The sequence below is a fragment of the Vigna unguiculata genome, chromosome 6, assembly GCF_037176805.1.
Source record: "Vigna unguiculata cultivar grain cowpea cultivar isolate G323 ecotype 2 chromosome 6, ASM3717680v1, whole genome shotgun sequence".
Taxonomy (NCBI): domain Eukaryota; kingdom Viridiplantae; phylum Streptophyta; class Magnoliopsida; order Fabales; family Fabaceae; genus Vigna; species Vigna unguiculata.
In genome coordinates, this window is record NC_140797.1 from 44,224,330 (window position 1) to 44,295,959 (window position 71,630).

The following is a 71,630-nucleotide window of genomic DNA, read 5'->3' on the forward strand; positions in this document are numbered from 1 at the left end:
TAATTGCGCGTGAACAAAATATTGCCACAATAAAGGAATTGAACCAAAAATAATTATAAAATTACAAGTTTGAAACTTTGTAAGTTTTGAAAATATTCAAAATTCATGCACATTATAGAATATATGTTAATGAAGATTGCAAATTAATAAAAAAATAAAATATAACATCTATCTGAAACATATAAATTTGATAATAGTCTATAAAACTTAGTAATTTGATTTTTATTTTTAAGTTTTTAATTTATTTTGATTCTTACACTTTTATATTTAATTGATATCTAATTTTTAAATTGACTTTTTATAAAAGAAATAATGTGATTGTTTTGGGTGAAATTAACGTTAAATAAAATTATATAATAATTTAAAGAAAATAAAAGAAGAAAAGAAGACTAAATTAAATTATTTTAAACTATTTTTAAATTGAAATGTTAAATTATTTTTAATAAATATTTTTAAATATTTTTGTTTATTCTATAGGTTATAATCGGATTTAGTACACTTCTATTTAACAAAAAAATATTTTTTAAAAGATAAAATGGTATAATTATTCAGTTTATTTTTTAAACAAATAAATTTTCTATAATCTACTTAGAAGTTTAGCTTATTTTTTTAAATAAACCAAATCCTTTTATAATTTAATTCAATATCAATCTAGTTTAATTTAAATATTTGGAATAACTCTAACCATAATACTTTATAGAAACTTTGAACTTTTTGTACCACAGATAATATTTTAGTGGACAGTTTAAAACCATGAAAATACTAATCCATGCTTTCTAAGTCTTCAGAGTAAAAAATATAATTTATTTTGAAATTATACATGTAAGTAAACTCTGGTTAAAGTCTTTATAATAGGATATTTATAAACAGATATACAGATATTTGAATACTTGCACTTGTAACAAATTACGAATGAAAACCAATTATTTATGGAAAGGCCCTCTAATTATTTTTTATAAGTAAGTGAACAAAAGTATGAATAATTTTTTCTTTGAGCTTCATATATACATACATAGTTAAACTCAACTATAAATCTTTATTTTTTATAATTAAATTTTATAATAAATAAATACTTGAACATATATATTATATTTTAAATTTATTGCAAATGATTTATATTGTGATGCACTACTACTTGTAGTTATTGATATTTTGTTTGAATATTCAAATTAATGTTTAAATTAGATATATTCAAATTGATTGATTGAGAGAGAGAAGAAACTAAGAAAAATCACTAAAACCAGTCTATCATAAAAAAATTAAAACAATTATCATCAAAGATAGATAATTAAAAATTTCAAGGTCCTAATTATTTACACATAAATCAATTAAAAAGAAAAACTAGGTTTAAACGAAGTACAGTTTTCTCAAATATCTATTTTGCATATTTAACAATGAGATATTCATTGGAGGAAGGAGCTGAAGAATCCAATGTTTCCTATAATTTTGGTCCAAAAGAAATTTCGTAAATGAATGGGCCACACAATTATGGGCCTGAAGGAAGGGCCCAACAAGGAGAATCCGCTGTGGGCTCAAAATCTTTGATAGCTTCCAAACCCTAAACACACGTAGAAGTTGCTTTATACTCTCGTCCTCCTACATTGTTTGCCTTCTCCAGCACCCACGCCTTTCTGTGCCTCCATTGTACTATCAGGGTAAGATCCGATTCCTGATTTCCGATTACAAATTTTGGTTCTTGGTTACCCTTCTTATCCAACCTTTCACGCAGAAATGGATTCTGAAACCTTTTCTTTTTGGTGTTTAGATTCATGTTGAGATCCTTGAGCTTTGTTTTGTTCTTTTGTTGCCGTAGCCTGTTAAAAGATACCTTCTTAGTAAAATTTTACCTTTCCCTGGAACATTGTGTTTTTTCTCCCATGATCAAATGCATACACAACTTTTCTGTTAGCATTATTGGTGTTTAAAAGGATGTTTAGTATTAGCTTTTATTCTTATTACATCTGATTTATCTCCTGTATCAAGGTGGGTTAGTTTAGATACATCGTATTATGGGACTGTGGTGATTTAGGATTTTGAACATGGAAAATGGGTTTACTATTTATCTTAGCATACATTGTTTGTTATAATATTGATTATGCCTTATGGTTAATTCTTGTTAAATTCCTAACAGTGACAATGGTGAGGGTCAGTGTCTTGAATGATGCTCTCAAGAGCATGTACAATGCTGAGAAGAGGGGGAAGCGCCAGGTCATGATTAGGCCATCCTCTAAAGTGATTATAAAGTTCCTCTTGGTGATGCAAAAGCATGGTACTTGTTATCTCTTATTTCTTCGATTATATTTCTATTTGACTACTGTTTGGTTCTTATTTTTTTTTTTATATTTGCGTTGGTTTGGTTCTTTCTAGGGTACATTGGAGAGTTTGAGTACGTTGACGATCACAGAGCTGGAAAAATTGTTGTTGAATTGAATGGTAGACTTAACAAATGTGGGGTTATTAGTCCCCGTTTTGATGTGGGTGTCAAAGAGATTGAGGGTTGGACTGCTAGGTTACTCCCTTCAAGACAGGTTAGTTCAAAAGCCTTTTTCTTTTCGGAACATCAGATATCTTGTTGTTCTTGGTACTTGTTATAAAAAGTTGGTAATCTGTTTTTGACAACAAACTTATTCGAGTCATTTTCTTATAACTTTCTTATTTACAATTTTGAACTTAACACCATTGTTGAGAATTTGAGTTTAAGTGGCATATGATTATTTCAGCTACTTACATTCTGAATTATTAATCTTTCTTTTAGATGATTTTGGTTAGATTTTACCAAGGTGTTACATAGAAGGAAGAGCACCTTTGAAATCATAGCATAATATTGGCATCCCGTACCATTATAGACAGATACTCGGGGACATTGGTTTGAGAAAATATTCGTTGTTTACAATTTGTAAATATATAAGTATTAGTAATATAGATAACAATTGGAAGTTATTTTCATTATCTTGTGTAAACTTTTGAAAATGGGGAGCAAAGTTAAGACAACTCACCAATAGATTGGTGTTATGTTATGCTACAATTTTCTGGAATACTTTTTATTCTGTTTCATTAGTATATTCTTGTTTTTATAATAATGTTGTTGTGCCTGTATCTTAAATTTTATGGTCGGAAGGGTACACATAGTGGCTTTGGACACAATTTAAATGTCGATGCCTGACCTTTGATAACACAAATGTTTCAGTTTGGGTATATTGTGTTGACTACCTCTGCTGGCATCATGGATCATGAAGAAGCTAGGAGGAAGAATGTTGGTGGGAAAGTGCTTGGTTTCTTCTACTAGTCTAGTTTCATTTGAAAGATTTTTGTGTTGATTTCAGATTTTTTTTGAACTCACCGGTTGTAATGATCAATGTTAGACCCGTAGTTTACTGAGTATAGCATAGCCAGATGTTTTTCTGATGTGCTTTGTTTGTTTGCAGAATCAAATTTTACTATAATTTATCTAATTTTTGGCAGTTTTAGCTGAGCCTCGACTTGGTATTATTATTATTATTTTATTATCACTATAAAGGAGATTACAGTAATTATCAAGGGGGAGTGTGTTTACGTTAGTGCGGGATAGTTTTAGAAATAACTTTTGGTGTTCATTAGTTCGAAATTTAAATTTTAAGATGGTGCAATAGTTTCTGCACTATTAGTCTGTTATTATATCACATTTACAAATGTTTAGTATTGTAAATTTTATTATGCTTAGATTTGTTGTTCTTTTAGGGGTGGTTTGGGTTGGATTTTCATCTCAGTTTTGATGTGATCGAGAGGTGTTTATGTAAAAAGTGTGGGAGTAATCTTTAGCTTAAGAAGTTTATGAAGTTATAAGCAAAGTTTAGGTTTAACTTATTTTGTGAGAAAATAAATTTAGTTGTTTTAAGTTTATGAAATGTGGGGTAATTTTGGATTTGGCAAATTACAAGAAGTTTGTTTAGTTCCTAAAAATCGAAAAAAATAATTATAGCCTATTTAAGGGACTAGAGTGTATTGAGATATGAATATAAATTCGAAACTACTTTTAATTCTTTGAATTTGTGGTAATTTAAGTTTTTGTTTTGAATTAAAAGGAATTATTTTACTTTCTAAATACTAAATTTAACTTACTAAAATGTGTTATAGGATTTATGGTCTTAAATTATTTTTAATTTCTTCATTTTAGCTTTAGTGTATAGGGATTAGAATTGTATTTTGTGGACTAAAGTAATTTAAATATAGAGAACTATATTTAAAATTATTTGAAGGATCGAAAAGTCGTGATTAATCTGATAGATTATTAGCCCAATATTTTATTTTTTTAAATATGAAGAACTAAATTTAAAATTATTTAGAGTAGTTTAGTGTCCTTTATTCAGCGTATAATATTTTTTTATGTGTTGTTATTAGCACAATATTGAAGTATTGATCTTTAGATACTATATTGGCAAATTACTTGTCTTCTCATGCAAGTGGATGGATTTTTTGATGTACTTATAACTTTTTGGTGATCTGTGTTCTTGTTGAATTGATTTCTGGTGATAGAATAGTACAAATAAAAATGTTATATATTTACTTGACGTGTAGATAGGAGCACAACACACATGAATTTAATGCTAAATTCGATAAATTCTCTTTACGAAAATGATATTCTAACATAATTTTTGAACTCATATTTGATATGGCTGACTTTTTTTATTTTTAATTTTTTTCAAATGAAACTTAAGTGATAACTTCTTTTTGGCAAAATGAAATGAGACCGGGAGAGAGAAAGGGAAGAAAGTGTTGTTTGTGTGACTAGGGATGGCAACGGGGCGGGTACGGGTATCATGATCCCATCCCCATAATAAAAATTCATTCCCATCCCCAAATCCAACGGGTATACAACTTTTGACCCATCCCCATCCCCACCGGGTAACGGGTATTTTCTTATACCCATACCCATACCCATTTTTTTATTGTTCCATATATCAATTAAATATTTTTTATAAAAAAAATTTAAAAATCACACCAACGGAATCATGATACTATCAAAATATTCAATATTAAAATAACATACTCTTTTTGATTTTCATGATGTCAAATATTAAGAAAAATATTATAATAGTATAAATCTCAAATTAAAGTATCAAATAACAACTAAATAAAATTCAAATAATTATATAAAAGCTAAAAAATTACACATTACTAAAATTTTATAATAACCAAAATATTTATTAATTTTACAAATGATCAGTGGTTTCATTTGCATTCGATCCACCTACACATAGAAAAAAAATGAAAAATTAGATATGATATAATAATTGAAATTGAAAATTTTAATTACTAGAATATTACTAGAAATTTTAATTAAAATTTTATATTTTAATTAGATATTATAATTGACTGTCATTATTGGAACTTTGAAAGGGAGTTGGTTGTTGTGAACACTGGTGGACTTGGTACCTGCAAATCTTGATCTCCTGTGCTCATTTTCTCTAGAAACTAACATACGTAACAAAAAAAATCAAACAAAGTAAAAAGGTTAATTTCTTTTTTAACAAAATATAAAAGGAAAACCAATAATCAAGTTTAAAAATATTTCAAATATTTTTTATACTATTAAAAATTTATATTATACCACTTAAACGAAATAGCACAAATAACAAAATTAAATTAATAATAATTCAAATTTAAACATAGATTCTTCATCTTTTGATCTTGAATTAAATTAAGGATTTATGCAATTGAGCACTTAAAATTGAGAATTAAACATTATCATGAAACAAAAAATAAATAATAAATAAAATTATCATAAAGGAGTAAAGATAATTAAATGTGTGACCCAAATTTGAGAATATCCATTTGAACATAACATAACGGAAAAAAAAATGTATAATTAAGATTATGATAAAAGGAAAAGTACCTTGAAGATCTGCTTAAACCTTAAAGAACAAGTCAAACAATTAAAAGAGAGTAAAAAAGTGTATAACCAAAGTAACAAAAAGAAGAGCTACAAAATAAGAGTCAAACATTTTCATGAAAATAAATAAATAAATAAAGATAATCAAATGTGTAACCTAAAAATTATTTCATAGAATGAAATTGAGGAACACCTATTTGAACATAACCATGTACAAAGAGTAAAAATTATGTAATAAGAAGAAGAAAAATTACCTTCAAAATTAAATCTTGAAAAACAAACCAGACAATTGAGAGAGTAAACAAAGTGTATAACAAAAAACAAAGAGAATGAAAAATATGTTATATATATATATATATATTATATTATATTATATTATATATTATATTACTATGTATATATATATTATATGTGTGGATATCTTATGTTTATATATATATATAATTATTTATATATATTATATTATATTATATATTATATTATTATTACTATGTATATATATTATATGTGTGGATATCTTATGTTTATATATATATATATATATATATTTATAGATATATATTTATTTTAAGTATATATTATATTATATTATATAATAATATATATTATATTATTATGTATATATATTATATGTATATGCGTAGATATTTTATGCTTTTATATATATATATATATATTTCTTTTAAATTTTTATAAATTTGTAATGTTATAAATTTGTTTATAAAAGATCTCACTAGTTAAATGATTAATTTGTTTTATACGTATATATTATATATATTATATTATATTATTATGTATATATATTATATGTATATTATATTATATTATATTATATTATATTACATTACATGTATATGTGTAAATATATATATATATATATATAAAAGTATATTTTATTTATATGTATATATACTATATTATATTATATTATATTATATTATATTTTATGTGTAAATATATTATTTATTTATATATATTTTTTAGATTATTTAATAAATTATAAATAGTTTAGTAATTTAAGCGGGGACGGGTATTTGGGCGGGTATATATATATCCCCATCCCCTTCCCCAGTTGAAAATTTTGGGTATTACCCATACCCATACCCATACCCAGTCAAAGCGGGGATTCCCGTCAAAACGGGGACGGGTTCGGGTGATACCCACGGGCACGGGTTTATTTGCCATCTCTATGTGTGACCGAGAGATAAAGGCGTAATCAAACAGAGAGAGGTGTGACTAGAAGTCATCCACGGCGATGTTTCCACAGTTAATCAAAGAAGAGGGCCAATAGGGCTTCCAAATATCCAACACCTCCGACAAATAATCGCTCCTAGAGGTGGGGAGTTCTCTCAAATTATAAGGTTGTGAATTCTCTCAAATTATATGGGAGTGCTGGCAAAGATTTTGGCATTCCGATTTTCAAATAAAAAATGAAACACCCATCCTAAATTGCACAACATCATGACCTCACATTCATGGAAATTAAATTAAATTAAAGTTACAGGCTCAAAAATCTTTTATCTTCCTTTTCACATACCAGATAACTTTTCTATATTGCTGACAGTGGCGATCATGACTTTTTGATTCCTTTCTTGGCAACTCAAGCATGGGTCAAATCTTTAAACTACTCCATTGTAGATGATTGGAGGCAATGACATACAAATGGCCAAGTTGCAAAACTACTTATTCGGGATAGCAGGTGGGAAACTTATAGAGCGAATTCGTTCAATGGCATTTAATAAGGTTGTGCACCAAGAAATCAGTTGGTTCGATCATCCTTCAAATTCATGGTATGTCGAGGTGATAATTACTTCCAATTATAAAAGACAAAATAAACATGCAATCATGTCATATATTAATTCCTTCAACTCATCTAACTCAAAAAAATAAAAAAAAATGGATTTCCATGCAGTGGTGCAGTTAGTGCAAGGCTAGCTACTGATGCTTCAACAGCGAGAAGTCTCGTCGGTGACAACTTATCCCTCATTGTGCAAAACATAGCAAGAATCACAACTGGTTTAGCTATAGCATTCACTGCTAATTGGATTCTGGCTTTTGTTATTCTGGCTGTGTCACCCTTGTTGCTTCTACAAGGATACCTTCAGACCAAGTTCGTAGAACGATTCAGTGCAGATGCAAAGGTTGGTCTAAATTCTGTTTTGCTGATTCCATCCGCAGAAATGAGAAAGTAGGCACATATTGACAAGTTTCCTTTGAGTTGTATAGGTGAATTATGAAGAGGCAAGTCAGGTGGCAAATGATGCTATTGGTAGCATTAGAACTGTTGCATCATTCTGTGCTGAGCCAAAGGTGGTGGATATGTACAAGAAGAAATGTTCAGGGCCAGAAAAACAAGGTGTTCGTTTGGGGCTTTATAGTGGTGTAGGACTAGGCTTCTCTTTTCTTGCTCTATACTGCACAAATGCTTTCTGTTTCTACGTAGGATCGCTTCTTGTGCAAGACGGTAAAGCAACCTTTGAAGAAGTTTTCCAGGTATGTCATTGTAATGTAACGGTCCACCTTAACTTGATGTTTTCTTCTGATATAGTTCTTACTATAGATTTTATGCAGGTTTTCTTTGCCTTAACAGTTACAGCAGTTGGTGTTTCCCAGAGTAGTGCCTTGGCTCCAGATACTAACAAAGCCAAAGATTCTGCAACTTCAATAATCAAAATTCTTGAGACCAAATCAGCGATTGACTCCAGCAGTGATGAGGGCAAAACACTAGACCTCATAAAAGGTGATATTGAACTACAACAAGTCAGCTTTTGTTACCCAACAAGGCCTGACATTCAAATCTTCAAGGATTTGTGTCTAAGCATGCCAGCTGCAAAGGTAACCACTAATCATTAAGAACAAAACTTAGGTATAACTTGTTAGGTGCATTTGATGTTGTCTTTTAGTTTCATCTCGATAATATGGTAATAAAAATTTGCATTGAATGGTAACATATCTAATTATTAAGCTTTTGGGTTGTACAAATCTAATAATTTGTTGAAATATGTCTGTGTAGACCGTTGCCTTGGTTGGGGAAAGTGGGAGTGGAAAATCAACAGTGATCAGCCTCATAGAGAGATTTTACAACCCTGATTCTGGACGTGTACTACTTGATGGAGTGGATATAAAAAACTTGAGACTGAGTTGGTTGAGGCAACAAATGGGTTTGGTTGGTGAAGAGCCTATTCTTTTCAATGAAAGTATTCGTGCCAACATAGCTTATAGTAAAGAGGGAGGTGCGACAGAGGAAGAGATAGTTGCAGCAGCAGAAGCAGCAAATGCACACAAGTTCATATGCTCTCTTCCACATAGTTATGACACCCCTGTGGGAGGACGAGGGACACAACTGTCAAGAGGACAAAAACAGCGCATAGCCATTGCAAGAGCCATTCTGAAAGACCCCAAAATCCTTTTGCTGGATGGGGCAACCAGTGCACTTGATGCAGAATCTGAGTGTGTGGTTCAAGAGGCTCTTGATAAAGTCAGTGTTAATAGAACTACCGTTGTGGTAGCTCACCGTCTTCCAACAATTAAAGGTGCTGACATTATAGCAGTCGTCAAAAATGGGGTCATTGCTGAGAAGGGGAACCATGAAGCGTTGATGAAGATCGATGGAGTTTATGCTTCATTGGTATCTCTCCATATTAGTCAATCATAGTGTGAAGAAAAATGCCAGTGCCATGTACATTACACGTCACTAGATAGCATCAAATTTTGCAACTTCTTCACTTCTTTTTTTCTTAAATGACTTGAAAATTCATTCTAAAGTCTTGTAAACACATATAAAGATCATTTCCCAGATTCTGGAGAGAAATTTTCCATAAGTATTATTAAATTTTTATTACAGTGGTTTTTTTAATATTCAGTTTTACAGTAATTACTTATAGTATCTAATGAACAAGAACATAATTGAAGTCTTTCAACTTTTAAAAGGACAATTATTTCAGAACAAAAAATAAAACATCAATAATAATTGGAAGAGTGTATATTTGCTAATAATAACTAGGGGGGGCATAAAGTTTCTCTTTATAATCAAATACTAGCTGATGATATGTTGGGTTTTTTATCATTAGTAAGAATCTAATTAAGTGAGTGTAGATTGGTGGTGATAACGACGAAAATTGGAAGATTTTAAGTTTTCGTAAAAACTTATTTAAAAACATCTTCTAAATTAAAATTTAGTTGGTAAAATGTTGAAAATCGTAACATTATTTAAGTTGATTGCCTTATTAAATGGAAAAATAAATGTACAGTTCTAAGAGACTCTGAATACACACATGTTCTACAAAATAAAATATTATCACTAAGGTCATTAATTTTTTAATTTTTGAGTAACTACCAGTATAAATATTGCGAGTTCGCTGCTAATGGCGTGATACATTATATTGTATTAACATGATTATATGAAAAGTCATTAATAATAATATTAATATCAATATATATTTTTCAAATGCATAAAATTGTCAAATCATTCATTGAGTTATTTGACGAAGGAATGTCTTTCTCTATGGTACAAAATGAGGAATGATTTAAATTTTTGTGAGAAGCAAGATTAAATATCCATTTTTTCGATATGTCATTGACACCACCGATAAGCATTGTCTCAGCACGGTTCAGAGTCAGGTTTTATGAATTCCTCTGTTACAAATGCTTTCTATTAACTTATTTTACAAAACAATACAAAATATAGATAAAAATTAAAAAAGAATTAATTTATTCATGACAATAAATACACAAAAATATATAAAAAGCTACATTATCCGTGAGCATAGGTATAGCGGTGCAAGAAAGAGTAGAGATGCTTGTATAGAGTTTCTTACAGAGAAAACAAACTTATACTATAAGATGCTTCATAAGTTCATTAAAAAATAGAACTAACATGGAAAGAGAAGAATGGTGAAGAGAAACCGAGCAATTGTCGTATTTGATGCTGAATATTATCACATTTAACACTCTAAATCATATTCAAAGACAAATCAGCCCATCATCGTACCTGAACATGTTATTAAAACATCTTTTATGTGTTTTTGAATGACAAAGAATGTCATTTTTTCTCTCTAACGTTATAAAACGTCACTACTCCCTTCTAATCATAGACATTCACATCCTCTACTTTTATTAGTTCGAGAATTTGAAATAATGAGAAGATCATGTCTCTAGGAACCAACTGTTTTCCAAGCAATGGTGCTTGATAAGAAATTTAAGATGCAGTCGTATGTAGAGCGACCAATGATGCATAGACTCCATCAATAATCTTCATCAACTCATTATGTGTTCCCTTCTCAGCTACCGCTCCATCTTTCACTACAGCTATTATATCAGCCCCTCGAATTGTTGTGAGACGGTGAGCTACTACTACTGTAGTTCTATTCACACTCACTCTATCTAGAGCCTCTTGAACTACTTTCTCTGATTCGGCATCAAGTGCACTAGTTGCCTCATCAAGCAAGAGGATTTTGGGATCTTTCAGCATGGCTCTTGCAATGGCTATGCGCTGCTTTTGTCCTCCTGAAAATCGTGTGCCTCTTTCTCCAACAAGGGTGTCATAGCCTTCGGGAAGAGCACATATGAATTGGTTTGCATTGGATGCTTTGGCTGCTGCAGTTATCTCTTCCTCTGTGGCAACTCCTTCTTTTCCATAAGCTATGTTGGCACGAATGCTTTCATTGAAGAGAATAGGTTCTTGACCAACCAAACCCATTTGCTGTCTCAACCAGCTTAGTCTGAACTCTTTTATATCCACTCCATTCAGTAGTATACGTCCAGTGTGAGGGTTGTAAAATCTCTCTAAGAGGCTGATCACTGTTGATTTTCCACTGCCACTTTCTCCAACCAAGGCAACAGTCTGCAAACACATTCATATCAACAATGTAGCTACATTACATGTTCCCAGATAAAGTTTATTTGTACAACTCAAAAGCTTAATTACTGGAATATCCAAGTATCAGTTGACTACCTTTCCAGCTGGAATGTTTAGACACAAATCTTTGAAAATTTGAATATGAGGCCTAGTTGGGTAACTAAAACTGACATGTTGAAAATCAATATCACCAGAAATGGCTTCTAGTGTTCTACCCTCATTGCTGCTGGAGTCAATGGTGGGTGTACTGTCAAGAATGTTAAATATTGAAGCTGCGGAATCTTTGGCTTTGTTGGTGTCTTGTGCCAAGGCACTAGACTGGGAAATGCCGATTGCTGTTATTGTTAAACAAAAGAAGACCTGCACAAATTTTGTGGTGAGAACTAGATCAAAAGAAACATCAAAATAAACATGGAGCGAAAGGTTTTGGTTGACTTATTTCACCTTGAAAACCTCTGGAAAAGTTGCTTTCCCATGTTCCACAAGAACAGATCCTATGTAGAAACAGAAAGCATTTGTGCAGTACAGAGCCAAAAAAGAGAAACCAAATCCTGCACCACTCACAAGCCCCAACCGAACACCTTGTTTTTCTGGCTCTAAACATTTCTTACGGTACATATCCATCACCTTCGATTCGGCACAAAATGATGCGATAGTTCTGATGCTACCAACAGCATCATTTGCCACCTGACTTGCCTCTTCGTACTTTACCTACACAGCAGTCAAAAGATTCTCTTGATATCCATCCATATTCCATAATGCATAATTTCAAACAAAACTGAAAGTAAAACTAACCTTGGCATCCGCACTGAATCCTTTAAGAAACTTCATCTGAAGAAATCCTTGCATAAGGACCAAGGGTGACACAGCCAGAATAATGAAAGCAAGAATCCAATTAGCAGTGAATGATATAACTAGACCAGCTATGATTGTTGATAAGTTTTGCACAATGAGGGCCAGTGTATCACCAACTAGACTTTTCACTGTTGAAGCATCACTAGATAACCTTGCCCCAACTGCACCACTGGAAAGTGATTCATATCCTTTAGTTGACGAGTATAAGAAATTGCAACACATAATAATTAAAATATCTTACTAAAATACCTTGAATTTGCAGGATCATCAAACCAACTGATTTCTTGATGGACAACCTTTTCAAATGTCAGTGAACGAATTCTTTCTACTAATTTTCCTCCGGCAACGCCGAAGAAGTAATTTTGCACAGGTATGACCACAAGAGTAATTAAACCCAAACCCACATATAGAAGTGCCCAGAACCTAGAATCTTTCCGCTGTTTTTCTGGAGGTTCAAAGAACATAGATATTGCTGAGGAAAACAAGAAGCCAAACATAGGGAAGACAAGACCATTTATTATTGCAGCAACGGATCCAAGCACTAACACAGGAACTTCAGGCTTGTTTAAGTAGGCCAAACGTCTCAAAGAAACCTTCTTAGCATCACCTTTACTTTTTTCAACATCCCCATCTTCTATTTCTACAGATTCATGTACCCCACTTCGATGAGAAAGAGTAAAGCTATGTGAGTGTCTACTAGATGAATCTCTTCTTAATGAAACTTGTCTCTGAGTGGAAGATCTAGCTATGTGGCTATCAAAAATAACATTGTTACTTGACTTCTCTGCTTCAGAATTATGGCTACCCTCAGCTTCCGTAGCTCCTTCCTGTAGGCGAATAAGCTGAGAATAAGCACCGTCAACATCCTTGATTAACTCATCATGAGTTCCTACAAATAAAACCAAGCGTCAAAAGTGAACACCTTGTTCCAAGATGTCTCAAAAAATTGAATTTTCTTTCATAGATTGCGACAATGAGTTAACATGATATAGAAAATGGACCCAAACTACTTTTGACATACACACATAAAGAAAAAAACAATTGATTCACGTTTAACCTTGCTCCACAATTTTTCCTTGATGAACCACCGCTATGGTGTCAGCATTTCTGATTGTTGTCAAGCGATGTGCAACAACTACAGTAGTCCTTTTTGACATGGCTTGTTCTAATGCTTCTTGAACAACACGTTCGGACTCGGCATCTAATGCACTAGTTGCTTCATCAAGAAGAAGGATTCTTGGGTTCTTTAAAATTGCCCTTGCAATTGCAATTCTCTGCTTTTGCCCACCAGAAAGTTGAGTCCCATTCTGGCCTGCCATTGTCTCAAGGCCCTACTAGCAGAATAAAACACATTAATAGAATTAATAAAAGAAAGCAACCTAAAACGAGAATTGATTTTGGAACATTTATTACACCTGAGGCAGCTTGTCAATGAACGTATTGGCATTAGCAAGTGTTATTGCTGACTTAATTTCCTCATCAGTTGCACCTTCTTTTCCATACATAATGTTCTCTTTGATACTTGCTGCAAACAGAATAGGTTCTTGACTAACCAACCCAATTTGTTCTCTTATCCATCTAACCTGAAAATTCTTCAAATTGACGCCATCTATCAGTACCTCTCCAGCATCAGGATCGTAGAATCTTTCCAATAAGCTTATCACAGTAGACTTTCCACTTCCACTTTGACCCACTAAAGCAGCAGTTGTGCCACTGGGAACATATAATGAGAATCCAGAGAAGATCTGCACATTTTTCCTTGCAGGGTAGCTAAAGTAAACATCTTTTAGTTCAATATCCCCCCTTATGTCTTCCATGACAACACCATTGGTGTCATAAGCATCAATTTCTGGCTTTCTTTTAATTGTCTCAAACATCTTATATGCTGCTGCTTGTCCTGCGGCAAATGCGTTTAGGCAAGGAGATGTTTGACCAAGTGACCTGCGAATGTTAGAAAGATTAATCAGGTTTCAGTTCTTCATTAGGAATGCTAAGCTATGTGAAATCCAGAAAAAATCTTACGTTCCGCCAGTCATAAGAGCTATTATTACAGTGATGACGGTTCCACCCTGGAATTCTTTCTCAATAACCAGTTTAGAACCATACCACATTGCAAGTGCATAGGTGCAGAAGACAATCAACAAAAGTAACCCCATTCCTAAACCAGAGGTCATCCCTTGTTGAACCATAGTTTTATAAGCAATTTTTAACTTGATATTATACTTTTCTATTGCTTTTCTCTCACCAGTGAAAGATGCCACCTAGTTACATTGCAGAAGAAATTCAAGGACAATGGTTAGATAAAAATCATTCATTTTTTTTTTCTACAACTAATTTGTGTGACTGTGACTTACTGTTCTAATAGCTCCCACTGTTTGTTCAACCACAGTTCCTGCCTCTGCGTAAGCAGCTTGGCCACGACTTGACATTCTGCTCATCAACACGGACAGAATTCCACGAGTAACAACAATACATGGTATACATGCGACCAAAACAACAGTAAGTCGCCATCCTCTTACAAAGGCAATCACAAAGCCACCAATAAAAGTTGAAGCAAGTTGTATAAACTTCCCAACCTATCAATATAATTTTTTATCGTAAGTACAAAGGATGAGAAGTCAGAAAAAAAAATCGTTAGCATAAATTAGTTTGTCATTGTTCTTTTCAATATTATGTTGCCAGTGTTTTTTCATCATTATTATCGATGTTTAAATTTTCTCGACTAGTTAACGTAATACTTGCAGACCATGACCCATAATAACAATTGAGATTATCTTGGAGTATGATACCTTTTCTCCCATGGAATCTTGAATGAGAATAGTGTCACCAGACATTCTCCCAATAACCTCACCAGTTGTTGTCTCAGTGTCAAAGAAAGCAATGTCCTGCTTCAATATAGTTTTCAAGTACAAACCTCGAATCCTCGCGGCTTGTCTTTCTCCTGTCACCATCCAACATGTTACCTCTGCAACATTTAACAAAACCACCGTAACCCTGATATCAAAATTCTGCAATTATCTGACACTGAACTAACACAACATAATATATAGTCTCTAAGAAATAAATAAACAGAAAAAGAAGCGTGTGCCGTCTTACGGAGAAACGAGGCAACTCCACTCGCAATAGCCAAGTATACAAATAATAACGAAACCTGAAATTTGAAATAAGAGTACCAAAACATAAAGTTAATGTTACTTTAGACGTAATGCCAAATTTGTAATTTTATTAGAGTAGTAATATTTTTTGCATGTAGTAATCAAGGAAAACAACCCTTTTGCATATAAAGACCAAGACTGTGTTCAATGGTCCTCCTTCTTACCCTTCTACATAACCAGGATTATTTTGAACCATAAAGAATCATAAAGAACCATTCTTGTCTGTGTTATGAGTATTCCCCATCCCGTTGGAGCAGATACTATAAAAAGAAAAAAAAAAACTTTCATTGCATGCACACATATACCTTAGAAACCTCTTTGATGGTATTTGATGGATCGGTGGAGCCAAAGGTGTTGATAAGCTTTCCTACAATGACAGACATGATAGGCTGCGACCAGCCATTAGCCATGGCAGAGATTGTGCCAATGGCCATGAAGGCCACGTCAAGATGATCTGCAAAAGTGAATAGCTTGTAGAAGGGAACCTTCTGGTTGGCATTGTCTCTTTCATGGTGTTGAGGTGACGTAGAAGAAGGTGGCATGTCGGTGTTGTGTGCCATGGCTGGCTCAAGAGAGATGAAGAGCAAACCAAATAAGGAAGAAAAGAGTGAGAGAAGTGGGAAGAGTTATTGGTGGAAGATTACATGATTCAGTTAATATGTTTCTATTTATATCAGTCACTTCATTAATACTTTATCGTCATGATGGAACATTTTTCTATTCTTTCTATGTATGACATTAGTAAAAAATATAGACAAATTTTCTGTTAATATTTTTATGGTGGGTAATAGATCTAGAAGAACTTTTGCTTTTCTTTTCTAATTTTAGAAATTTGTGTTTCTTGATATATCCAGAAGAATTTGTCAACTAATTGAAAAATTATTTCCTATATAATTTTAGAACAATAGTATAAAAACCAACAAGTTTTGTTATATATGTCTCAAAATGATAATATTATCCTTTATTTCCATTTAAGTATACTTTTTATCATTAATAGATAGTTTTACACAAATATTCAAATCTACTTCTCCATATTAACCATGTTTAAATGAAATAACTATTTTTAAATATTTTAGTTATACTTTAGCTATATGAATAGGGATGATAGCGGGTGATGCGTAGATAGATCTCGCTATCCCATACCTATTTCTGTAAAAAAAAAATTCATCCTCATCCCCATGATTAAATTTAACTGGTATCAAATTTTTGTCTCATCCCCACCAAGTAATGGGTATAATCTCGTACTCATCCCCGTACCGGTTTTCTTACTACTTCAATATTAATTTTAATTAATTTTAATTAATTTTTATAAAATAATAAAAAATTACGGTAAAAAAAATATAATATTATCATATATTCAATATTAGGAGATGATTGTTTCTTCGATATCAAATAATTGAAATAAATTATAATTGTTTACATCTTAGATTATAATATCGAATAAAATTTCATGAAAACCAAAACATTTATGAAATTTGTATTTCTTGATATATCCAGAAGAATTTGTCAACTAATTAAAAAGTTATTTCCTATATAATTTTAGAACAATATTATAAAAACCAACAAGTTTTGTTATATATGTCTCAAAATGATAATATTATCCTTTAGTTTCATTTAAGTATACTTTTTATCATTAATAGATAGTTTTACACAAATATTCAAATCTACTTCTCCATACTAACCATGTTTAAATGAAATAAGAACTATTTTTAAATATTTTAGTTATACTTTACCGTAGGGATGACAACGGGACGGGACGAAGATGGATTTCGTTATTAATATCCATTTTCGTAAAAAAAATTCATCCTCATCCTTATCCCATAACCAAATTTAACGGGTATCAAACTTTTGTCTCATTCCCATATCCGTACCCATTTTCTTACTACTTCAATATTAATTTTAATTAATTTTTATAAAATAATAAAAAATTACCATAAAAAAAACATAATATTATCAAATATTCAATGTTAGGAGGATGATTGTTTCTTCGATATCAAATACTTTGAAATAAATTATAATTGTTTACATTGTAGATTAGAATACCGAATAAAATTTCATGAGAACCAAAACATTTATTAAATTTGTAAACATTAATAAACCTAGTTGATAAAATTTAAAAATATTTTTAAATAATATAAAAGAAAAAAAATATTCAAATTAAAATATATTTTAAATGTTTGTTTATTTCAATTTTTTAAATTCTAATGAATATATTTTTTATACACTAATAAAAGTTACAATACATCGCTTGATAATAATGACGCATATTTTGAACTCTAATATATGTTGGATGGTGATAAAAAAATATTCATGACAATTATGTTAAATTTTTATATTATAGTAAATAAAAGTTATTTATACAATTACAATGAAAAAATTTACAGTGTGATTAATAATGAGTTATAAAATAAAAAATAATTAGATAAAATATATCGAAATAGTATTTCACATAATGAAAATAAATAACAAATAAAATCATTAAAAAATTAATAAATGTGTATCTTATAAATAATTTGAGAGACTATTGAAAGAAATTGCATAAAAGGAAACAAATTTATAATTAAGGGTATGATAAATGAAAAATAACTTAGATATCTAATAAAACTTTTCAAATATAAACATATATACTCTATGGTTGAGAAATAAAAAAAAATTGTTTTAGCAAAACAAAAGAATTCTTTAATTGAAGCAAAAATTAATAATAACAAGTAAAGTCTTTTTTTTTTATATTACCTAGTAAAAGAAAGATTTATGCTATTAAATACTTAAATTGAGAGTATTAAACATTCTCATGTGAAAAGAAAATATACAATAATTAAAATATTAAAAAATAATAGAAATATTCAAATATAAGACATAATTTTTTTTTAATTGACATACATCATTTTAACATAATACATAATTACATAAAGGTTATGATGAGATAAAAAATATAGTGAAGATACGAATGAGTTTCATGACAAACCAAATAATTAGAAGAAATAAAAAATAGAAAGTATATATATAAGATTATTTAATTAATTGTGAATATTTTAATAATTTAAACAGGACGATATTATGGCGGGAATATGTACATTTCCATACTCAATTGAAAAAGTCGGGGATTCTCCATACCCATATCCATACCCAGTCAATGTGAGAATTTTTCGTCAAAACAGGGACAGGTTCGGATAGTACCCATGGATGATTTATTTGTCATCTCTATATATGAGAAATAATTTATATTGATACAAAATCATTTCTAAGAATTAATTATCAATATTTTTTTTAAAACATCAAATTTAGAAACACTGATGGAAGAAAATATTGAAAGAGACATGAAAGTTAAAAAGAAAATGCCTAAAAATGTGTTTTATTTTTAAAACTCAATATACTAGTAACATGCATCTTATATGTTTTTTAAAATAAATAAATGTTTTAACACTTTTCATGTCTTTTATTTTTTTAATATTTTTATTTCTAATTTAAAATTCAAACATTATCTAAGAAGCTAAAATAAAAAACCTTAAAAAATGTGTGGTAAGTGTAAAATTTACAGTTTAAAAACTAGATGCATTCCTACTGTTTTAGTAAAGCAAAAAGACTTTATTTAAATAAAAACAAAAATTAATAATAATAGAATAAAAAAGTTACATATTTAACATTATTTAGTAAATGAAAGTTTATGTTATTGAACAGTTATTGAGAAAATTAAACATTCTCATGTGAAAATAAAATATACAATAAATAAAGATATTAAAAGGAGGTAAAAATATTCAAATGTGAGACATAAAAAATATTTAATTGACACACATCATTTAAACATAATTGCATAAAATTGTTATAAGATGAAAAATATCTTGATGATGAGAATAAATTTCATAACAAACCAAATAATTAGAAGAAATAAAAAATAAAAAATATGTTGTATATATATATATATAATTACTTAATACACACTATGAGTATTTTAATAATTTAAATGGGACAAAGATATGACAAGATAAGTACTATAGCAAGTACGAGAGACGAGTGAATATGTATATTCACGTATCCAATTAAAAAAGTTAGATATTCTTCGTATATACTAATACAGATACCTAAACAATATAGAAAATTTTCATCTAAACGAGATTATTACAATATTTAAAAAAACAGTTCTATTTGTCCTTCCTAATTAAAGACATGAATATCATTACTTTTTAGTAAAAAAACAAATCTTAAAAGTTCTTTCTGTGTAAATGAACTTATGTTATTATTTGTCATCCAAAATATTCATACAAAAACTATTGATCAGTGTAAACTCTAACTCTTCGTATAAACTGTAAATAAAAAACAAAAAGAAATACTGTTCACAATCAAACCATTAAACAAAATGCACTATGACCATTCAACAAAATTTTCCAAATTTCATTATGCAGCTCTTAAATTCCAATTGTTCAACAACTACTTATTAACCCATTGTAAGTACTAAGCAAACTCATTTCTGTCACCGAAAACACTCATTGATTCATAATTTAATTTTAAATTGACATAAAGTTAACTTCCCTTATATTACATTTTCTTGTACGATAAAATTAATTAAAGAGGAAGATGAAGCAAAATACCAAAATTTTTTACATCACCTCAATAACTTACTCCTAATTAAAATCTAAAAAAAAAACAGTTCAAATCCAGAATCCTTCTACCTTAAAGAAACCTAAATCCTAGTTCATGTATGCACCTCCATAAGCAAACAAGATTACCTAATGCAAGGTTCATATTGATGAACTTATACTTTTCTTTAATTTGAGTGGAAGACAAAGCTCACAAGGGATGGAGAATACTTTGTATTTTGTACCGGAGATTGAAGCGGAAGAGTAGGGATGATAGAATAAGATTAAAAATGAAGAAATTGTTAAACATTTTATAATTAAAAAGTTACTGAATAAAGAAACATGTGATATTTTTTGTATGATTGTTGTTACATTTATGATTTAGATTTTCTTTCCTATTTTAAATAAATAAAATTATCTTATAATTAAAAATTAAAAATAAAAATAAAAAACTGCTTTCATATTTTATTTTTTATTTATTTTTTTAAAATTAATTTGATTTTGAGTAATGAGAAAGGGAAAGAGAAGTTTTAGTATAGGTTGCACACCCTCTTTTTCTAAGTTCAGTTCCATGCACATCTAATACTATATACAATTGGGAACTAACAAAAGGTAAGTTTTTCAATTGAATAATATATTTGAGCTGATTCTCATTTCAAATTTTTATCTACAAAGGGAAAAAACGTTGATGTGTCAAGCTCTCAGCATTTTGAAGGTAGAAAAAAAAATGGAAAAATGAAAGTTTTAATTCAAACCTCATTCTCTCTCTTCCTTAGTCTTCTCACCTTCTGCCTTCTCAATTCTTTCTCTCTCTTTCTCATTCTCTCTGTTTTCGCCTTCTCACTTCTTTCTCTCTCTTTCTCATTCTCTCTGCTTCCGCCTTCTCACTTATTTCTCTCTCTTTCTTTGTCTCTGTTGCTCCGCGTTCATCATGGTTTCTCTGCCTTTCTTAGCTTCTTCTCTAACATCTTCTTCTTTTGATCGAGCTGTTTTTAAATCGCAAAAAACCGACTATGGAGATGCTTTATATTTTTTTCTGAGCTTTCTTCTGTTCATCTTCTTCTGTTCATCATGTTTTCTTTGTTTACAAGCTTCAACTGAAGATTACAAACACATGCATGTGAGATTTGCCGTTCATAATGAGAGATTTTATTTTGTGGAGATCTTTATGTTTTTTACTGAGATCTAAGTGATTATTGGTTTGATCTTATGTTTCAGGTGTTTAAATCCTTGAAATGAAGAGTACAACCACATCCATGTGTTTTAAACCGCAAAAATCGACTATGGAGATGCATTATTTGCCTAATTTCTTCAGATCTGTAGTTATTTTTGTGGTATCTCTATTTTCGTCATTCTTCGCAGATGAATGGAATGAGAAGATCTGAAGATATCATTTTTTTACCCAGATCTAAAGATGTTGTATCTCTGTTTTCGTTTGTGTTTTTACCTTTCTCAAGCAAACAACTCATATTCTTCTTATATTTTCTCAGATCTAACTTTTTTTTTTTGCGTTGATGGTATTTTTCTTTTTTTACTGGTCTAAGATGCGTCACTACGACATATGGTTTTTTTACCCAAATTTCGTTTTTATTTTCAGCTTTCTGAAGCAAACAACTCATATTCTTCTTATATTTACTTTAAACTAACTATTTTTTGCGTTGATGGTATTTTTCTTTTGTTGACAGGCTTCCAATGAAGAGTTCAAACACATGCAAGAGTCTTTTCCGCTGTACAACTTAACTGGTATGTAATTGTTTGGTTTGGAGTGATGTTTAGCTCTCAGAATCATGAGCACTGTCAAGAACACCAAAAAGGTAAAAACTTTTCGACTATTTTTCGTTCTTCTACCATATTTATCTTCTTTTCTTTGTCATATTTATCTGTTAGATGGATGTATTGCTCTCAGATCTACTTTACTTTGTATATGTTTTGCTCTCAGATTCATAACCATCAAGAACATTAAAAAAGACCTTTTCTTCTTCTCCAAGATCCGAGTACTTTTTTTATGTTTTTTTGTCTTTGATGGATGAATTTATTTGGCAGATGGATGAAATGTGTCAAGAACACAAGAAAGGTTAAAGGTTGAAACTTTTGTTCTTCTCGCAGATCTTTTCTTCTTCTCCCATATCTGATAATTTTTTTATGTTTGTTTTTTCTCTGAAGAATGAATATTTTCTAGCAGATGGATGAACTTTCCAATAACACAATAAAGGTCGAAGTTTTTTTATTCTTCTTACTAATCTTTTCTTCTCTAGATCTGAATATTTTTTTATGTTCTTTTTTCTCTGATGAATAAATGTTTTCTGTAAGATGGATGAACTATTGAGGAACACAATAAAGGTAGAAGCTTTTGTTCTTCTCGCCAATCTTTTCTTCTTCTTCCAGATTTGAATATTTTTTTGTGTTTTTTCTCTCTAATGAATATATGCTTTCTCGCAAATGGATCTGTTTCAAGAATGCAATAAAAGTATAAGTTTTTGTTCTTCTTGCGAATCTTCTCTTCTTCTCCCAAATCTAAATACTCTTTTGAAGTTTTTTTTTCTCTTATGGATGATTTCTTTGTCAAATGGATGAAATGTTTGAATAACACAATAAAGGTACAAACTTTTCTTCTTCTTGCGAATTTTTTCTTCTTCTCCTAAATCTGAATACTTCTTCTCCTAGATCTCAAACACATTCATATTTTTTTTAATGATTTTCACTTTCGATTTTTTATTTATGAATTTTTATATTTTTGAATTTTTAGTTCTCTTTGACTGAAGTTTTTGTTCTACCACAACGAAGGTTATCTTTTTTTCTTTTCTTCATTTTCTACATTAGAATTTGTTTTTTCCAAAGGTTCCATTTCAAATGTTCAAATTTAATTTATTTTTTTTATTATGCATTCCATTTTAATAACTCTAACGTTATCATTTATATTTATGGTTGGAATAGTCATATCAACACATTTATAATTTTGTCTTTATATTTGAATTAAAATTCATTTATTTTTGTTTATTTATTTAACCATAATTTTTGCTATTTAATAAGTTGTGTAAGTGCAGGATAAGCAATAAATGTGAACCATCATGGTGTACAATTGTGACTGTTAGAATAACCATTATTATCGTATTCTCTTTATATAAACTACGAATGTTGAAATGTATTTATATCTCACAATCTATACGCATTCTATGAGTAACAATCTTCTCCCACTTCATTCTCCATCTATAAGTAACAATCTTTTCGGACTTCTCTTACTGTTCTTCTTCATTACCAATCTATTGTTATGGTTAAATATCAGTTAAAATTAACATTTTTTTATCACTTTTTTTATGTTGTATACTGTCTTAAAAGTCGTAAATTATGAATAAATTTATCAACACTTATCTGTATCCATTTTAATCAAAGTAATGCCAAGAAATAAATATTTAAATTTAATTAACTTAATTAAATATTACAAGTGAATAAGCAAAATAAATAATTAATAAAAATAAAGTTTGGATGAGAAATATTTATAACAAAATAAATACTTAAGAAGAAATAAAGTTTGGAGATACATTTATTATGATGTATTCATATTTGTGAATAACGTTTAGTGGTTAATAACGTTTACAAAGTTTAGTGGTCAATAACGTTTACAAAGTTTGAACTTGAGGAAGGATAATCGCTGATTTTTGAAAGTGATGAAGACAAAATCAACAAAGATATCATAGTTATTTATTTGTTTGATTAATTTTTTTTATTTCATTTATTTTTCATCGCAAGTTTTTTATTCTTTTTTAAAAGACCTTTTATGTTTACAATGTTTCATGTTTTCTATTTTATATTTTAAAATAATATTGTTTTGAATTCTAATTTTAACCATTATTTAACCATTATTAACTATTTTATATTACTTACTTTAAATACATTTATTTACCAAAATAAAAATTAAGACTTTTATTTTTTGTTTTACCTAGCTTATTGAAGATGCTTTTTATACTTTTCAAAACTTAATTTTCCTCCTCCAAAAATTAAAAGATATTGAGAAGAATAAAAACAACTTTTCAGTTTCTCCAAATACTACTTCCAAGGTAAACTTTTGAGAAGAATAAAAACAACTTTTCAGTTTCTCCCAACATTATTTCCAAGGTAAACTTTTGTCTTTTCCAATGTGTTTTTATCATTAATTTGCATTAATTATGAAGAAACAAATGACTTTTCATGTGTCTCAATGCAATGTTATATTTGAATTTATTGTATTATAATTTTAAATGAAAAATGTTTTAAAAGATTTACCTACCTTTTTGAAAAAATTTTATACTGATTTTAAAAATCTTCTCACCTTCACATAAAGTAAAAGTCATTTTGAATTATCAAATCTCTAATGATATCTGATCTAATATGTAATACATAATATTGCAAAGTTAACAATATTATTCTGAGTTATAAGTTTAACCATTATTAATTGTAAATATTACAAATAAATAAATAAATAGTAAATAGTAGGCAATAATTAACTTATAATAAAGCTGAAAGATAGAAAGAGAAATAACAAAGAATAGATAACAAAATAAATAAATATATATTTATGTTATGAATTAATGGTCGTCCATTGATTTATACAATTACTCATATGATTGATAATCATATTATTCATTACTCTTTATGATGTAATATTTTGTATTTACTATTTGATTTTATATCCTTTCTGGGTTACCATATTGTACCTATAAATAGGACTCGTCCTATCAGTAATGAGACACACATAAAAACAGAAGTTGCTCCCTACTCTCTCATTCTCTATTCTTCCTCTCCTTTGTCTCTCTTATTACCTTTATTTTATAACACGTTATCAGCACGAGGGTTATCCAACTGAGCGTGAAGGCATATTTTTTTTTTTCTCCCTAAGAACAACGCTCTATATTCCTTAACCGAGGTTCTTTCTAATCTTTTTCTCATTCACAAACTTTATCTCATTTTCTTTTTTTTGTGTAATGATAATTGTTTGATTTATTTTTCTCTGTCATATTATTATTATTATTATTATTTGATTTTAATAATTTCATACATGAAATTTGATTATATTAATATTTTATGTGCTAGTTTTAAACACGCGAAACGTTGCAAAATTCTCTGTCATAATATTTTTATTATGACGATGATTATTATTAATATTATTATTTTGATGATGATGATTATTATTAATATTATTATTTTATGTGTTAGTTTTAAACACGCGAAACGTTGCAAAATTTGGATTTGTGACCCTTGATATTGTAAGGAAGAATTCCTTATATTGGATTTTAAATGTTGAAATATATTTAGATGCAATGGATATTGGGATACCATTAAATAAAGAAATAAAGCAACTAATTTGCTCATAACAAAAATATTGTGAAAAGAGACTTCACAAATATTGTGAATTTATTTCATGCCTATGCATGGCTGGCTGGACAAAGCAATAAAGCTTTTGATGAAAAATCATGAGATCCGCCTAATCTGCTCCATTCCCAGAAGTGAATGGAGCAATCAATATTATGAATTGATTTCATGCCTTCTTGTGGCTGAACAAAATAATGAGCTCTTGATGAAAAATCATGAGGCCCGACCAACTGGTTCTGCTCCATTCCCAGAAGTGAATGCAGCAACATCTGATCCATATAATCATGGACGAGGTCAAGACCATAATAATAATCGTGGTCGTAATTTTGGCCGTGGTCGTAGCCATGGTCGTGGTTGTGGTCGTGCTATTAATCATGGTCGTGGACATGGTTATAAAGGAAATTTTCAAAGAGAAACTTCATCAACAGAAGTGGAACAAGAATGCGAAAAAGGAAAAAGAAAGGGGTGAAAATAATGGCAAAAAGGCTGAAAATATATGTTACCGTTGTGGTAGTAAAGGTCATTGGACCCGTGCCTGTTATACACCAAAGCATCTTGTTGAACTCTACCAAGAATCACTTAAAAAGAAGAATGTAGAAACACACTTTGCTTATGAAGATGGTGATTCTGATTATGGTCATATGGATACTACTCATCTTGATATTGGTGATTTCTTTTCTAAACCCGATGGAAGCATTGATCACCTTATTGGTGATGGGAGTGTTAGAAAATAGTTTTATTTTATGATTAATTTTTAAGACAATGTTTTATATTTAATTCATGTTGCTTTTATATGTACAAGTTTTTATGTTTTTATGAATAAAATCCTCTATTTTATTTTTTTTTTCTTTCTCTCCTCTTACAAAGTAATCTCTAATATTGATATTTATGTTTATATGAAGAATGAATATTGGCATTAACACCAATGATGAGGATCTGTGCCTTGCTGATAGTGCAACAACTCATACAATTCTCAAGAGTAATAAATTGTTCTCTACTTTGGTAATGCGAGAAGTCAATGTTAGTACTATTTCTGGTACTACAAATATAATTGAAGGCTCTGGAAGAGCTACAGTACTTCTGCCAAGAGGTACAAGATTGCATATTAAAAATGCATTTTATTCTCCTAAGTCCAATAGAAACTTATTAAGTTTCAAGGATATTCGTCTAAATGGATATCATATTGAGACAAATAATGAAGGAGATGTTGAATATCTTTATATCACTCAAATTGAGTCAAATAAAAAATGTGTATTGGAGAAATTATCAGCCTTCTCTTATGGCTTGTACTACACATATATTAATGCGATTGAGACGCATGTTATTGTAAGCCAGAAGCTTACAAATAAGAATGAATTTCTTGTTTGGCATGATCGGTTGGGTCATCCTGGATATATCATGATGCGAAAAATAGCTGAAAACTCATGTGGACATCCACTTAAAAGTCAAAAGCTTCTTCAGTCCAATGATTTCTCATGTACTGCATGTTCGCAGGGAAAATTGATAATAAGACCATCACCAGAAAAAAATTAGAAATGAGTCAATCTCATTTTTAGAACGAATACAAGGTGATATTTGTGGTCCAATACACCCACCATGTGGATCATTTAGATATTTCATGGTATTAATTGATGCGTCCACTAGATGGTCACATATTTGTTTACTATCAACTCGAAATCAAGCATTTGCTAAGTTATTAGCACAATTGATCAAGTTAAGAGCCCACTTCCCAGATTATCCAATTAAGAAAATTCGTCTTGATAATGCTGGTGAATTTACATCTCATGCTTTTAATGAGTATTGTATGTCAATTGGAATTGAAGTTGAACATCCAGTAGCACATGTTCATACTCAAAATGGACTTGCAGAATCATTGATAAAACGTCTAAAATTGATTGCACGACCTTTACTTATGAAAGCTAATCTTCCAATGACTACTTGGGGATATGCAATTCTGCATGCTGCAGTATTGATTCGCATCAGACCAACAAGTTATCACAAATACTCTCCTTTACAGTTGGTTTTTGGTCAACAACCAAATATTTCTCATTTAAGAATTTTTGGGTGTGCTGTATATGTCCCAATTTCCCCACCAAAAAGGACTATGATGGGTCCTCAAAGACGTTTGGGAATATATGTTGGATATGATTCTCCATCGATAATAAAATATCTTGAACCATCAACAGGTGACTTATTTACAGCTCGATTTGCTGATAGTCATTTTGATGAATCAATTTTTCCAACGTTAGGGGGAGAAAGAAAGAAACTGGAAAAAGATATTGGTTGGAATGAATTATCATTATCTCATCTTGATCCTCGTACAAAAGAGTGTGAACTAGAAGTTCAACGGATAATTCATTTACAAAAATTGGCCAACCAATTACCAGATGCTTTTACTGACACAAAAAGGGTAACTAAGTCGCATATACCCGCTGCTAATACTCCAATCAGAATTGATATTCCTGTTGGACAATCTAATATAGCAAATGAATCTCAAACACGCCTAAAGCGTGGTAGGCCTTTGGGTTCCAAAGATAAAAATCCTCGTGTGAGAAAAAGGGAAAAAAGGCAAGATGGCCTAATCGAGGGGGTAAAAGTCCCAAAAGATTCTTTTGACATAATCAATGATTCGGTTCCAGAAGAACCTCAGGTACCTGAAATTGTTGAAAATGATGAGATCTCAATAAATTATGTCATGAATCATAAAATATGGAATCGAAATAAAGTCAATATTGACGAGGTTTTTGCATATAATGTAGCAAAGGATGTCATAAGTGACAATGATGATCAAGAACCAATGACAATTGAAGATTGTCGGCAAAGAAATGATTGGCCAAAATGGAAAGATGCAATCCAAGCAGAATTAGATTCGCTTGCTAAACGAAAGGTTTTTGGACCTGTAGTTCGCACACCTGAGGGTGTAAAACCTATTGGGTACAGATGGGTTTTTGTACAAAAACGAAATGAGAATGGTGAAATTGTTAGATACAAAGCACGGTTAGTTGCTCAAGGTTTTTCACAAAGACCTGGTATTGATTTTGAGGAGACATATTCTCCAGTATTGGATGCAACAACATTTAGATATTTAATTAGCCTTGTTGCACAAGAAGGTTTGAATTTGCACCTCATGGATGTTGTTACAGCCTATTTGTATGGCTCTTTGGAAAATGATATTTATATGAAACTCCCTGAAGGATTTAATGTGCCCAACAAAGCAAATTCTAAAAAGGATTATTCAATAAAATTGAATAAGTCCCTTTATGGATTGAAACAATCAGGACGTATGTGGTATAACCGTCTAAGTGAGTACTTATTAAAGGAAGGGTATAAAAATGACCCTATTTGTCCTTGTATTTATATGAAAAGATCCGAGAATGAATTTGCCATAATTGTTGTTTATGTAGATGACATAAACATAGTTGGAACTCCTAATGAGCTCACAAAGGCAATTGATTGTTTAAAGAAAGAATTTGAGATGAAGGATCTTGGAAGGACAAAGTTTTGTTTGGGATTACAAATTGAGTATTTAAACAAAGGTGTTCTTGTACATCAAGAAGCTTATATAACGAAAGTGCTTAAAAAGTTCTATATGGACAAATCACATTCACTATGCACTCCAATGGTGGTGAGGTCATTAGATGTTGATAAAGACCCTTTTAGACCTCAAGAAAAAGATGAAGAACTACTTGGTCCTGAAGTACCATATCTTAGTGCTATAGGAGCACTAATGTATCTTGCTAATTATACTCGACCCGATATAGCATTTGCTGTAAATTTGTTAGCAAGATATAGTTCTTCACCTACAAGAAGACATTGGAATGGAGTAAAACAAATACTCCGTTACCTTAAAGGCACTATGAATATGGGCTTGTTTTACCCAAATGATTCAAAATTAGATCTAATGGGTTATGCAGATGCAGGTTATTTATCAGATCCTCATAATGGTCGATCACAAACAGGATATTTGTTCACATGTGGTGGCACAGCGATTTCATGGCGATCTGTGAAACAAACAATAACAGCAACATCGTCAAATCATGCAGAAATTTTAGCATTACATGAGGCAAGTCGTGAATGTGTTTGGTTAAGGTCTATAATTCAACATGTGCGACAAACTTGTGGTTTATCCTTGGGAAAAATGAAACCAACAACGATATATGAAGACAATAGTGCATGCATTGCTCAATTGAAAGAAGGATATATTAAAGGAGACAGAACAAAACATATTCTTCCAAAATTCTTTTTCACTCATGATCTTCAAAGAAATGGTGATGTAGAGATCCAAAAGATTCGCTCATGTGAAAATCTAGCAGATTTATTTACAAAGTCTTTGCCAAGGAGAACTTTTGAGCAATTGGTTCATAGGATTGGACTCCGCCATCTTAATGATGTAAGTTTACATGAGGGGGAGAAATTAGAAGATGCAAAGAACAATATTATATAGAATGATGTACTCTTTTTCCTTCACTAGGTTTTTATCCCAAAGGGTTTTTCCTAGTAAGGTTTTAACGAGGCACATTCTTTTATCAATGGACACCCAAGGGGGAGTGTTATGAATTAATGGTCGTCCATTGATTTATACAATTACTCATATGATTGATAATCATATTATTCATTACTCTTTATGATGTAATATTTTGTATTTACTATTTGATTTTATATCCTTTCTGGGTTACCATATTGTACCTATAAATAGGACTCGTCCTATCAGTAATGAGACACACATAAAAACAGAAGTTGCTCCCTACTCTCTCATTCTCTATTCTTCCTCTCCTTTGTCTCTCTTATTACCTTTATTTTATAACAATTTATTATATATAATATATAATAAATACATATAGTTTAGACTTTATGAATTTGTCCATAAACAAATAATAAATTTAAAGAACTTGATTGCATACCTTTATCAAAATTTTTATTCTACATTAAATGAGTGTGCATCTTTTCATGCATCGAGTCTAGCACAAACATTAAATGAGTGTGGTATGCACTTTTCATTTTCTTTTTCATTTTTTCAATTGTGTGATACAATGAACTTTTATGCAGAAATGTCAACTGTTTTTTGTGATTTGGTCGACAATGTCAACTTTCTTCTTTTATTATTCTTTCTTTGATTTTTTTTTATGTGTGCAAAAAGTATAGTCATAAACAAGATGTATTGTTTTCAAATTCACAACATTGTTAGTGATTTTAACTAACAATATTTTTGAATTTTTTTTTTCAGTGATAAACTTATTTAAGTAAGTTATATTAGTAACCTTATTGGAAAAAATAAATTCAAAAGATGTATGAATGAAAAAATAGAAGTAATCTTCGGTTACCAAAACATCTTATGGCAACAAGACATTCAAAAATCTTAATTGATCTTAGGTGTACAAAGTTATAACCTACAACTTTTTAGAAAATAATGTTTTTAATTATATAAATTATATATATATATATATATCAAATAATAATAATAATAATTTAATTTAATACGAAAGTAAATACTTTCAAACATAAATATATAATTAAATATTTCACTGTATATATTTTGAAGTAAGTATTTTAAATAATAAATTTAATTTCATAACATATAATTTACTATTTGACAATTATAAAAATAAACTAAATGCAAATCATAAAAGTAAATCATAAATCATAAATCATTAAGGTGAAATCCAAATTTTCAAAAAATTTAAAATTAAAATCAAGATCACAGTCCAATAAATATTTATTAAAGTTTAACAAGTTAAATCTATGAAGGACTCTTTCAATATTGACTTAATTTTATTTAACTTTCTGGAGAAGGTTTATACACCTTTTAAAAATTTTCATTTTTCCATACCTACTTTTCATCTCCAGAAATCAATTATATTGACAAAAATATAAATAACTTAAGATACCTATTCTCAAAGATGATAGTTTGCTTTTTTTGTTTCCATACACTTAAGATTCATATTACAAAATTTGAAATTTGAAATCCAAAATCACAAAAAACTAGAATAATATGGTGACAAAGTTTGATTAATTATTTAATTCTTATTTAATTGATTTTGTAGAATATATATCGTCAATATTAATTAATTCTGACAGTGGCATATTTTGAAAGTATGTTTTATATGAGTATGTATGCCCACCAATTGAAAATAACAATTTCATAATTAAAATTTTAAATTACTTTAATATTATAGTCGGTCACTCAAGTGTTATATCTTGGAAGCGTTTTGTGTTTTCAAAATGTTTTTGATTTAAGTAACGTGAAAAATTCTCTGAAACGATTTTTTTCATGATTTAAGTCTTTATACTTAAGCTTTTTAATTATTTATTTTACAAACTTCATTTATTTATTTAATTTTTTTTCAATTATTATTTTTATTTATTTATTATTATATTAAATGCAATGTAATCATTGTTTTTGGATTGCTAAATCACTTTTTCATATTCATATTTTTAAATAAATATTAACATAATTGAAATACTGATAAATGACGCACACATATTTATTCAATTTATTTAATGATTTAGTTTGACCATCTTATTGAGTCTTTTGGATGTAGGGTTTAGGGAGTGACTATGTCGTTACTTCAGAATTTCAATATAATTTTTTTTTTATATTTACTATGTATTTTTTGATTCATTTATTTATTGGTTATGATAATTAAAAAATAATCTTAAATAATATAGTATTTGGGAACAAAATCTTAAAAATAAAGAGTTGAAAAACTTTGATGATTCTTAATAATAAAATAATATGTTATAATTCATAATAATATTCAATAATAATATAATAACATATTTTGCATTAAATGAGTGCACATATTTTCATGTATTGATTCTAACACACACATTAAATAAATGTTGTTTTTTAATATATGCCTTTTTCCAACACACATTCTCCCATCTCTACCAACCATAAATATTTTGTAAGAACATTAAATTTTATCAAAAAAAATAGATATGCACTTTTCATTTTCTTTTTCATTTTTTCAAATGTTTGATACAATGAACTTTTATGCATAGATGTCCAACGTTTTTTCAAATTCCATTATTTGGTTTACAAGGTCAAGTTTCTTCTTTTATTCTTCTTTCTTTGATTTCTTTGATATGTGCAGAAAATATGGGTGAAAGCCAAAAACAATGCATACTATTTTGAAATTCAGAGCATTGTTAGTGGCTTTCCTCAACAATATTTTTCAAAATAATTTTTTTTAATACACTTAAGATGCATATTACCAAATTTAAAATTCAAAATATGTGGTAATAAAATTTGAATTTGAAATTTAAAATCGCAAAAAAAGTATAATAATATGATATCAAAGATTGATTAATTGTTTAATTAATTTGTTTGATTTTAAATTAATTGATTTGGTACAACATAAAGTCAATATAAATTAATTCTGACAGTGACATATTTTAAAAGTATGTTTGTAAAAGAATAGTCTCATTTCTCTATGTATAAGTGTTTGAAAATGACAATTTCATAATTAAAATTTTAATTTTTTAATATTATAACTGATTATTCAAGTGTTTCATAATTTAAATTTTTCATAATTTAAACCTTTTATTTATTTATTTTACAACCTTCGTTCATTTATTTTACAAACTTTCAAATATATACGACATTCATACATACAAATTCTAATATATATTAAAGGCATTGTAAAATGTATTTTGAAACTAAAGATAAATAGTTTATTGACAGTCGATATGTTCTCTGCTTTTTAAATTAGTTTTTTGAAACTAAATATTTTTTGATATATAAAATAATAATGTTTTGATTTAAAATTTGAAATTGTAAAAAACCGTAAATAAAATTAAATTTAACATTTAAAATATAAAACATGTACAAAAATTTAAAGTTTTTCTAATAAATATTCTTAATGTTTCTCGTAAAAAATACAAAAATTCATAACGATATAATAATTATTATAAAATATAATAATATTTAATAAAAATATAATTATAAAATAACACAATGATATCAACCTAATAATAATAATTAAAATATAATGTAAAAATTACAAATTTTTTTAACTTTAAAAATATGAAAATACTCAACATTTAAATTTTAATCTTATTTTAATATTGTGAAATTTGAAATATATGTAGTAATAAAGTTTGAATTTGAATTTTGAAATTTCAAAAAGCTATAAAAATATTCCACTTAAGCTACAAAAAATATTTCAAAATATAAAGTGAATAGGCAAGGAGAGGCAAAATAGCCGGGCTGACACGTTTTGACACCCTACAAAAAGCTGTAACATTAAAGCCTTTTTAATAAAATTTTAAATATTTTTGAACAACTTTCACATGTTTTTGACATTTCACAAAAGCTTAAACAATAATTTAAAACATAATTTTTATAACATAGACATTCGTGTATCATTGCAAAGTGAAAATTATAAATTCTTGAAACTTTTAAAGATATAAAATTCACTAATGATTTCAATTTCAATTTTTTTTTCTAAATTAAGATTCATATTGACAAATTTAAAATTCAAAATATAAAGTAATAAAGTTTGGATTTAAAATTCTAAACTGTAAAAACTATAAAAATATGGTAACAAAATTTAAATTTGAAATTCAATATCCAAAAAAAAAAAAATAGAAAAATGACTCCAAAAGAATAATCTATTCTTTATATCTTTCTACATTGGATTTACATATGTAGTTTTTGATCGTTTATATCTTGATGTTTTGTTTGCATCGTCTGTCTATCATTTGTATTTTGAAAGAATACATTATTTACATTTATATACATGGCCTATCATTTATAGTTTTATATTGTCTACTCTTTATATCTTTTTATTGTCTATTTTTATATTTTTATAGAGTCTACTTAACAATTTATATATCGTTTATCATCATTGTTATTAAAAAATCAACTATTACATTTTTCTACATTATCTATTAAATATTTTATTTAAAATTTTATTTAATTTCTTAATTTTAATTAACTCGATTTTAATATATTATTTAAAATAATTATATACAATATATTTTGTTAAAAAAATATATAAATAATTTAAATAAATTTTTATCATAAAATTAATTAAAAATTTATTTAGTTTTAATAATATTTTTTAATTTTTTAATTTTTAAAATCTCGTGCCCGTGCATTGCACGGATAAAAGTACTAGTTTTTGTTTTACAAATATGGATTACTCTTCAAACCTACCCAAAGTCCATTTTTGACATATACGTTACATAGCATATCCTATTAAGTAAGCATATCCTATTAAGTAAATTAAAATTAAAATATAAATGTAAATTTAATTATGAGGTATAAATGATTTCATATACTTATATATTATAAAAACATACTCTATTACATTACTTAATTGGTGTCGGGCACAACGTGGGAGTGGTCCTTATCCTTATAATACGCAACCTCTGGAGGAACAGCAATAAGAGAAAAAGGAACAGAAAAAAAAAAAGAAGCACGAGAGAGATTCATAAGTGGGAACAACCTGAAGAGAAGAGAAGAGAAGAAGACACGAAGGAAAAGAAGAACAACCAAAAGGCCCCTGATGTGTGAAACTGTGTGATCCTGATTTAAGTCCCACAGGTGAGGTTATCACAATGCAATAAACTTTCACTTTCTTCCATCCAAATCCACTCACGGATCTCTATCCAGATCCGCCACTCAGGTACACAGTTTTATTATCAAGGATAGGTTAGATTTTTATAACCAAAATTTCAGTAGATTTTTACTATTTTACGATTTATCTCGATTTTATCTCATACTTCTTCTGCATGCAATTCAACTCATGTGTGGACCCATTTCTTTTTCAGTGCCCATATCTATGTCAGAGTATGAGTATGGTAAATTTAATTGGAAGGTTTAAGTACAGGACATTTAAAAAGATGGAAATAACACGTTAAGTGCGTGGGCCTGCTTTTCTTCATACTTCTTTCGACAGCTGCTTTTGTCTACATGCACCCCGTTTTCTTATATACACACCCGTTAGGCTTCTATTTTACCCTAACTGCATGTATCACGATCCTTTCATATATGCATCATTCCCTTTAAAAGAAACAATAACAATGATAAAAAAAATTCTGTAACATGTTTTGTTTTTTTGGATATGAGTTTGTAAGTAGTTATGTATTATGCATATAGAATTTGACACCTTTTTTTTAATATTCAAAATATTTTCTTCTGATTCTTTCATTTAGATGTTTGCATGACTGTACTGTATAGGTAGTCTAATATCTCAAAATAAGTATATAAGTACTTGTGTGATTATACGTCTGTCGTCCTAATAATTGGTATTTTTCTTTTTTTCAACAATTTCAAAATACAAAAAAATAAAGTTTGAGAAAATGTTCTCAAACAGTACTGAGGTGGATCTTCGCATACTTAATCAATCAATTAAAAATTGTGTTTATTTTAATCACTTAATTAAGGCTCGCGTGTTATACAGGGTCACTGAAAATGGCAAAGCTTAGTTCAAGTTGCAGCACTGGTTATGTTTTGGCTCATTACGGGATTCCACTTCCCCTTCTTCTCTTATCACAATTCTTCTTTCAACTTTCATGGTGTGGCTCCACAGTTAAGTTCCTTCCTGGATTCGAGGGACCTCTTCCTTTTGTTCTTGAAACCGGGTACGTTAAACTCAGTTAGAAAAAAAAATGTTACTGCAATGAAAGTTAACATTATATTTGTTGGATAGATATGTGGGAGTGGGTGAATCAGAGGATGTGCAGGCATTCTACTACTTCATTGAGTCAGAGAACAGTCCAAAGGACGATCCTCTCATGCTTTGGCTCACTGGTGGCCCTGGTTGTTCAGCCCTCTCTGGTCTTGTCTTTGAAATAGGTGATAGTATCATCATTGTTTTTTCAATTTCTATTTTGCTTTTTCGCAATGGTTATTATGTATTAGGCAATTAGATTACTATTCTATTTCAATGTTGCAGGTCCACTTGGTTTTAAACATGAAGAGTATAATGGAAGCCTCCCAAATTTGTTCTTGAGGCCACACTCATGGACAAAGGTTTCCACTGTTCTTGATCTTTTTGTTGGTTCAAAAAACTGGTCTTTTAACTTCATTGTATTTATTTCATCGCTTTCTTATGCTTATTTATTGATATTTAGTGCTGATCTTTTCTATTTTTTACAGGTTAGTAGCATTATATTTGTAGACTTGCCTGTTTCTACAGGCTTCACTTATGCCACCACAAAATCGGCTACTCAACGAAGTGATTCCACACTAGTTCTCCAAGTCCATCAATTTCTTAGGAAGGTGCTCACCATTTTTTTGTTTTTGGTTTTATTTCACAATTATCACCTTTTTCTTTGGTTTTTGTTGTTTATAGACAAGTATTTAGTTAACAGAGTTTGTATGATCATGTTTAATTTTTTGTAGTGGTTGATTGATCATCCAAATTTTTTGACAAATGAAGTTTACATTGGTGGCGATTCATATTCTGGAATTCCTGTTCCAGCAGTGGTTCAAGAAATTTCCCGAGGTGAGAAACTCGTGTGTTTCAATGTGTATAGAAAAACTGTGACCGCAAATTTATACTGAAGCTAAACCTTCTCTGCTGTTTAATAGCCTCATTGGGTTGTTGAAAATTTTAACTACTGTCAAATTCCATGTTTTCAGGAAATCAGAAAGGCGTTCAACCATGGATAAATCTCCAGGTTAGAATCTTGTAAGAGAATCCCGTCCTTGAAATATACACCATCTCTGCAGATTGATAACGAATCGTCCTTTTCTTCAGGGTTACCTGCTAGGGAATGCACTAACAACTCGAAGAGAAGAGAACTATCAAATTCCCTTTTCTCACGGAATGGCACTTATATCTGATGAACTATACGAGGTAATTTCATTGTAATTCATCAATACCTATCTTAAAAATTGTAAACTCAAATGCTAACGAATCTCTCGTTATAATGAAAAGTCACTGCAAAAACATTGTAAAGAAGAGTACATAAATGTAGACACCAGAAATGCATTATGTTCCAGAGATATGGCGTCATTTGACGCGGTACGCATCGTTTTTTTTTCTTCTGCCCCATCTTTCCATATCAAATTTCACCAGTAGAGTTTCTAGTGGTGAAATATGCATGACACAACGATTTTTCCATTGCGACACAGGCTATATCAGGAATTTCAGACACGTATATTTTGGAGCCAAAGTGCGAATGGCTTGATACGGACACATCTCAGAGGATATCACTAATTAAGAAATATCCCGCCAACAAGCTCTCAGATACTCATCTCAATTTGCCACCCTTAAGCTGTGGAGTAAACTTCATGTTTTATTGCATTAGACACGTTTCGCTTAATGCTTCTTTTCTTATATTATCCAGTTACAATCTTGCTATATACCTTGCATCCATAAACTACTATCAAGTTATTTCTTAATTGCATTTAAAGCCAAATTCTTCATTGGATTTAACTTGATGTTTATCTCCTTTCCACCATCAGACTTATGTATACTTCCTCTGCGGTTTTTGGGCCAATGATGACGATGTTCGCAGTGCACTGCATATCCGCAAGGTGCAGTTGATACTTGTAACAATATTCTTTCCACACATACAGTTAGTTGGCTATAAAATTGCATTTTGGTTGCATGTTGCAGGGAAGTATAGGAAAATGGCGTCGGTGTACCTTGGATATACCTCACGATATGGATATTCCAGAAAGCTATGGGTATCATGTAAACCTTAGTAGAAAAGGTTATCGTTCACTGATATACAGGTCAATATCCTTTCTCTATGCTCAAAAGGAATAAGGTAATACAGATGAAGGAATTTAAATATCACAAGGTAAATAACTTCTCTGTTGTATTGATAACAGTGGCGACCATGACATGAAAATAGCTTTCTTGGCAACTCAGGCATGGATAAGATCTTTGAACTACTCCATCGTAGATGATTGGAGGCAATGGTATACAGATGGCCAAGTTGCAGGGTATTCTTACTTTAGTTAGGATTACTTTATGTTGGATATTAGAGGAGGAAGATAATAGAACCAGATGACAGAATAATGGAAGAGAGAGAGCTCAGTTTATTGTTCTCCTCACATTCATTTAAAATGCTGAACAATACAATGTTTATATAATAAAAAAAACTTGGCTAACTATCTCCACTAACCACGTCTAACAATCCTACATTAGTGGTGCTAAGAATAACTTAAAAACTGAATCTTAAAGTGCTCCTAACTAATAGCCGAAAAACCTGCAACAGACTTTTGACAAAGTCTTCCAACAAGGTCACTAATTTTCTCTGACTTTTATTCAGCTTCTTACGTGTGCACATATGAGCTTGAATTATATTGCAACACCTCCCCTTAATTCAAACTCATACATACCAATTTTCTCCATAAAGAACTGATGTTTGGTTTGAGCTAAAGCCTTGGTGAACAGATCTGCATTTTGGATATTTGTGCTGCAGAATCTTAGAACGATTGTTTCATCTGACACAAGCTTCCTTATGAAATGATGCTGAACTTCAATATGCTTGGTTCTTGCGTGAAATGCTGGGTTTCTTGTCATAGCAATCGCAGACCTGTTATCACACCATATCTCAGTTGCTCCTTCTTGCTCACAACATAAATCTTTCAACAACTTTCTAAGCCAAACAGCTTGTCTTGCTGCTGCACCAGCAGCTACATATTCTGCTTCAGATGATGACAGAGCCACAGTGTCCTGCTTCTTTGAGCTCCAAGTAATAGCTCCTGAGCCTAAACTGAAAACTGACCCTGAGGTACTTTTCCTGTCATCCAAACTGCCTGCCCAGTCACTGTCTGTGTAGCTAACTAACTTGAACTCATTTACATGTTCATATAGGATTCCAAAACGAGTTGATCCTGCAACATACTTTAGAATCCTTTTTGCTGCACCTAGCTATTGCTTTGTTGGAGAGTGCATGTATCTGGATACCACACTTACACTATAAGCAATGTCAGGACGTGTGTGAGTGAGATAATTCAGACCTCCTACTAAACTTCTGAACAGCTTTTCATCAGCTTTTCCTGTGCCATCCTCCTTCTGCAGCTTCTCATTTGGGTTCATAGGAGTGTTGACAGTTTCACATTTTTCCATTGAAAATTTTTCAGTAAATCCTCTGCATACTTCCTCTGGCACAGAAATATTCCATTTTCTCCTTGCCTTACTTCTAGACCCAAGAAATACTGAAGCAGTCCCAAGTCTGTCATCTCAAATTGCTTCATCATTGATGCTTTGAACTCATTTAGCAGCTTCTGAGAGGAGCTAAAGTAGATGATGTCATCCACATAAAGACAGACAATAATGAATCCATTCATGCCTTCCTTTTTCACATAGAGAGTTGGCTCATTCTGACTTCTCTCAAACTGATTTTGAAGAAAGAATGAGTCAATCTTGGTGTACTAGGCTCTTGGAGCCTGTTTCAGTCCATAAAGTGCCTTTTGCAGCTTGTAAACCTTGCCTTCTTCACCATCTTTGACAAAGCCGAGTGGTTGCTCAACAAAAACTTCTTCTTGTAAGTCTCCATTGAGAAATGCAGATTTTACGTCAAGCTGAAACACCTTCAATTTCCATTGGGCAGCCAAAGCTAATACTACTCTTACAGTTTCAAATCTTGCCACTGGTGAGAATGTCTCCTCAAAATCGATTCCTTCTTGCTGTGCATACCCTTTTGCCACCAATCTTGCTTTGTGCTTTAGAATACTACCATCTGTATTGAACTTAGTTCTGAATACCCACTTAAGTCCAATAACATTCTTTCCTTCAGGAAGATCAACCAATTTCCAAGTCTCATTCTTTTGAATGGACCTGATTTCCTCGTTCATTGCATTCTGCCATTCAACTTCATCTTTAGCTTCATCAAAACTGGTTGGATCTGCAGCCATCAGTGCAAAGTTGCAGTTTGCATACAAGTCAACAAGAGTCCTATATTTTCTCGGTGCTGAATCATCTGATGAACTTGATGAGGAAGGACTTGAAGAAGATGATGAGCTGTGATTTGAAGATGATAATGGTGTAGGAGGACTTGAAGACTGCTGGTCATTTGATGGCACAGTTACGTCTTCCTCTGAGCAATCAGTCCCTACTATATTCTGCTGAATACTGTCACAACTATCTCTTTGCTTCCAATTCCAGCCTGCATTCTCATTAAATACAACGTTCCTACTGACCACAATCTTGCCAGTAAGAGGGTTATACAGTCTATATGCCTTGGATTGAGTAGCATACCCAATGAATACACATTTCATAGATTTATCATCTAGTTTAGATCTTAAATCAACTAAAGCATAAGCTGTACAACCGAAAACTCTTAAATGACTTACTGATGGTTTTTTTCCTCTCCATGCTTCAAATGGTGTCATATTCATGACTGCCTTTGTAGGAGAGACATTTAGGATGTACACTGCAGTAGCTACAGCTTCACACCAAAAGTTGTTTGGTACACCTCTAGCTTTGAGCATGCTTCTTGCCATCTCTACAACAGTTCTGTTCTTTCTCTCAGCTACTCCGTTTTGCTCTGGAGTATATGATGCAGTCAATTCTCTTCTTATTCCATGCTCCTCACAAAATGTGATGAATTCATTTGACAAGAATTCGCCACCACGATCTGTTCTTAAGGCTTTCACACATAGACCAGATTGTTTCTCAACCATAGCCTTAAAAATCTTAAAGTTTTCAAAGGCTTCAGACTTAGCCTTTAGAAAGTAGACCCAACTCATTCTACTGTAGTCATCAGTTATGAGCAAGAAATACCTACTTCCACCAAGAGAAACTGTCTGCATTGGTCCACAGAGATCAGCATGCAGCAGCTCCAAACTTTCACTTGCTCTCCAAGCTCTGCCATTAGGAAATGGTCCTTTTGACTGTTTTCCATATAAGCATCCTTCACACAATTCAAGCTCACCAATTTTAGGCAGCCCTTGCACCATGTCTTTGGAACTTAGAAGCTTCAGTCCCTGCACATTCAGATGGCCATACCTCAAATGCCACAGCTTGGCATCATCATCTCCTCTAACTGTCAGTGCTTTGCTCACATTGCCAGATAAATCAAGAGGGAACATTCTGTTTCTCCCCATAACAATCTTTACTACAACTTCTTTGGATTTCTTATCACAAATCAAACACAAATCATTTTCAAACAATACTGAATATCCAGAATTGATTAATTGACCCACACTCAGCAAATTGTGAGCCAAATTTGGCACATACTGCACATCATATAATAGCTTGGTGTTTCCTTGCTCCGTTTTGATTGCAATTGTGCCTCTTCCTTCCACTTCAAGTTGCTTTCCATCTCCAAGCCTCACCTTGCTCTTCAAAGATTCATTCAGTTCTCTGAACATAGACTTGGCACTTGACATATGGTTGGAACATCCACTGTCAACATACCACACGCCATCTCCTGCATCATTTCCAGCTGCACTTTGTGCTAAAAACAACTTTTGCTCATTCTCCACAAAATTGGATTTTTGATCACCCTTTTGTTCATCCTCCTCCTTCTTCCAGTAGCTAGCTTCTTTGTGGCCTGGCTTCTTGCAATAGTAACATTTGAGTGGACCCTTATACGATTGCTCTTTTCCTTCCTTATTTTGTCCTCTTCCACGGCCCCTTCCTCTAGAGCCAGCTCTTCCTCTACCTCTTCCACTGAATTGCCCTGTCTTTTCCCTGTTTGAGGAATCTCCTTTCACATGGAATGCCTTCTCTTCCTTCTTCTCACCATTTCTATTGAGCCTCTCCTCATGAGCTTGCAAGGATCCCATGAGTTCATCAAAGGTGTATTCTCCCATGTCCTTTGACTCTTCAATGGCTGCTACAACATGGTCATATTTGCTTGTGAGACTTCTTAGAACTTTTCCAACCACATGCTCATTGGTCATTGTTTCTCCATATGACCGCATTTGTTGTACCATAGTGGATACACGTGACAGGTATTCTTGGACCGATTCTTTGTCCGTCATTAGAGCTGTTTCAAACTCTCTCCTTAGTGATTGCAGCCTCACTGTAATCACCTTCTTGTCACCTAGATACTCTTGCTTTAGAGTATCCCATGCCATCTTGGATGTGGTTGCTGAAGCAATTCTGGGAAAGATTCCATCATCCAAGGCCTGTTGAATCAAAAATAATGCCTTGGAATCTTTCTTTCTCTTTTCTTTCAATTGCTGATCAGGTTCTGGAGATTGAGCATCATCAAATCCTTCTTCAACAAAACTCCACAGTTCTTGAGACTTGAATAATGTTTTCATTTTCAAGCTCCAAAATTGATAATTTATGCCTTTAAAGATAGGCAATTGTGAAGTGGCTCCAGATCCATTGTTCTGCATTATGAACAACTTTTTCACTCTCCAACCGTGTTTATCCTTGTGTTTGAGTGATCTCTCTTCTCACTCAACAATTCCCTGGATATGAACCCGGATTGCTCTTTGATACCAAAATGTTGGATATTAGAGGAGGAAGATAATAGAACCAGATGACAGAATAATGGAAGAGAGAGAGCTCAGTTTATTGTTCTCCTCACATTCATTTAAAATGCTGAACAATACAATGTTTATATAATAAAAAAAACTTGGCTAACTATCTCCACTAACCACGTCTAACAATCCTACATTAGTGGTGCTAAGAATAACTTAAAAACTGAATCTTAAAGTGCTCCTAACTAATAGCCGAAAAACCTGCAACAGACTTTTGACAAAGTCTTCCAACAAGGTCACTAATTTTCTCTGACTTTTATTCAGCTTCTTACGTGTGCACATATGAGCTTGAATTATATTGCAACACTTTATCTACAAAAAAAAAAGTAATTGAATATTGTGTATTAATATATATTTGTTTTCCTGCAAGCAGATACACAAGAACTTACTCCAATCGTATGACATTTGCAACTGTGAAGGCAAGTTTTTTCTGTTCTTCTTACGGTTCTTGTGGGTCACACGAAGACTCCATTTGATTAGGGTATTTTAGATAGGTGAAGAAGGGATAAATTTAATGGATCTTGTTTACAAAAATAAATTTGAATGGTGGAGTTGATGCAGTGAGAATGAAGTATAAGGCAATATTTGGTAGTTCCTTATTTCATTGTTTGTTCTGATATACTTTCAGGGTGGAAGCCACATAGCTCCAGAGTCCAATCCTAAAGAATGCTTTGCTATGTTCAGTAGATGGTTATCTAAGAGGCCTTTGTAGGAACAACCAAACTAGGTCATCTACTATGAGAGGCAATCCTCGAGGTAGATTTATCTTTGTCAACCAAATAAAGATAGTTATTATCTTTCTAAAGACACCTTGCAAATCCTACAATTGGTATTTGAATAATCGGATATTAAAGATATCAAGGATGTGCCAAGTTAAAAGTGATCACATTGTATTAAACATTGTATTAAAGTATTTTTATTGTTATGTATGTGAAAGATTACAAGAACCTTAATATGTAGTAATTTTAATCCACAATAGACAAAATAGAAATACAAAAGAACAATCTCATCTATTGATGAATAGGTTTGGACCCTATTTTTTATTTTATCGACAATTGTTAGATATTAATTTTTTGTTAATGGAGAAGTTGAATCCACGATCTCTCTTATCCTCTGATAGAACACATTATATTTTTTCTATCATGTTCTTTTGGAAGGCCGAACAACTTTAAAGAAAGTATATGTTCTTTTGGAAGGCCAAACGACTTTTCTCTCCCTTGCTACTTTTAATTCAAATATGCCTTTTAGTTCTAATGATTAACATGACAAATTAAGAATTACATGCATGATAGTTTTTCCTCAAAGATTTAAGATTAAGTTTGGTTTCATCAGTTGAATTCAAAGTCATTGCAAGAGTAGCTCAAAAGTTTAGGAGATCTAAAACAAATTTAAAAATGACGTCTTTATTTTAATACTTTTTTTTGAGTTTTTCTTTTATGAAAAATTATTTATTAAATTGTTATAATTAATTTTATTTAATATTTTTTTCAATAGATAATAATGTTAATATATGTAATCTTTCTATAGACATTGTTGATCTCAAATAAGTTTTTTATTATCTTTAGCTCTAAGAAATTCATCTTGATTAAAGCAATGGACACTTGAATTGTTAACATTATTCTATAAGTTATATATCCATTTCAAAAAAAAATCTATTCTTTTTATATAATTAAGAATATCAAATGGTTTATTATTTTCTGAACCTATAATTTCTCTTAAGAAATTTAATTCTTAAAATAAATTAAATCCATCAATATCAAACAAATTATCATGTTTTAAAGATTTTTCAAAGTTTAACCATTTTTCTTTCAAAAAGGTATAATGTAGTGACTTTAAGTTTTTTAACACTAAATCAAAAATCAAAAATATCTTCATATATTTTAAATTGTCAAATCTACGTTAAAATATGTTAATTATTTTATCTATACTTTACAAAAAGTAATCAATTATAAATAATAATTAAAGAGATTTTACCATTTCATTATTCTCATTCAGTTGTTTCTTTTTTGAGTCTAATACGTTTTTCAATAAGTTTAGGTTTTATATTTATTTCAATAGCAGTTTCTTTAACAAAAATTAATGCGTTTTCAAATCCATTTTCTTCTACTTTTCAAAGAATGAAAGAATACTTCTTAATTGTTCAATAATTTCATCAATGCTCAAATCTTTTGATTGTAAATGCTTAAAGTAAGTTCTTTTTTTTCTAAACTTAAATTATCTTTCTCCAACAAACTCAACTCTAAATTATACTCCAATTAATCTATTTTCGACAAAGACTAAACCTTAATCTAATTGATAATTTTGTAGGAAAATTTCAGTTCCTCATCAAGATATATATAAAAAAACTCTCAAAACTCGTAAATCGAAAAGTATTGAAAAATAAAAAATGTAGGAACGCATTTATAATTATAATACAAATCTAAAACAAAATAAAAACAATATCAACACGAATAAAAAGAAAAAAACATACTAACTAGAAGATGATGAAAAAATTGGTACAAGACTCTTAAAAAGAAAGTAAGGAGAGACAAAAGAAGTCACAAAGAGATAAAAAGATGTTAACAAGTGATATCAAAAGCTTAGATTTTAAAGTTGTTAACAACTTAGATTTGAAAGTTACTTTTATTATTATCATGATCTTAATTATACACATATTTTTTATTTATTTTTAATTTGTCCAAATGATGTATTAATTTTAAATTTATTAAATCAAATATAGGACATACATATAATTATCTTTATTTCTTATTATTTTTATCAATTTTTTAATATTTTACGTGAAAATTTTCAAGAATTGAATTGAGTAACCTTTTTATCTTTTGTTTTAATATTTATATATTTCTTTTTTATATATAATATTAAACTTGTAATTATTAAATTAATATTTAAAACAATAAAAAGGCGATACAAATATAAATATTTATATACCTAATATTCAATAAAATAAGAATAAAACAAAATTTCCATGTCAATTGAACAAAAGGTATGATAATCGAAACATGGGAAACTTTTCGGCATCCCATGTTTTCTTTCTGCACCTCCATATTTTTTAAAGTTTTAACTATTTACGGATTCCACGGTCCCTAATTATTTTAAATTACACAATTTATAATACAAAATTATATTATGAATTATAAATTAGTAACCTAAATTCATATTTTGAATCAAATAATCTATAATATAAATGTACATTGTAAATTATAAAATTTGTAATGTAAAATTATACTTTTGAATGATGTAATTCGTAACGTAAATATATATTTCAGATTATCTAATCCGTAATGTAGTTTTTCATTACGGATTATACAATCCAAAATACACAAAGATTATGAAATTTAAATTTTATATTTCAAATTTTTCATTGTTGATTTTCGTCTTTTTCCTTATACTATATTATTGTGATATTTCAATTTATTCTAATTAACACTTGTAAATGATTTTGAGAGTGGAAATGAAAGACGAAAATGAGACAGAGATAATGGTGGAAGGAGAAGATAGGGTGGAAGTAAAGATAAAGCTAGAGAAAAAGATAAAAGTGAGAGAAGATAGGATGAAGTTGTTTATTGGCTTAATATATCTTTAAAAAGTTACAAGAATGAATAATATTATTTTTTTCTTTGTTTTTCATATTTAGTTTGTTAGAAAAAAGTTGTAAAATATTTTTTCAGAAAAATAATTAAATATTTTATTATGAAAAATATTTTATAATTTAACTTTCTCTTATATTTATAAATAATAATTAAAATTCATAATAATAAATTTCTTTAGATTAGCGTAAATATATTATAAATAAAACAGAATCAAACTTCATAACAATTTTCAACATACATGTAATAATTTTAGACATACAGAATCAACACATATTTTGGTTATTGATTTTAGACGTAGTTTTCTGTTCACATGCTTTTTCTGATTCTAAGCTATTCTAAGCTCACCTCCCTACACATTTTGTTTTATAACTAAAAATCTGTTTTGTTTTGCTCTTCTAACTCACATTAAGTCCACTTATACTTTTAGCATACTCAAAAACTTAAAAAACATATAAACAAGATAACATATACCATTAAGGAAATTAAAACTTAAATGTAATTATATTTTATTATGAGATATAAATCATTTTATACACTTGATTATTGTAAACACATTTTTTTACGCTACTTAATACACTTATTTATTATCAAAACACACTCTTTTACATTATTTAACTCAGATCTGTTTCAAGTAGATTTTTAAATAAGCACACCATTTTTTTTTTAAATATTTCATTGTGTTAATTCTTTGTTATTGGACTCTGCTAGTGTTTAAAATAAAATAAACTATTTTAAAATTTTGATCGAATTAATTATTAGTATTTTAGGGATACAAGCTAATAATAAGAATAAAATACTTTTACTGAAATTGCTGTAGGAAGGAGCTGATGAGCTTCCCATTAAAAACTAAATTCAAGAAAATATTTATTTTAATCTAAAATTGACATGATAGTTGCATATGTTCTTAATAACACAATTATTCGTGATAGGTGATCATAATTTTTTCAAATCAGATTAAATTATTATGGAAAACAAAGTTCCTTACCGATATCATTATCAGAAAATTAATTAAGTTAACTAATAATTCTGAATTCATCAATAATTTGTAATTTTTCCAAATCAATTTAGGAATTTCATTTTTAATTCTTTCTATCTATTTAAGGGCATTTTCTTACAAAAATCCTAGAGGAAGTCTTAAAAAATAAGATAAGCTAAAAAAATTAGCAAAAAAAATGTGATAGATATAGTTTTTAATAAAGATTATGTGTGTTTAGTAGAAAAAAAGTAGTTATATATTAATTTAATTTTTTATTTATTAAATATATGTGATAGATATTTAATTATATTAATAATTAAGGATAAACCCATATGTAATTAAATTATTATATTAAAATAATATTGTCTTTATTATATTAAACTAAAATATGTAGTATTTAGAATTGTAAATTTTTATTTTACAGAAAAATGTATATCTAGTATATCGTATTCTTCTAGCCTGTTGTATTTCACTAAAATGAGAATAATTGGAATTATGATGGGTTTCATAAATTTCCAACTACAATCAAATAAAATGTTACAGCCAGCCATGGACACGACACATAACCAGAGCCTGTCGCTTGTTTGCGGTTCAAAGTGTTGAGATCAATCATATCAACCTTTCCAACGCTATGAAAAATAATATATGACTGTGATTCCGTGTTACAGAGAAATACTGATTATTAATAATTAAAAACAATGGTGTCTTGTCATACAGGACTCACAAACTCCGTTTAAAAACCATGGAAATGCCGTAAACAAAAGGGAAAAACCATTAAAAATGGCTAACTTCAGTGGTAGTTACAGTACTTGTGGTTTCATTTGTTATGGCCTTGTACTTCCCCTTCTTCTGTTATCACTGTTCTTCCTTCAATTAGCACGGTGTGGCTCCAAAGTTCCTTCCTGGATTCGATGGACCACTTCCTTTTGTCCTTGAAACCGGGTACGTTAAACTCAGTCAGACAATTTCTAAGAAAGGTCTTCATCCTGTTCTTTCGTTTCTCTATTTCACAATCATCACCTTTATCTGCTCTGTTTGTAGACAAAAGATTAGTTGTTACAGTGATTATTAACTGTTTGCAGTCGCTGATTGATCATCCAACTTTTTTGTCAAACGAAGTTTACATTGGTGGCGATTCGTACTCTGGCATTCCTATTCCAGTCATTGTTCAAGAAATTTCACAAGGTAAGAAAAAGCTCTATGCGCTACAAATTGGATCCACAAACCATAGGTAGAAGCTGATTAATTTGTATATCGTAGCGTCATTGGGTTAACATAGATTGGTTGAAAGTTTAGTGATTGCCAAATTCTCTTGTTTTCAGCAAATGAAAAAGGGGTACAACCATGGATAAATCTCCAGGTTAGCATCTTAAAGTATCTCTTTGACGTTGGGTATACATTTTTCCACAATTATTACTACAATGTTTCTGTGAGGAGAATCAGAAGTTTAGGAGTGAATTTCTCACATACATTAATTTGTTTTGTACAATGATTGATTGCATTAAAAAACCATGGAAATTCGGATGTGAGATCTCCTGCAAATACTAAAACTGCTCACTGCTTGATCATATATTCCAAGTAGTTAGTTAATATTAAACACAAATTTGACCAATTTAAAGTGAGATTTGAGTAGTTGACTACAATACCTTGTGTAGCATGTCTCAATTGTCAAAGATGTGTATTGATACAAAAATAAAATGTTCGTCACTGTTTTTACAGGGTACATATTAAAATATTTTTCAAACAATTAAAGAGGTGTGAGGGTAACCTTGTCAAAATAATTAAAAATATATTTCTGTATGGCGAAATTTGAAAAAAATAAGAAGATAAACAAACGCAATGTACTTATCCTAAAATGTTTTTTGTTTTCTTTAGGGATACCTGTTAGGGAATGCTGCTACTACTGGAAGCGACTTTAATGATCGATGGAATGGGACTTATTTTCGATGAATTATATGAGGTAATTTCATTCTCATCAAAAACTCTGTTGAAGAAAATCAAATGCTAACTAAACTCTCTTGTTACAATGAAAAGTCATTACAAAAAAATTGTAGAGGAGAGTACATAAAAGTACACGTCAAAAATGTATTATGCTCTAGAGATATCGAGTCATTCAACGAGGTACGCTTATTTGATCTTTACTTGCAAGATTTTCATTTGTAGAATCTCTAATAACAAAAAATCACAATGTCAATAATTGTTTCATTGTTATAGGCTTTATCAGGAATTAAGAGATCCTGTATTTTGGACCCATCATTTGAGTGGCTTGATAGTGAAACATCTTGGAGGAGATCACTAATTAAGAAATATCCCACCACGAATTTCCTAAACACTCGTCTCAAATTGCCATCCTTAAACTGTCGAGTAATCTTCATGCCTCATTCAATCACAAATGTTTTTTTTTTTCTTTGCATATTTGTAAAGTGATATATTTGCTATAACATGCATTGGTTGTTTAACACACCTTTTGTGAACTACCATCCAGAGTTATGTATACTTCCTCTGCGGTTTCTGGGCCAATGATGATAATGTTCGCACTGCATTACATATCCGTCAGGTGTAGTTGATACAAATGACAGTAAATTTCCCACATTCAAATGCATATACAAATTCATATATAACATAAATCTTGGTTGCATGGTGCAGGGAAGCATAGGAAAATGGCGTCGTTGTACGTTCGATATACCTCACAAGAGAGATATCCCAAGCAGTTTTGAGTATCACGTCAATCTGAGTAGAATGGGCTATCGTTAGCTCATATACAGGTCGATATTCTTTCTCCATATATTGAATAAGGTTTGAGTAGTTTGAATTTCACATACCAGATAACTTTTCTATATTGCTGACAGTGGCGATCATGACTTTTTGATTGCTTTCTTGGCAACTCAAGCATGGGTCAAATCTTTAAACTACTCCATTTTAGATGATTGGAGGCAATGGCATACAAATGGCCAAGTTGCAAAACTACTTATTCGGGATAGCAGGTGGGAAACTTATAGAGCGAATTCGTTCAATGGCATTTAATAAGGTTGTGCACCAAGAAATCAGTTGGTTCGATCATCCTTCAAATTCATGGTATGTCGAGGTGATAATTACTTCCAATTATAAAAGACAAAATAAACATGCAATCATGTCATATATTAATTCCTTCAACTCATCTAACTCAAAAAAATAAAAAAAAATGGATTTCCATGCAGTGGTGCAGTTAGTGCAAGGCTAGCTACTGATGCTTCAACAGCGAGAAGTCTCGTCGGTGACAACTTATCCCTCATTGTGCAAAACATAGCAAGAATCACAACTGGTTTAGCTATAGCATTCACTGCTAATTGGATTCTGGCTTTTGTTATTCTGGCTGTGTCACCCTTGTTGCTTCTACAAGGATACCTTCAGACCAAGTTCGTAGAACGATTCAGTGCAGATGCAAAGGTTGGTCTAAATTCTGTTTTGCTGATTCCATCCGCAGAAATGAGAAAGTAGGCACATATTGACAAGTTTCCTTTGAGTTGTATAGGTGAATTATGAAGAGGCAAGTCAGGTGGCAAATGATGCTATTGGTAGCATTAGAACTGTTGCATCATTCTGTGCTGAGCCAAAGGTGGTGGATATGTACAAGAAGAAATGTTCAGGGCCAGAAAAACAAGGTGTTCGTTTGGGGCTTTATAGTGGTGTAGGACTAGGCTTCTCTTTTCTTGCTCTATACTGCACAAATGCTTTCTGTTTCTACGTAGGATCGCTTCTTGTGCAAGACGGTAAAGCAACCTTTGAAGAAGTTTTCCAGGTATGTCATTGTAATGTAACGGTCCACCTTAACTTGATGTTTTCTTCTGATATAGTTCTTACTATAGATTTTATGCAGGTTTTCTTTGCCTTAACAGTTACAGCAGTTGGTGTTTCCCAGAGTAGTGCCTTGGCTCCAGATACTAACAAAGCCAAAGATTCTGCAACTTCAATAATCAAAATTCTTGAGACCAAATCAGCGATTGACTCCAGCAGTGATGAGGGCAAAACACTAGACCTCATAAAAGGTGATATTGAACTACAACAAGTCAGCTTTTGTTACCCAACAAGGCCTGACATTCAAATCTTCAAGGATTTGTGTCTAAGCATGCCAGCTGCAAAGGTAACCACTAATCATTAAGAACAAAACTTAGGTATAACTTGTTAGGTGCATTTGATGTTGTCTTTTAGTTTCATCTCGATAATATGGTAATAAAAATTTGCATTGAATGGTAACATATCTAATTATTAAGCTTTTGGGTTGTACAAATCTAATAATTTGTTGAAATATGTCTGTGTAGACCGTTGCCTTGGTTGGGGAAAGTGGGAGTGGAAAATCAACAGTGATCAGCCTCATAGAGAGATTTTACAACCCTGATTCTGGACGTGTACTACTTGATGGAGTGGATATAAAAAACTTGAGACTGAGTTGGTTGAGGCAACAAATGGGTTTGGTTGGTGAAGAGCCTATTCTTTTCAATGAAAGTATTCGTGCCAACATAGCTTATAGTAAAGAGGGAGGTGCGACAGAGGAAGAGATAGTTGCAGCAGCAGAAGCAGCAAATGCACACAAGTTCATATGCTCTCTTCCACATAGTTATGACACCCCTGTGGGAGGACGAGGGACACAACTGTCAAGAGGACAAAAACAGCGCATAGCCATTGCAAGAGCCATTCTGAAAGACCCCAAAATCCTTTTGCTGGATGGGGCAACCAGTGCACTTGATGCAGAATCTGAGTGTGTGGTTCAAGAGGCTCTTGATAAAGTCAGTGTTAATAGAACTACCGTTGTGGTAGCTCACCGTCTTCCAACAATTAAAGGTGCTGACATTATAGCAGTCGTCAAAAATGGGGTCATTGCTGAGAAGGGGAACCATGAAGCGTTGATGAAGATCGATGGAGTTTATGCTTCATTGGTATCTCTCCATATTAGTCAATCATAGTGTGAAGAAAAATGCCAGTGCCATGTACATTACACGTCACTAGATAGCATCAAATTTTGCAACTTCTTCACTTCTTTTTTTCTTAAATGACTTGAAAATTCATTCTAAAGTCTTGTAAACACATATAAAGATCATTTCCCAGATTCTGGAGAGAAATTTTCCATAAGTATTATTAAATTTTTATTACAGTGGTTTTTTTAATATTCAGTTTTACAGTAATTACTTATAGTATCTAATGAACAAGAACATAATTGAAGTCTTTCAACTTTTAAAAGGACAATTATTTCAGAACAAAAAATAAAACATCAATAATAATTGGAAGAGTGTATATTTGCTAATAATAACTAGGGGGGGCATAAAGTTTCTCTTTATAATCAAATACTAGCTGATGATATGTTGGGTTTTTTATCATTAGTAAGAATCTAATTAAGTGAGTGTAGATTGGTGGTGATAACGACGAAAATTGGAAGATTTTAAGTTTTCGTAAAAACTTATTTAAAAACATCTTCTAAATTAAAATTTAGTTGGTAAAATGTTGAAAATCGTAACATTATTTAAGTTGATTGCCTTATTAAATGGAAAAATAAATGTACAGTTCTAAGAGACTCTGAATACACACATGTTCTACAAAATAAAATATTATCACTAAGGTCATTAATTTTTTAATTTTTGAGTAACTACCAGTATAAATATTGCGAGTTCGCTGCTAATGGCGTGATACATTATATTGTATTAACATGATTATATGAAAAGTCATTAATAATAATATTAATATCAATATATATTTTTCAAATGCATAAAATTGTCAAATCATTCATTGAGTTATTTGACGAAGGAATGTCTTTCTCTATGGTACAAAATGAGGAATGATTTAAATTTTTGTGAGAAGCAAGATTAAATATCCATTTTTTCGATATGTCATTGACACCACCGATAAGCATTGTCTCAGCACGGTTCAGAGTCAGGTTTTATGAATTCCTCTGTTACAAATGCTTTCTATTAACTTATTTTACAAAACAATACAAAATATAGATAAAAATTAAAAAAGAATTAATTTATTCATGACAATAAATACACAAAAATATATAAAAAGCTACATTATCCGTGAGCATAGGTATAGCGGTGCAAGAAAGAGTAGAGATGCTTGTATAGAGTTTCTTACAGAGAAAACAAACTTATACTATAAGATGCTTCATAAGTTCATTAAAAAATAGAACTAACATGGAAAGAGAAGAATGGTGAAGAGAAACCGAGCAATTGTCGTATTTGATGCTGAATATTATCACATTTAACACTCTAAATCATATTCAAAGACAAATCAGCCCATCATCGTACCTGAACATGTTATTAAAACATCTTTTATGTGTTTTTGAATGACAAAGAATGTCATTTTTTCTCTCTAACGTTATAAAACGTCACTACTCCCTTCTAATCATAGACATTCACATCCTCTACTTTTATTAGTTCGAGAATTTGAAATAATGAGAAGATCATGTCTCTAGGAACCAACTGTTTTCCAAGCAATGGTGCTTGATAAGAAATTTAAGATGCAGTCGTATGTAGAGCGACCAATGATGCATAGACTCCATCAATAATCTTCATCAACTCATTATGTGTTCCCTTCTCAGCTACCGCTCCATCTTTCACTACAGCTATTATATCAGCCCCTCGAATTGTTGTGAGACGGTGAGCTACTACTACTGTAGTTCTATTCACACTCACTCTATCTAGAGCCTCTTGAACTACTTTCTCTGATTCGGCATCAAGTGCACTAGTTGCCTCATCAAGCAAGAGGATTTTGGGATCTTTCAGCATGGCTCTTGCAATGGCTATGCGCTGCTTTTGTCCTCCTGAAAATCGTGTGCCTCTTTCTCCAACAAGGGTGTCATAGCCTTCGGGAAGAGCACATATGAATTGGTTTGCATTGGATGCTTTGGCTGCTGCAGTTATCTCTTCCTCTGTGGCAACTCCTTCTTTTCCATAAGCTATGTTGGCACGAATGCTTTCATTGAAGAGAATAGGTTCTTGACCAACCAAACCCATTTGCTGTCTCAACCAGCTTAGTCTGAACTCTTTTATATCCACTCCATTCAGTAGTATACGTCCAGTGTGAGGGTTGTAAAATCTCTCTAAGAGGCTGATCACTGTTGATTTTCCACTGCCACTTTCTCCAACCAAGGCAACAGTCTGCAAACACATTCATATCAACAATGTAGCTACATTACATGTTCCCAGATAAAGTTTATTTGTACAACTCAAAAGCTTAATTACTGGAATATCCAAGTATCAGTTGACTACCTTTCCAGCTGGAATGTTTAGACACAAATCTTTGAAAATTTGAATATGAGGCCTAGTTGGGTAACTAAAACTGACATGTTGAAAATCAATATCACCAGAAATGGCTTCTAGTGTTCTACCCTCATTGCTGCTGGAGTCAATGGTGGGTGTACTGTCAAGAATGTTAAATATTGAAGCTGCGGAATCTTTGGCTTTGTTGGTGTCTTGTGCCAAGGCACTAGACTGGGAAATGCCGATTGCTGTTATTGTTAAACAAAAGAAGACCTGCACAAATTTTGTGGTGAGAACTAGATCAAAAGAAACATCAAAATAAACATGGAGCGAAAGGTTTTGGTTGACTTATTTCACCTTGAAAACCTCTGGAAAAGTTGCTTTCCCATGTTCCACAAGAACAGATCCTATGTAGAAACAGAAAGCATTTGTGCAGTACAGAGCCAAAAAAGAGAAACCAAATCCTGCACCACTCACAAGCCCCAACCGAACACCTTGTTTTTCTGGCTCTAAACATTTCTTACGGTACATATCCATCACCTTCGATTCGGCACAAAATGATGCGATAGTTCTGATGCTACCAACAGCATCATTTGCCACCTGACTTGCCTCTTCGTACTTTACCTACACAGCAGTCAAAAGATTCTCTTGATATCCATCCATATTCCATAATGCATAATTTCAAACAAAACTGAAAGTAAAACTAACCTTGGCATCCGCACTGAATCCTTTAAGAAACTTCATCTGAAGAAATCCTTGCATAAGGACCAAGGGTGACACAGCCAGAATAATGAAAGCAAGAATCCAATTAGCAGTGAATGATATAACTAGACCAGCTATGATTGTTGATAAGTTTTGCACAATGAGGGCCAGTGTATCACCAACTAGACTTTTCACTGTTGAAGCATCACTAGATAACCTTGCCCCAACTGCACCACTGGAAAGTGATTCATATCCTTTAGTTGACGAGTATAAGAAATTGCAACACATAATAATTAAAATATCTTACTAAAATACCTTGAATTTGCAGGATCATCAAACCAACTGATTTCTTGATGGACAACCTTTTCAAATGTCAGTGAACGAATTCTTTCTACTAATTTTCCTCCGGCAACGCCGAAGAAGTAATTTTGCACAGGTATGACCACAAGAGTAATTAAACCCAAACCCACATATAGAAGTGCCCAGAACCTAGAATCTTTCCGCTGTTTTTCTGGAGGTTCAAAGAACATAGATATTGCTGAGGAAAACAAGAAGCCAAACATAGGGAAGACAAGACCATTTATTATTGCAGCAACGGATCCAAGCACTAACACAGGAACTTCAGGCTTGTTTAAGTAGGCCAAACGTCTCAAAGAAACCTTCTTAGCATCACCTTTACTTTTTTCAACATCCCCATCTTCTATTTCTACAGATTCATGTACCCCACTTCGATGAGAAAGAGTAAAGCTATGTGAGTGTCTACTAGATGAATCTCTTCTTAATGAAACTTGTCTCTGAGTGGAAGATCTAGCTATGTGGCTATCAAAAATAACATTGTTACTTGACTTCTCTGCTTCAGAATTATGGCTACCCTCAGCTTCCGTAGCTCCTTCCTGTAGGCGAATAAGCTGAGAATAAGCACCGTCAACATCCTTGATTAACTCATCATGAGTTCCTACAAATAAAACCAAGCGTCAAAAGTGAACACCTTGTTCCAAGATGTCTCAAAAAATTGAATTTTCTTTCATAGATTGCGACAATGAGTTAACATGATATAGAAAATGGACCCAAACTACTTTTGACATACACACATAAAGAAAAAAACAATTGATTCACGTTTAACCTTGCTCCACAATTTTTCCTTGATGAACCACCGCTATGGTGTCAGCATTTCTGATTGTTGTCAAGCGATGTGCAACAACTACAGTAGTCCTTTTTGACATGGCTTGTTCTAATGCTTCTTGAACAACACGTTCGGACTCGGCATCTAATGCACTAGTTGCTTCATCAAGAAGAAGGATTCTTGGGTTCTTTAAAATTGCCCTTGCAATTGCAATTCTCTGCTTTTGCCCACCAGAAAGTTGAGTCCCATTCTGGCCTGCCATTGTCTCAAGGCCCTACTAGCAGAATAAAACACATTAATAGAATTAATAAAAGAAAGCAACCTAAAACGAGAATTGATTTTGGAACATTTATTACACCTGAGGCAGCTTGTCAATGAACGTATTGGCATTAGCAAGTGTTATTGCTGACTTAATTTCCTCATCAGTTGCACCTTCTTTTCCATACATAATGTTCTCTTTGATACTTGCTGCAAACAGAATAGGTTCTTGACTAACCAACCCAATTTGTTCTCTTATCCATCTAACCTGAAAATTCTTCAAATTGACGCCATCTATCAGTACCTCTCCAGCATCAGGATCGTAGAATCTTTCCAATAAGCTTATCACAGTAGACTTTCCACTTCCACTTTGACCCACTAAAGCAGCAGTTGTGCCACTGGGAACATATAATGAGAATCCAGAGAAGATCTGCACATTTTTCCTTGCAGGGTAGCTAAAGTAAACATCTTTTAGTTCAATATCCCCCCTTATGTCTTCCATGACAACACCATTGGTGTCATAAGCATCAATTTCTGGCTTTCTTTTAATTGTCTCAAACATCTTATATGCTGCTGCTTGTCCTGCGGCAAATGCGTTTAGGCAAGGAGATGTTTGACCAAGTGACCTGCGAATGTTAGAAAGATTAATCAGGTTTCAGTTCTTCATTAGGAATGCTAAGCTATGTGAAATCCAGAAAAAATCTTACGTTCCGCCAGTCATAAGAGCTATTATTACAGTGATGACGGTTCCACCCTGGAATTCTTTCTCAATAACCAGTTTAGAACCATACCACATTGCAAGTGCATAGGTGCAGAAGACAATCAACAAAAGTAACCCCATTCCTAAACCAGAGGTCATCCCTTGTTGAACCATAGTTTTATAAGCAATTTTTAACTTGATATTATACTTTTCTATTGCTTTTCTCTCACCAGTGAAAGATGCCACCTAGTTACATTGCAGAAGAAATTCAAGGACAATGGTTAGATAAAAATCATTCATTTTTTTTTTCTACAACTAATTTGTGTGACTGTGACTTACTGTTCTAATAGCTCCCACTGTTTGTTCAACCACAGTTCCTGCCTCTGCGTAAGCAGCTTGGCCACGACTTGACATTCTGCTCATCAACACGGACAGAATTCCACGAGTAACAACAATACATGGTATACATGCGACCAAAACAACAGTAAGTCGCCATCCTCTTACAAAGGCAATCACAAAGCCACCAATAAAAGTTGAAGCAAGTTGTATAAACTTCCCAACCTATCAATATAATTTTTTATCGTAAGTACAAAGGATGAGAAGTCAGAAAAAAAAATCGTTAGCATAAATTAGTTTGTCATTGTTCTTTTCAATATTATGTTGCCAGTGTTTTTTCATCATTATTATCGATGTTTAAATTTTCTCGACTAGTTAACGTAATACTTGCAGACCATGACCCATAATAACAATTGAGATTATCTTGGAGTATGATACCTTTTCTCCCATGGAATCTTGAATGAGAATAGTGTCACCAGACATTCTCCCAATAACCTCACCAGTTGTTGTCTCAGTGTCAAAGAAAGCAATGTCCTGCTTCAATATAGTTTTCAAGTACAAACCTCGAATCCTCGCGGCTTGTCTTTCTCCTGTCACCATCCAACATGTTACCTCTGCAACATTTAACAAAACCACCGTAACCCTGATATCAAAATTCTGCAATTATCTGACACTGAACTAACACAACATAATATATAGTCTCTAAGAAATAAATAAACAGAAAAAGAAGCGTGTGCCGTCTTACGGAGAAACGAGGCAACTCCACTCGCAATAGCCAAGTATACAAATAATAACGAAACCTGAAATTTGAAATAAGAGTACCAAAACATAAAGTTAATGTTACTTTAGACGTAATGCCAAATTTGTAATTTTATTAGAGTAGTAATATTTTTTGCATGTAGTAATCAAGGAAAACAACCCTTTTGCATATAAAGACCAAGACTGTGTTCAATGGTCCTCCTTCTTACCCTTCTACATAACCAGGATTATTTTGAACCATAAAGAATCATAAAGAACCATTCTTGTCTGTGTTATGAGTATTCCCCATCCCGTTGGAGCAGATACTATAAAAAGAAAAAAAAAAACTTTCATTGCATGCACACATATACCTTAGAAACCTCTTTGATGGTATTTGATGGATCGGTGGAGCCAAAGGTGTTGATAAGCTTTCCTACAATGACAGACATGATAGGCTGCGACCAGCCATTAGCCATGGCAGAGATTGTGCCAATGGCCATGAAGGCCACGTCAAGATGATCTGCAAAAGTGAATAGCTTGTAGAAGGGAACCTTCTGGTTGGCATTGTCTCTTTCATGGTGTTGAGGTGACGTAGAAGAAGGTGGCATGTCGGTGTTGTGTGCCATGGCTGGCTCAAGAGAGATGAAGAGCAAACCAAATAAGGAAGAAAAGAGTGAGAGAAGTGGGAAGAGTTATTGGTGGAAGATTACATGATTCAGTTAATATGTTTCTATTTATATCAGTCACTTCATTAATACTTTATCGTCATGATGGAACATTTTTCTATTTTTTCTATGTATGACATTAGTAAAAAATATAGACAAATTTTCTGTTAATATTTTTATGGTGGGTAATAGATCTAGAAGAACTTTTGCTTTTCTTTTCTAATTTTAGAAATTTGTGTTTCTTGATATATCCAGAAGAATTTGTCAACTAATTGAAAAATTATTTCCTATATAATTTTAGAACAATAGTATAAAAACCAACAAGTTTTGTTATATATGTCTCAAAATGATAATATTATCCTTTATTTCCATTTAAGTATACTTTTTATCATTAATAGATAGTTTTACACAAATATTCAAATCTACTTCTCCATATTAACCATGTTTAAATGAAATAACTATTTTTAAATATTTTAGTTATACTTTAGCTATATGAATAGGGATGATAGCGGGTGATGCGTAGATAGATCTCGCTATCCCATACCTATTTCTGTAAAAAAAAAATTCATCCTCATCCCCATGATTAAATTTAACTGGTATCAAATTTTTGTCTCATCCCCACCAAGTAATGGGTATAATCTCGTACTCATCCCCGTACCGGTTTTCTTACTACTTCAATATTAATTTTAATTAATTTTAATTAATTTTTATAAAATAATAAAAAATTACGGTAAAAAAAATATAATATTATCATATATTCAATATTAGGAGATGATTGTTTCTTCGATATCAAATAATTGAAATAAATTATAATTGTTTACATCTTAGATTATAATATCGAATAAAATTTCATGAAAACCAAAACATTTATGAAATTTGTATTTCTTGATATATCCAGAAGAATTTGTCAACTAATTAAAAAGTTATTTCCTATATAATTTTAGAACAATATTATAAAAACCAACAAGTTTTGTTATATATGTCTCAAAATGATAATATTATCCTTTAGTTTCATTTAAGTATACTTTTTATCATTAATAGATAGTTTTACACAAATATTCAAATCTACTTCTCCATACTAACCATGTTTAAATGAAATAAGAACTATTTTTAAATATTTTAGTTATACTTTACCGTAGGGATGACAACGGGACGGGACGAAGATGGATTTCGTTATTAATATCCATTTTCGTAAAAAAAATTCATCCTCATCCTTATCCCATAACCAAATTTAACGGGTATCAAACTTTTGTCTCATTCCCATATCCGTACCCATTTTCTTACTACTTCAATATTAATTTTAATTAATTTTTATAAAATAATAAAAAATTACCATAAAAAAAACATAATATTATCAAATATTCAATGTTAGGAGGATGATTGTTTCTTCGATATCAAATACTTTGAAATAAATTATAATTGTTTACATTGTAGATTAGAATACCGAATAAAATTTCATGAGAACCAAAACATTTATTAAATTTGTAAACATTAATAAACCTAGTTGATAAAATTTAAAAATATTTTTAAATAATATAAAAGAAAAAAAATATTCAAATTAAAATATATTTTAAATGTTTGTTTATTTCAATTTTTTAAATTCTAATGAATATATTTTTTATACACTAATAAAAGTTACAATACATCGCTTGATAATAATGACGCATATTTTGAACTCTAATATATGTTGGATGGTGATAAAAAAATATTCATGACAATTATGTTAAATTTTTATATTATAGTAAATAAAAGTTATTTATACAATTACAATGAAAAAATTTACAGTGTGATTAATAATGAGTTATAAAATAAAAAATAATTAGATAAAATATATCGAAATAGTATTTCACATAATGAAAATAAATAACAAATAAAATCATTAAAAAATTAATAAATGTGTATCTTATAAATAATTTGAGAGACTATTGAAAGAAATTGCATAAAAGGAAACAAATTTATAATTAAGGGTATGATAAATGAAAAATAACTTAGATATCTAATAAAACTTTTCAAATATAAACATATATACTCTATGGTTGAGAAATAAAAAAAAATTGTTTTAGCAAAACAAAAGAATTCTTTAATTGAAGCAAAAATTAATAATAACAAGTAAAGTCTTTTTTTTTATATTACCTAGTAAAAGAAAGATTTATGCTATTAAATACTTAAATTGAGAGTATTAAACATTCTCATGTGAAAAGAAAATATACAATAATTAAAATATTAAAAAATAATAGAAATATTCAAATATAAGACATAATTTTTTTTTAATTGACATACATCATTTTAACATAATACATAATTACATAAAGGTTATGATGAGATAAAAAATATAGTGAAGATACGAATGAGTTTCATGACAAACCAAATAATTAGAAGAAATAAAAAATAGAAAGTATATATATAAGATTATTTAATTAATTGTGAATATTTTAATAATTTAAACAGGACGATATTATGGCGGGAATATGTACATTTCCATACTCAATTGAAAAAGTCGGGGATTCTCCATACCCATATCCATACCCAGTCAATGTGAGAATTTTTCGTCAAAACAGGGACAGGTTCGGATAGTACCCATGGATGATTTATTTGTCATCTCTATATATGAGAAATAATTTATATTGATACAAAATCATTTCTAAGAATTAATTATCAATATTTTTTTTAAAACATCAAATTTAGAAACACTGATGGAAGAAAATATTGAAAGAGACATGAAAGTTAAAAAGAAAATGCCTAAAAATGTGTTTTATTTTTAAAACTCAATATACTAGTAACATGCATCTTATATGTTTTTTAAAATAAATAAATGTTTTAACACTTTTCATGTCTTTTATTTTTTTAATATTTTTATTTCTAATTTAAAATTCAAACATTATCTAAGAAGCTAAAATAAAAAACCTTAAAAAATGTGTGGTAAGTGTAAAATTTACAGTTTAAAAACTAGATGCATTCCTACTGTTTTAGTAAAGCAAAAAGACTTTATTTAAATAAAAACAAAAATTAATAATAATAGAATAAAAAAGTTACATATTTAACATTATTTAGTAAATGAAAGTTTATGTTATTGAACAGTTATTGAGAAAATTAAACATTCTCATGTGAAAATAAAATATACAATAAATAAAGATATTAAAAGGAGGTAAAAATATTCAAATGTGAGACATAAAAAATATTTAATTGACACACATCATTTAAACATAATTGCATAAAATTGTTATAAGATGAAAAATATCTTGATGATGAGAATAAATTTCATAACAAACCAAATAATTAGAAGAAATAAAAAATAAAAAATATGTTGTATATATATATATATAATTACTTAATACACACTATGAGTATTTTAATAATTTAAATGGGACAAAGATATGACAAGATAAGTACTATAGCAAGTACGAGAGACGAGTGAATATGTATATTCACGTATCCAATTAAAAAAGTTAGATATTCTTCGTATATACTAATACAGATACCTAAACAATATAGAAAATTTTCATCTAAACGAGATTATTACAATATTTAAAAAAACAGTTCTATTTGTCCTTCCTAATTAAAGACATGAATATCATTACTTTTTAGTAAAAAAACAAATCTTAAAAGTTCTTTCTGTGTAAATGAACTTATGTTATTATTTGTCATCCAAAATATTCATACAAAAACTATTGATCAGTGTAAACTCTAACTCTTCGTATAAACTGTAAATAAAAAACAAAAAGAAATACTGTTCACAATCAAACCATTAAACAAAATGCACTATGACCATTCAACAAAATTTTCCAAATTTCATTATGCAGCTCTTAAATTCCAATTGTTCAACAACTACTTATTAACCCATTGTAAGTACTAAGCAAACTCATTTCTGTCACCGAAAACACTCATTGATTCATAATTTAATTTTAAATTGACATAAAGTTAACTTCCCTTATATTACATTTTCTTGTACGATAAAATTAATTAAAGAGGAAGATGAAGCAAAATACCAAAATTTTTTACATCACCTCAATAACTTACTCCTAATTAAAATCTAAAAAAAAAACAGTTCAAATCCAGAATCCTTCTACCTTAAAGAAACCTAAATCCTAGTTCATGTATGCACCTCCATAAGCAAACAAGATTACCTAATGCAAGGTTCATATTGATGAACTTATACTTTTCTTTAATTTGAGTGGAAGACAAAGCTCACAAGGGATGGAGAATACTTTGTATTTTGTACCGGAGATTGAAGCGGAAGAGTAGGGATGATAGAATAAGATTAAAAATGAAGAAATTGTTAAACATTTTATAATTAAAAAGTTACTGAATAAAGAAACATGTGATATTTTTTGTATGATTGTTGTTACATTTATGATTTAGATTTTCTTTCCTATTTTAAATAAATAAAATTATCTTATAATTAAAAATTAAAAATAAAAATAAAAAACTGCTTTCATATTTTATTTTTTATTTATTTTTTTAAAATTAATTTGATTTTGAGTAATGAGAAAGGGAAAGAGAAGTTTTAGTATAGGTTGCACACCCTCTTTTTCTAAGTTCAGTTCCATGCACATCTAATACTATATACAATTGGGAACTAACAAAAGGTAAGTTTTTCAATTGAATAATATATTTGAGCTGATTCTCATTTCAAATTTTTATCTACAAAGGGAAAAAACGTTGATGTGTCAAGCTCTCAGCATTTTGAAGGTAGAAAAAAAAATGGAAAAATGAAAGTTTTAATTCAAACCTCATTCTCTCTCTTCCTTAGTCTTCTCACCTTCTGCCTTCTCAATTCTTTCTCTCTCTTTCTCATTCTCTCTGTTTTCGCCTTCTCACTTCTTTCTCTCTCTTTCTCATTCTCTCTGCTTCCGCCTTCTCACTTATTTCTCTCTCTTTCTTTGTCTCTGTTGCTCCGCGTTCATCATGGTTTCTCTGCCTTTCTTAGCTTCTTCTCTAACATCTTCTTCTTTTGATCGAGCTGTTTTTAAATCGCAAAAAACCGACTATGGAGATGCTTTATATTTTTTTCTGAGCTTTCTTCTGTTCATCTTCTTCTGTTCATCATGTTTTCTTTGTTTACAAGCTTCAACTGAAGATTACAAACACATGCATGTGAGATTTGCCGTTCATAATGAGAGATTTTATTTTGTGGAGATCTTTATGTTTTTTACTGAGATCTAAGTGATTATTGGTTTGATCTTATGTTTCAGGTGTTTAAATCCTTGAAATGAAGAGTACAACCACATCCATGTGTTTTAAACCGCAAAAATCGACTATGGAGATGCATTATTTGCCTAATTTCTTCAGATCTGTAGTTATTTTTGTGGTATCTCTATTTTCGTCATTCTTCGCAGATGAATGGAATGAGAAGATCTGAAGATATCATTTTTTTACCCAGATCTAAAGATGTTGTATCTCTGTTTTCGTTTGTGTTTTTACCTTTCTCAAGCAAACAACTCATATTCTTCTTATATTTTCTCAGATCTAACTTTTTTTTTTTGCGTTGATGGTATTTTTCTTTTTTTACTGGTCTAAGATGCGTCACTACGACATATGGTTTTTTTACCCAAATTTCGTTTTTATTTTCAGCTTTCTGAAGCAAACAACTCATATTCTTCTTATATTTACTTTAAACTAACTATTTTTTGCGTTGATGGTATTTTTCTTTTGTTGACAGGCTTCCAATGAAGAGTTCAAACACATGCAAGAGTCTTTTCCGCTGTACAACTTAACTGGTATGTAATTGTTTGGTTTGGAGTGATGTTTAGCTCTCAGAATCATGAGCACTGTCAAGAACACCAAAAAGGTAAAAACTTTTCGACTATTTTTCGTTCTTCTACCATATTTATCTTCTTTTCTTTGTCATATTTATCTGTTAGATGGATGTATTGCTCTCAGATCTACTTTACTTTGTATATGTTTTGCTCTCAGATTCATAACCATCAAGAACATTAAAAAAGACCTTTTCTTCTTCTCCAAGATCCGAGTACTTTTTTTATGTTTTTTTGTCTTTGATGGATGAATTTATTTGGCAGATGGATGAAATGTGTCAAGAACACAAGAAAGGTTAAAGGTTGAAACTTTTGTTCTTCTCGCAGATCTTTTCTTCTTCTCCCATATCTGATAATTTTTTTATGTTTGTTTTTTCTCTGAAGAATGAATATTTTCTAGCAGATGGATGAACTTTCCAATAACACAATAAAGGTCGAAGTTTTTTTATTCTTCTTACTAATCTTTTCTTCTCTAGATCTGAATATTTTTTTATGTTCTTTTTTCTCTGATGAATAAATGTTTTCTGTAAGATGGATGAACTATTGAGGAACACAATAAAGGTAGAAGCTTTTGTTCTTCTCGCCAATCTTTTCTTCTTCTTCCAGATTTGAATATTTTTTTGTGTTTTTTCTCTCTAATGAATATATGCTTTCTCGCAAATGGATCTGTTTCAAGAATGCAATAAAAGTATAAGTTTTTGTTCTTCTTGCGAATCTTCTCTTCTTCTCCCAAATCTAAATACTCTTTTGAAGTTTTTTTTTCTCTTATGGATGATTTCTTTGTCAAATGGATGAAATGTTTGAATAACACAATAAAGGTACAAACTTTTCTTCTTCTTGCGAATTTTTTCTTCTTCTCCTAAATCTGAATACTTCTTCTCCTAGATCTCAAACACATTCATATTTTTTTTAATGATTTTCACTTTCGATTTTTTATTTATGAATTTTTATATTTTTGAATTTTTAGTTCTCTTTGACTGAAGTTTTTGTTCTACCACAACGAAGGTTATCTTTTTTTCTTTTCTTCATTTTCTACATTAGAATTTGTTTTTTCCAAAGGTTCCATTTCAAATGTTCAAATTTAATTTATTTTTTTTATTATGCATTCCATTTTAATAACTCTAACGTTATCATTTATATTTATGGTTGGAATAGTCATATCAACACATTTATAATTTTGTCTTTATATTTGAATTAAAATTCATTTATTTTTGTTTATTTATTTAACCATAATTTTTGCTATTTAATAAGTTGTGTAAGTGCAGGATAAGCAATAAATGTGAACCATCATGGTGTACAATTGTGACTGTTAGAATAACCATTATTATCGTATTCTCTTTATATAAACTACGAATGTTGAAATGTATTTATATCTCACAATCTATACGCATTCTATGAGTAACAATCTTCTCCCACTTCATTCTCCATCTATAAGTAACAATCTTTTCGGACTTCTCTTACTGTTCTTCTTCATTACCAATCTATTGTTATGGTTAAATATCAGTTAAAATTAACATTTTTTTATCACTTTTTTTATGTTGTATACTGTCTTAAAAGTCGTAAATTATGAATAAATTTATCAACACTTATCTGTATCCATTTTAATCAAAGTAATGCCAAGAAATAAATATTTAAATTTAATTAACTTAATTAAATATTACAAGTGAATAAGCAAAATAAATAATTAATAAAAATAAAGTTTGGATGAGAAATATTTATAACAAAATAAATACTTAAGAAGAAATAAAGTTTGGAGATACATTTATTATGATGTATTCATATTTGTGAATAACGTTTAGTGGTTAATAACGTTTACAAAGTTTAGTGGTCAATAACGTTTACAAAGTTTGAACTTGAGGAAGGATAATCGCTGATTTTTGAAAGTGATGAAGACAAAATCAACAAAGATATCATAGTTATTTATTTGTTTGATTAATTTTTTTTATTTCATTTATTTTTCATCGCAAGTTTTTTATTCTTTTTTAAAAGACCTTTTATGTTTACAATGTTTCATGTTTTCTATTTTATATTTTAAAATAATATTGTTTTGAATTCTAATTTTAACCATTATTTAACCATTATTAACTATTTTATATTACTTACTTTAAATACATTTATTTACCAAAATAAAAATTAAGACTTTTATTTTTTGTTTTACCTAGCTTATTGAAGATGCTTTTTATACTTTTCAAAACTTAATTTTCCTCCTCCAAAAATTAAAAGATATTGAGAAGAATAAAAACAACTTTTCAGTTTCTCCAAATACTACTTCCAAGGTAAACTTTTGAGAAGAATAAAAACAACTTTTCAGTTTCTCCCAACATTATTTCCAAGGTAAACTTTTGTCTTTTCCAATGTGTTTTTATCATTAATTTGCATTAATTATGAAGAAACAAATGACTTTTCATGTGTCTCAATGCAATGTTATATTTGAATTTATTGTATTATAATTTTAAATGAAAAATGTTTTAAAAGATTTACCTACCTTTTTGAAAAAATTTTATACTGATTTTAAAAATCTTCTCACCTTCACATAAAGTAAAAGTCATTTTGAATTATCAAATCTCTAATGATATCTGATCTAATATGTAATACATAATATTGCAAAGTTAACAATATTATTCTGAGTTATAAGTTTAACCATTATTAATTGTAAATATTACAAATAAATAAATAAATAGTAAATAGTAGGCAATAATTAACTTATAATAAAGCTGAAAGATAGAAAGAGAAATAACAAAGAATAGATAACAAAATAAATAAATATATATTTATTATATATAATATATAATAAATACATATAGTTTAGACTTTATGAATTTGTCCATAAACAAATAATAAATTTAAAGAACTTGATTGCATACCTTTATCAAAATTTTTATTCTACATTAAATGAGTGTGCATCTTTTCATGCATCGAGTCTAGCACAAACATTAAATGAGTGTGGTATGCACTTTTCATTTTCTTTTTCATTTTTTCAATTGTGTGATACAATGAACTTTTATGCAGAAATGTCAACTGTTTTTTGTGATTTGGTCGACAATGTCAACTTTCTTCTTTTATTATTCTTTCTTTGATTTTTTTTTTATGTGTGCAAAAAGTATAGTCATAAACAAGATGTATTGTTTTCAAATTCACAACATTGTTAGTGATTTTAACTAACAATATTTTTGAATTTTTTTTTTCAGTGATAAACTTATTTAAGTAAGTTATATTAGTAACCTTATTGGAAAAAATAAATTCAAAAGATGTATGAATGAAAAAATAGAAGTAATCTTCGGTTACCAAAACATCTTATGGCAACAAGACATTCAAAAATCTTAATTGATCTTAGGTGTACAAAGTTATAACCTACAACTTTTTAGAAAATAATGTTTTTAATTATATAAATTATATATATATATATATCAAATAATAATAATAATAATTTAATTTAATACGAAAGTAAATACTTTCAAACATAAATATATAATTAAATATTTCACTGTATATATTTTGAAGTAAGTATTTTAAATAATAAATTTAATTTCATAACATATAATTTACTATTTGACAATTATAAAAATAAACTAAATGCAAATCATAAAAGTAAATCATAAATCATAAATCATTAAGGTGAAATCCAAATTTTCAAAAAATTTAAAATTAAAATCAAGATCACAGTCCAATAAATATTTATTAAAGTTTAACAAGTTAAATCTATGAAGGACTCTTTCAATATTGACTTAATTTTATTTAACTTTCTGGAGAAGGTTTATACACCTTTTAAAAATTTTCATTTTTCCATACCTACTTTTCATCTCCAGAAATCAATTATATTGACAAAAATATAAATAACTTAAGATACCTATTCTCAAAGATGATAGTTTGCTTTTTTTGTTTCCATACACTTAAGATTCATATTACAAAATTTGAAATTTGAAATCCAAAATCACAAAAAACTAGAATAATATGGTGACAAAGTTTGATTAATTATTTAATTCTTATTTAATTGATTTTGTAGAATATATATCGTCAATATTAATTAATTCTGACAGTGGCATATTTTGAAAGTATGTTTTATATGAGTATGTATGCCCACCAATTGAAAATAACAATTTCATAATTAAAATTTTAAATTACTTTAATATTATAGTCGGTCACTCAAGTGTTATATCTTGGAAGCGTTTTGTGTTTTCAAAATGTTTTTGATTTAAGTAACGTGAAAAATTCTCTGAAACGATTTTTTTCATGATTTAAGTCTTTATACTTAAGCTTTTTAATTATTTATTTTACAAACTTCATTTATTTATTTAATTTTTTTTCAATTATTATTTTTATTTATTTATTATTATATTAAATGCAATGTAATCATTGTTTTTGGATTGCTAAATCACTTTTTCATATTCATATTTTTAAATAAATATTAACATAATTGAAATACTGATAAATGACGCACACATATTTATTCAATTTATTTAATGATTTAGTTTGACCATCTTATTGAGTCTTTTGGATGTAGGGTTTAGGGAGTGACTATGTCGTTACTTCAGAATTTCAATATAATTTTTTTTTTATATTTACTATGTATTTTTTGATTCATTTATTTATTGGTTATGATAATTAAAAAATAATCTTAAATAATATAGTATTTGGGAACAAAATCTTAAAAATAAAGAGTTGAAAAACTTTGATGATTCTTAATAATAAAATAATATGTTATAATTCATAATAATATTCAATAATAATATAATAACATATTTTGCATTAAATGAGTGCACATATTTTCATGTATTGATTCTAACACACACATTAAATAAATGTTGTTTTTTAATATATGCCTTTTTCCAACACACATTCTCCCATCTCTACCAACCATAAATATTTTGTAAGAACATTAAATTTTATCAAAAAAAATAGATATGCACTTTTCATTTTCTTTTTCATTTTTTCAAATGTTTGATACAATGAACTTTTATGCATAGATGTCCAACGTTTTTTCAAATTCCATTATTTGGTTTACAAGGTCAAGTTTCTTCTTTTATTCTTCTTTCTTTGATTTCTTTGATATGTGCAGAAAATATGGGTGAAAGCCAAAAACAATGCATACTATTTTGAAATTCAGAGCATTGTTAGTGGCTTTCCTCAACAATATTTTTCAAAATAATTTTTTTTAATACACTTAAGATGCATATTACCAAATTTAAAATTCAAAATATGTGGTAATAAAATTTGAATTTGAAATTTAAAATCGCAAAAAAAGTATAATAATATGATATCAAAGATTGATTAATTGTTTAATTAATTTGTTTGATTTTAAATTAATTGATTTGGTACAACATAAAGTCAATATAAATTAATTCTGACAGTGACATATTTTAAAAGTATGTTTGTAAAAGAATAGTCTCATTTCTCTATGTATAAGTGTTTGAAAATGACAATTTCATAATTAAAATTTTAATTTTTTAATATTATAACTGATTATTCAAGTGTTTCATAATTTAAATTTTTCATAATTTAAACCTTTTATTTATTTATTTTACAACCTTCGTTCATTTATTTTACAAACTTTCAAATATATACGACATTCATACATACAAATTCTAATATATATTAAAGGCATTGTAAAATGTATTTTGAAACTAAAGATAAATAGTTTATTGACAGTCGATATGTTCTCTGCTTTTTAAATTAGTTTTTTGAAACTAAATATTTTTTGATATATAAAATAATAATGTTTTGATTTAAAATTTGAAATTGTAAAAAACCGTAAATAAAATTAAATTTAACATTTAAAATATAAAACATGTACAAAAATTTAAAGTTTTTCTAATAAATATTCTTAATGTTTCTCGTAAAAAATACAAAAATTCATAACGATATAATAATTATTATAAAATATAATAATATTTAATAAAAATATAATTATAAAATAACACAATGATATCAACCTAATAATAATAATTAAAATATAATGTAAAAATTACAAATTTTTTTAACTTTAAAAATATGAAAATACTCAACATTTAAATTTTAATCTTATTTTAATATTGTGAAATTTGAAATATATGTAGTAATAAAGTTTGAATTTGAATTTTGAAATTTCAAAAAGCTATAAAAATATTCCACTTAAGCTACAAAAAATATTTCAAAATATAAAGTGAATAGGCAAGGAGAGGCAAAATAGCCGGGCTGACACGTTTTGACACCCTACAAAAAGCTGTAACATTAAAGCCTTTTTAATAAAATTTTAAATATTTTTGAACAACTTTCACATGTTTTTGACATTTCACAAAAGCTTAAACAATAATTTAAAACATAATTTTTATAACATAGACATTCGTGTATCATTGCAAAGTGAAAATTATAAATTCTTGAAACTTTTAAAGATATAAAATTCACTAATGATTTCAATTTCAATTTTTTTTTCTAAATTAAGATTCATATTGACAAATTTAAAATTCAAAATATAAAGTAATAAAGTTTGGATTTAAAATTCTAAACTGTAAAAACTA

The 71,630-nt window shown here is 29.9% G+C and overlaps 6 protein-coding genes across 14 annotated transcripts; 4 read left to right on the forward strand and 2 right to left on the reverse strand.

Moving 5' to 3' along the window:
* The first annotated feature begins 1,520 nt into the window (after positions 1-1,520).
* LOC114186961 (small ribosomal subunit protein uS8z/uS8w) lies at positions 1,521-3,472 on the forward strand. The gene is made up of 4 exons (XM_028075049.2): positions 1,521-1,655; positions 2,132-2,269; positions 2,368-2,528; positions 3,188-3,472. Exons 2-4 carry the CDS (start codon positions 2,137-2,139, stop codon positions 3,284-3,286), a joined length of 393 nt encoding a protein of 130 aa, XP_027930850.1. The 5' UTR covers positions 1,521-1,655; positions 2,132-2,136; the 3' UTR covers positions 3,287-3,472.
* Positions 3,473-7,406: 3,934 nt separating this feature from the next.
* Positions 7,407-9,712, forward strand: LOC114186573 (ABC transporter B family member 9-like). 2 transcript variants are annotated; one of them, XM_028074525.2, is made up of 5 exons: positions 7,407-7,659; positions 7,782-8,010; positions 8,096-8,362; positions 8,441-8,704; positions 8,883-9,712. In XM_028074525.2, the coding sequence occupies exons 1-5, from the start codon at positions 7,508-7,510 to the stop codon at positions 9,522-9,524; spliced, it is 1,554 nt and encodes a 517-aa protein (XP_027930326.2). In that variant the 5' UTR covers positions 7,407-7,507; the 3' UTR covers positions 9,525-9,712. The 2 variants fall into 2 exon arrangements, with proteins under 2 accessions (XP_027930326.2, XP_085530769.1); XM_085674643.1 differs by having other exon boundaries at positions 7,527-7,669.
* Positions 9,713-10,681: 969 nt separating this feature from the next.
* Positions 10,682-16,373, reverse strand: LOC114186570 (ABC transporter B family member 9-like). The gene is made up of 12 exons (XM_028074516.2): positions 16,042-16,373; positions 15,678-15,732; positions 15,371-15,546; positions 14,936-15,157; positions 14,604-14,842; positions 13,997-14,522; positions 13,639-13,912; positions 12,831-13,470; positions 12,522-12,750; positions 12,171-12,437; positions 11,823-12,086; positions 10,682-11,711 (listed from the first exon to the last, which is right to left on the reverse strand). Exons 1-12 carry the CDS (start codon positions 16,294-16,296, stop codon positions 11,067-11,069), a joined length of 3,792 nt encoding a protein of 1,263 aa, XP_027930317.2. The 5' UTR covers positions 16,297-16,373; the 3' UTR covers positions 10,682-11,066.
* An 18,625-nt stretch (positions 16,374-34,998) lies between these two features.
* LOC146885911 (serine carboxypeptidase-like 11) lies at positions 34,999-48,486 on the forward strand. 8 transcript variants are annotated; one of them, XR_014995789.1, is made up of 16 exons: positions 35,002-35,288; positions 36,066-36,246; positions 36,315-36,460; positions 36,561-36,637; positions 36,764-36,886; positions 37,010-37,112; positions 37,250-37,287; positions 37,368-37,466; positions 37,548-37,634; positions 37,745-37,894; positions 38,078-38,149; positions 38,232-38,350; positions 38,450-38,563; positions 39,046-39,357; positions 43,440-43,485; positions 43,695-43,773. XR_014995789.1 is itself a non-coding variant. In XM_085674644.1 (15 exons), exons 2-15 carry the CDS (start codon positions 36,077-36,079, stop codon positions 43,776-43,778), a joined length of 1,428 nt encoding a protein of 475 aa, XP_085530770.1. In that variant the 5' UTR covers positions 35,002-35,288; positions 36,066-36,076; the 3' UTR covers positions 43,779-44,019. The 8 variants fall into 8 exon arrangements, 6 of the variants coding, with proteins under 6 accessions (XP_085530773.1, XP_085530775.1, XP_085530770.1 ...); XR_014995788.1 differs by lacking the exons at positions 43,440-43,485; positions 43,695-43,773 and adding an exon at positions 39,441-40,539; XM_085674644.1 differs by lacking the exon at positions 39,046-39,357 and having other exon boundaries at positions 43,695-44,019.
* A 1,932-nt stretch (positions 48,487-50,418) lies between these two features.
* On the forward strand, positions 50,419-52,760 carry LOC146885912 (ABC transporter B family member 9-like). Its single transcript, XM_085674642.1, has 5 exons — positions 50,419-50,707; positions 50,830-51,058; positions 51,144-51,410; positions 51,489-51,752; positions 51,931-52,760. The coding sequence occupies exons 1-5, from the start codon at positions 50,556-50,558 to the stop codon at positions 52,570-52,572; spliced, it is 1,554 nt and encodes a 517-aa protein (XP_085530768.1). The 5' UTR covers positions 50,419-50,555; the 3' UTR covers positions 52,573-52,760.
* A 970-nt stretch (positions 52,761-53,730) lies between these two features.
* On the reverse strand, positions 53,731-59,421 carry LOC146885913 (ABC transporter B family member 9-like). Its single transcript, XM_085674640.1, has 12 exons — positions 59,090-59,421; positions 58,726-58,780; positions 58,419-58,594; positions 57,984-58,205; positions 57,652-57,890; positions 57,045-57,570; positions 56,687-56,960; positions 55,879-56,518; positions 55,570-55,798; positions 55,219-55,485; positions 54,871-55,134; positions 53,731-54,759 (listed from the first exon to the last, which is right to left on the reverse strand). The coding sequence occupies exons 1-12, from the start codon at positions 59,342-59,344 to the stop codon at positions 54,115-54,117; spliced, it is 3,792 nt and encodes a 1,263-aa protein (XP_085530766.1). The 5' UTR covers positions 59,345-59,421; the 3' UTR covers positions 53,731-54,114.
* Between the last annotated feature and the right edge of the window lie 12,209 nt (positions 59,422-71,630).

What these genes read in the sequence shown, in the direction of transcription:
- LOC114186961 (XM_028075049.2), top strand. Translation starts at nt 2,137, where the DNA reads ATGGTGAGGGTCAGTGTCTTGAATGATGCTCTCAAGAGCATGTACAAT. An exon ending in CTTGGTGATGCAAAAGCATG is followed by an intron (nt 2,270 to 2,367) that starts GTACTTGTTATC and finishes GGTTCTTTCTAG; the next exon opens with GGTACATTGGAGAGTTTGAG. An exon ending in GGTTACTCCCTTCAAGACAG is followed by an intron (nt 2,529 to 3,187) that starts GTTAGTTCAAAA and finishes CAAATGTTTCAG; the next exon opens with TTTGGGTATATTGTGTTGAC.
- LOC114186573 (XM_028074525.2), top strand. Translation starts at nt 7,508, where the DNA reads ATGATTGGAGGCAATGACATACAAATGGCCAAGTTGCAAAACTACTTA. An exon ending in GATTCAGTGCAGATGCAAAG is followed by an intron (nt 8,011 to 8,095) that starts GTTGGTCTAAAT and finishes TGAGTTGTATAG; the next exon opens with GTGAATTATGAAGAGGCAAG. An exon ending in TAAGCATGCCAGCTGCAAAG is followed by an intron (nt 8,705 to 8,882) that starts GTAACCACTAAT and finishes ATGTCTGTGTAG; the next exon opens with ACCGTTGCCTTGGTTGGGGA.
- LOC114186570 (XM_028074516.2), bottom strand. Translation starts at nt 16,296, where the DNA reads ATGGCACACAACACCGACATGCCACCTTCTTCTACGTCACCTCAACAC. An exon ending in CCATCAAAGAGGTTTCTAAG is followed by an intron (nt 15,733 to 16,041) that starts GTATATGTGTGC and finishes TTCAAATTTCAG; the next exon opens with GTTTCGTTATTATTTGTATA. An exon ending in AGGAAAAATTGTGGAGCAAG is followed by an intron (nt 13,471 to 13,638) that starts GTTAAACGTGAA and finishes TTTTATTTGTAG; the next exon opens with GAACTCATGATGAGTTAATC.
- LOC146885911 (XM_085674644.1), top strand. Translation starts at nt 36,077, where the DNA reads ATGGCAAAGCTTAGTTCAAGTTGCAGCACTGGTTATGTTTTGGCTCAT. An exon ending in TCCATCAATTTCTTAGGAAG is followed by an intron (nt 36,887 to 37,009) that starts GTGCTCACCATT and finishes AATTTTTTGTAG; the next exon opens with TGGTTGATTGATCATCCAAA. An exon ending in TATCTGATGAACTATACGAG is followed by an intron (nt 37,467 to 37,547) that starts GTAATTTCATTG and finishes TATAATGAAAAG; the next exon opens with TCACTGCAAAAACATTGTAA.
- LOC146885912 (XM_085674642.1), top strand. Translation starts at nt 50,556, where the DNA reads ATGATTGGAGGCAATGGCATACAAATGGCCAAGTTGCAAAACTACTTA. An exon ending in GATCATCCTTCAAATTCATG is followed by an intron (nt 50,708 to 50,829) that starts GTATGTCGAGGT and finishes ATTTCCATGCAG; the next exon opens with TGGTGCAGTTAGTGCAAGGC. An exon ending in GATTCAGTGCAGATGCAAAG is followed by an intron (nt 51,059 to 51,143) that starts GTTGGTCTAAAT and finishes TGAGTTGTATAG; the next exon opens with GTGAATTATGAAGAGGCAAG.
- LOC146885913 (XM_085674640.1), bottom strand. Translation starts at nt 59,344, where the DNA reads ATGGCACACAACACCGACATGCCACCTTCTTCTACGTCACCTCAACAC. An exon ending in TGGAGTTGCCTCGTTTCTCC is followed by an intron (nt 58,595 to 58,725) that starts GTAAGACGGCAC and finishes TAAATGTTGCAG; the next exon opens with AGGTAACATGTTGGATGGTG. An exon ending in GATGATCCTGCAAATTCAAG is followed by an intron (nt 55,799 to 55,878) that starts GTATTTTAGTAA and finishes ATCACTTTCCAG; the next exon opens with TGGTGCAGTTGGGGCAAGGT.